The 67,049-nt window shown below is 43.5% G+C and overlaps 1 protein-coding gene across 1 annotated transcript; it reads left to right on the forward strand.

Moving 5' to 3' along the window:
* Positions 1-16,473: 16,473 nt before the first annotated feature.
* On the forward strand, positions 16,474-45,029 carry LOC307135851 (uncharacterized protein; the record flags this gene model as incomplete). Its single annotated transcript, XM_079832547.1, has 17 exons — positions 16,474-16,869; positions 16,986-17,081; positions 17,561-17,791; positions 17,882-17,904; positions 17,986-18,104; positions 26,221-26,706; positions 33,417-34,285; positions 34,351-34,477; positions 34,790-34,970; positions 35,249-35,486; positions 35,796-36,036; positions 38,312-38,751; positions 40,696-40,791; positions 41,270-41,500; positions 41,579-41,601; positions 41,683-41,801; positions 44,397-45,029. The coding sequence occupies 17 exons, from the start codon at positions 16,474-16,476 to the stop codon at positions 44,876-44,878; spliced, it is 4,398 nt and encodes a 1,465-aa protein (XP_079688673.1). The 3' UTR covers positions 44,879-45,029.
* Between the last annotated feature and the right edge of the window lie 22,020 nt (positions 45,030-67,049).

Raw genomic sequence — 67,049 nt, forward strand, 5'->3', positions numbered from 1 at the left:
GTTGGTGTGGCTGGGAATCTTAATTTATTTAAAACTAACAGACTTCCAATCTGTTACATCTACAGTAGCAAACAAAATAGAGTAAATCACCTTTTTAAAGGAACTTGACACTTAAAATAAAGATTGTCACATTGTTACAACAGTAGGTGGTGACAAGAGATTTGTTCAAAAATGCTGATTCATCCAGTAATGAAACATGTATTTTAGTGAGTCATTAAATCATTCATTCAAACTAGGGTTGTCGATTTAGCGTGTAAATTTAGATTAATTAGTCACGGTAAAAAATAGGCACATTAAAATTATTTACGCATTTAACGCACTTGCCCCGCCCCAGACCTACTTAGGTCATCTTATATCTCATATAGTTGATTTATGAGGAATATGATGCAGGGCAACAACTCACTGTATAATGAAGCCTATAGAATGCAGTTAGAGTGTTCCTAAAATACAAGATATGGGGAAATAATGTGTCAGTCTCGGGGCGTTTTTACACTGTCTGCGTCTTGAACGAGCCAATGATTCAATGGACCATAAAGAGAACCAATAGGCTTGTTCGACTTCACCCAGCGATGCGCAGACCAATCAGTGGCTGACTTGAAGCAGTGTATGCTAGTTAGAAATTTGGTCCGACTTGAGGCAGCGCCGACGCCACGTGACAGTGACGTATGTCAACAAAGTGCCGCGAGAGCAGCCGGCTAATACAGCCGGTGCAGTTTCTCTAGAGCGGCTGCACGAGGCTGCACGGACTCTGATGACGACACAGCTGTTCCACGATTGGCCAGATTCACCGCATGACAGCGATCACGCGTTTCGTGTTTATTCTAAAACCTTCTGTTTTTACTGTTAACAGTAAAACCTTCATGTAGTCGCGATGTTATATTGTCATATTTATCAAAATAAAACTGATTAAAAACGTAGACCCCACTTCATCGATAGTGTAGGCTTATATACAGTGAGGAAAAGAAGTATTTGAACACCCTGCTATTTTGCAAGTTCTCCCACTTAGAAATCATGGAGGGGTCTGAAATTGTTATCGTAGGTGCATGTCCACTGTGAGAGACATAATCTAAAAAAAAAATTTATGATTACAGCTGCAAATAAGTATTTGAACACCTGAGAAAATCAATGTTAATATTTGGTACAGTAGCCTTTGTTTGCAATTAGAGAGGTCAAACGTTTCCTGTAGTTTTTCAGCAGGTTTGCACACACTGCAGGAGGGATTTTGGCCCACTCATCCACTCCTCGCTGAGAAACACAGAGTTTGAGCTCCGCCAAAGATTCTCTATTGGGTTTAGGTCTGGAGACTGACTAGGCCACGCCAGAACCTTGATATGCTTCTTACAGAGCCACTCCTTGGTTATCCTGGCTGTGTGCTTCGGGTCATTGTCATTTTGGAAGACCCAGCCTCGACCCATCTTCAATGCTCTTACTGAGGGAAGGAGGTTGTTCCCCAAAATCTCGCAATACATAGCCCCGGTCATCCTCTCCTTAATACAGTGCAGTCGCCCTGTCCCATGTGCAGAAAAACACCCCCAAAGCATGATGCTACCACCCCCATGCTTCACAGTAGGGATGGTGTTCTTGGGATGGTACTCATCATTCTTCTTCCTCCAAACACGTTTCACGAGTTCACACTTACATATAATTTGTAGAGAGTTAATTGAATTGCGTATTTGGCGTGCTGTCCGGGGGGGAGGGCTTCGAGCTCGGACTTCGGCCCGAACCCAGAGTACCCCCCGTATGTAAGTGGTTTAGAACTAAAAGATAGGGCAAGATGTGGAGAAGGGGTGGTGGAGGGATGCTGAAAAACTGTCAACAAAATGGAGGTAGGACGGCTGCGTATATATACCTCTTTGTTGATTAGCTGAGTACTCTCCACCTGTGTCAATTATCTGACATGTTCCTCCCGAACCTCGTTTAGTGAAACAGCATTTCACGAGTTCACACTTGCATATAATTTGCAGAGAGTTAATTGAATTGCGTAATTGGCGTGCTGTCCGGGGGGGAGGGCTTCGAGCTCGGACTTCGGCCCGAACCCAGAGTACCCCCCAAAAAGCTAATAAGTATAGGACAGCCGCCTGCTAATTACCCCCCAAGAAGTGCCGAGCTTGGCGGCTGGCATGAGAGAGGGGCCTGGTTGTTTGACCGGGAGGGCCCGTGAGCGGCTTGTGTCACGGATGGGCGGCCCTGTTGGTTCAGGAATCGCACGGTTCTTGGTGAGAGCCGGGTGTGGTCTTGTACGTGGGAGACCAACCTTTCTTTGCTGTGTAGAAAACTGCCCACTTCTCGCTGTGTGAATTTTTTATCCTTCCTTGTTGTGTTGAAACTGATCCACTTTTCACTGTGTGGAAATTTCCGCTGCCTTACTGCGTGGGAACGTTCACTGATTCACTGCGAGGAACGTACTGCTTTGCTCTGTGGAAACTTCCACTGACTTCTTGCGTGGAACTTTCCACTTCCCTGCTTTGTGGAAACGTTCTGTTGGTTTACTGCGTGGAAATGTGCCACTTTTTACTGCGTGCTTTCCACTTTCTGGCTTCGTGGAAACTTTCCACTTTCTGTCTTCGTGGAAACTTTCCACTTTCTGTCTTCGTGGAAACTTTCCACTTTCTGTCTTCGTGGAAACTTTCCACTTTCTGTCTTCGTGGAAACTTTCCACTTTCTGTCTTCGTGGAAACTTTCCCCTTTCTGGCTTCGTGGAAACTTTCCCCTTTTTGGCAGCGTGGAAACTTTCCACTTTCTGGCTGCGTGGAAACTTTCCACTTTCTGGCTGCGTGGAAACTTTCCACTTTCTGGCTGCGTGGAACTTTCCACTTTCTGGCTGTGTGGAAACTTTCCACTTTCTGGCTGCGTGGAAACTTTCCACTTTCTGGCTGCGTGGAAACTTTCCACTTTCTGGCAGCGTGGAAACTTTCCACTTTCTGGCAGCGTGGAAACTTTCCACTGACTCGCTGCGTGGAGACTTTCCACTGACTCGCTGCGTGGAGACTTTCCACTGACTCGCTGCGTGGGTGGAGACTTTTCCACTGACTCGCTGCGTGGAGACTTTTCCACTGACTCGCTGCGTGGAGACTTTTCCACTGACTCGCTGCGTGGAGACTTTTCCACTGACTCGCTGCGTTGAAACTTTACACTCTTTCGCGCTGCGTGGAAACTTTACACTCTTTTGCGCTGCGTGGAAACTTTACACTCTTTCGTACTGCGTGGAAACTTTCCACTCTTTCGCACTGCGTTGAAACTTTACACTCTTTCGTACTGTGTGGAAACTTTCCACTCTTTCGTACTGCGTGGAAACTTTCCACTCTTTCGTGCTGCGTGGAAACTTTACACTCTTTCGCGCTGCGTGGAAACTTTACACTCTTTCGTACTTTCCACTCTTTCGCGCTGCGTGGAAACTTTCCACTCTTTCGCACTGCGTTGAAACTTTACACTCTTTCGTACTTTCCACTCTTTTGCGCTGCGTGGAACTTCCACTCTTTTGCGCTGCGTGGAAACTTTCCACTCTTTCGTACTGCGTTGAAACTTTACACTCTTTCGCGCTGCGTGGAAACTTTACACTCTTTCGTACTTTCCACTCTTTTGCGCTGCGTGGAAACTTTCCACTCTTTCGCGCTGCGTGGAAACTTTCCACTCTTTCGCACTGCGTTGAAACTTTACACTCTTTCGCACTGCTTTGAAACTTTACACTCTTTCGCGCTGCATGGAAACTTTACAATCTTTTGCGCTGCGTGGAAACTTTACACTCTTTCGTACTTTCCACTCTTTCGCGCTGCGTGGAACTTCCACTCTTTCGCGCTGCGTGGAACTTCCACTCTTTCGTTCTGCGTGGAACTTCCACTCTTTCACGCTGCGTGGAACTTCCTCTCTTTCGCGCTGCGTGGAAACTTTCCACTCTTTCGCGCTACGTGGAACTTCCGCCCTTTCGTGCTGCGTGAAACTTCAGCTCTTCCGTACTGCATGGAACTTCCACTCTTTCATACTGCACAGAAACGTTCCACTCTTTCAAGCTGTAAGGAACTTCCCCTTGAGCTGCGTCCATGGAAATTTTCCATTTCCTTTTGGAACCTGAGAACATAAAGAAGAAAGATAAGAGTGATTGGTCGGGAGATTCTTACTGTGTACTAGTCAATAAGGGTTTGGTGGGCTTTTTTGATGTGGAACCGATTGGTCCTGATATTGCTTTGGAAAGCGTCGGAGGACCATCTCCTGAGAGCTTGGATCTGCTGTTGGAAGAGGACTTTTTGAGCTGCTGAGGTTGCTGCCCCAATACGGAAGGAGTGGCTTGAAAAGTTCTTTGCTGGGACCCCTGATGGTTGGAGAACGGATTTGAGGTGTTTCTGGAACCAAAAGCGTGTCACAGTTTTGTTAGATTCATCTGAAACTGGGGTTCCAGGGGAGAACTTCTCCATTTAAAATTAAGCCAGAACTGACTGGTCAGTCATCTCGCCTTTAGTTAAAGCGCTTTTTACGATGCCGATTGGTTCAAAGCAGCTTCACAGTGTTAAACAGAAAATAATGCAGAATTTGATTCTGACTGATATGATTAGATTGGCGATGAGAGGTTGAAAATGTAGATGAAATCCAAGCATCTAAGGAAACCAGAAAAGCTAGGAGGACATGGCGTTGAGTGTTCGGGCGGTATTGAGGGGCTGGTAGTCTGTGCGGAGGGTGTCAATACCTTTGAGGATACCAGCGATATAGGTTGTCTAGTGTCGGGACGGGTGGGCTGGGATCTTTGAATCCCTTTGATCAGAGAGAGGTTGGTGAATTGTTTATCTCGGGGGAGGAATCGCCGTACATCAATTGTGGAAAACCTGGATGCAGCTCAAGTCACCTTTGATGTATTAAGGTAGAAAATAAATGAGGTGATTGAAAGGAGAGAAAAATCAGGGAACGGTTTGTTTATAAGAGAAGTAAAATGCTTTAAACATCTCCAGGCCGTCATGTAGGATTGAGGTTTCTGGGAAAGAACATCACTGCTTTGGCAGTGGAGAAAATTAGCCAGAGAAACTGAGCTCTTGTGAGAGCAGAGGGGCCAGCACTGCTGTAGCAGTGGAGAAAATTAGCCGGAGAACCTGAGGGAGCAGAGAAAATGGCACTGCTGATGCAGTGGAGAAAATTAGCCGGAGAAACGAAGCTCCTGTGGGAGCAGAGGGAACAGCACTGCTGTAGTAGGAGAAAAATTAGCCAGAGAAACGAAGCTCCTGTGGGAGCAGAGGGAACAGCACTGCTGTAGTAGGAGAAAATTAGCCGGGGAAACTCAGCTCCTGTGGGGAGCAGAGGGAACAGCACTGCTGTAGTAGGAGAAATTAGCCAGAGAAACGAAGTTCCTGTGGGAGCCGAGGGAACAGCACTGCTGTAGTAGGAGAAAATTAGCCGGAGAAACGAAGCTCCTGTGGGAGCCGAGGGAACAGCACTGCTGTAGTAGGAGAACATTAGCCAGAGAAACTCAGCTCCTGTGGGAGCCGAGGGAACAGCACTGCTGTAGTAGGAGAAAATTAGCCGGAGAAACGAAGCTCCTGTGGGAGCCGAGGGAACAGCACTGCTGTAGTAGGAGAAAATTAGCCAGAGAAACTCAGCTCCTGTGGGAGCCGAGGGAACAGCACTGCTGTAGTAGGAGAAAATTAGCCAGAGAAACTCAGCTCCTGTGGGAGCAGAGGGAACAGCACTGCTGTAGTAGGAGAAAATTAGCCAGAGAAACTCAGCTCCTGTGGGAGCCGAGGGAACAGCACTGCTGTAGTAGGAGAAAATTAGCCAGAGAAACTCAGCTCCTGTGGGAGCCGAGGGAACAGCACTGCTGTGGCAGTGGAGAAAATTAGCCAGAGAAAACTGAGCTCCTGTGGGAGAAAAAGGAGAAAAAGTTAGACGGACAAATGGAGAAACACATTGTGTAACCGAATGGACTCTTATTTTGAAATGTTTATGTCTTATTATTGCAGATGCTCATTCAAATTCATATGAAAGAGATAAAACAATAACAACAACCTTTATTTCTATAGCACGTTAAAAAACAACATAAATTGACCAAAGTGCTTTACTCTCTCAACAGTACTAATAAAACATTGACAAAACACCCCGATATAAACACACAAAACACAAACACACATCTCAAACTCCCAGTCCTTATGGGCAGTTGTAAGCAAGAGAGAAGAGATGTGTTTTCGACACAGATTTAAAACATCCTAAGGATTCACAAGATCTGATATGCCGAGGGAGGCTATTCCGGAGGCGTGGCGCAGCCACAGAGAAAATTCAGTCTTATAACAGTATACACCGTTTTCTTTTCTGTGATTTATATCGTAATATGTTGTCATTGTTGATACGAATTCGCTTTGCATAAATGTATGCTATTCATTGATTGTGAAATGCTCTGAACTGAAGCATTCTGAAGCATTGTTCAAGCCAGTAGAACGCACAACGGTGCCACATTCAGAAACGTGATCTCTCACATTAATTCAATGAAATCATAGCCTTTGAATTTTTTCTGTTTCATAAAAATATATATATATATATATTTATATATATATATATATATATATATATATATATATATATATATATATATATATATATAAGATGGTATAACAATCATTGATTCGCTTGTTATACAATAGCCTGCCCTACTATAAGGTATTGATGTTACATTTAAGAAAGCGTGTGCTCCCAAACATTGTTCAGTTCGCACACGTCTATTTATAGTCACAAAAGCGAGTATGGTCGCACTGTGTTGAGCCCTGTGAGCTTATGTGAGCGTCAAGTTGAGAAGTATTGAATCAAGGCGGTGATTATCAGCTGATTCCAACTAGTAGCTGATTGTTTGGCATAATATGCACTGTTGCATTGACAGCATTTTAGTGATTTAGCCTCACAATACGTTCGCTCGCTTTACCAGCAGCGAGTAAATTGATCGTTCATCACCACGGCGACCGCATGCGCGTACATGATGAACGCATTTCTCCTCTGTGAAAGTATCTGTCTGTACTGTAGTACACAGAGGCGGAAAGATCGCAAGAAAAGAAAAGTAAAAGAGCTGTAATACATTATCTTAAGACAGGAACTGTTGTAGTTCTCCCTGTTGCAAGTCTGTGCTGTGTGCACTCCTTTACACTGTCCGAGCACTGCTCTCGCGGTTGGCTCGTGAATGCTGATGGAAGCGGCCGAAAGGGGTTTTTAGATAGCTTATAAATTTGTAAGGAAAAGATTTTAGTATTGTAGAGTTGCTTCGAGCCGTGCAGACAGCGTGGGCGGGCGGGGCGACCTGCTGGAAATGCCCTCCATGCTGAAAAACTGTCAACAAAATGGAGGTAGGACGGCTGCGTATATATACCTCTTTGTTGATTAGCTGAGTACTCTCCACCTGTGTCAATTATCTGACATGTTCCTCCCGAACCTCGTTTAGTGAAACAGCATTTAGTGGAATTATGACCAAAAAGTTCTATTTTGGTCTCATCTGACCACATTACTTTCTCCTATGACTCCTGTGGATCATCCAAATGGTCATTGACAAACTTAAGACGGGCCTTGACATGTGCTGGTTTAAGCAGGGGAACTTTCCGTGCCATGCATGATTTCAAACCATGACGTCTTAGTGTATTACCAACAGTAACCTTGGAAACGGTGGTCCCAGCTCTTTTCAGGTCATTGACCAGCTACTTTTGACAACACTAATGCATTTCCTGTTCAAAAGCCCAAAGCTTTGAGTAAAGACTGTTTAAATACAGGTTCAAAATATGTATCAAATTGAATTATTACATTTATTTAAACATTAGGTATATACCTTTGAAAATATATTCTTAGATAATCTGCTTCTTTAAATATTGTCTCTGGAAATGTCCGAATATAGCATAATATGATTGGTAGTTTCAATCAAATTGAAATTTGAAAAGCTTTTAATCTCACTGTGTGCTCTAATGCTTTAAAATGTATTTGTGTGGTGTTGCTATTTTTAGATGGAACCCAGATGATCCTTAATGGGACCCCATGCGTATGATCCCTAGTTGTGCCCCACCTAAAGCCCTGTGAAATCCTGCATAAAATCCACATGAACAAGTTGCTGGGGCCAACATGGAACCCGTGGACAAACCCGCTTACAGCCTGTATTTCAGCCAATGGAAACCATGTAGTACCCACATAAAACCTACAGCTGGGGCCAAGATGGGTCTTCAGCATGTTGCCCAGTTGGGGCTTACCTGTTGACTAGAGGCATCCTATATTTAATCAGTGTGGGTAATTGGCATGGGGCCATTATGGAACCCATGGACAATCCCATATAGAGCCCATTTTTCAGCCCATTTCATACCCCCATGGGCCCCACATATAAATGTTGTCTGGGTTAAAGCCGGGAAAGAGATGGGTCTTGTGCATGTTGCCCACTTCTGTCCCACCTAGTGGAAAGGGCCATCCTATATGAAATCCATGAGGGTAAGTAATATGGAGCAGAGTCCTGCACGGGTACGGGTACCCACGGTTACCCGACGGGTGACCTGTGAATATTGTTGAAACGGGTGAAAAACATCCTACTGTGTCGGATACGGGTGCGGGTCGGGTCGGACAAGGGAGAACACGGGTCTAAACACGGGTTTTAAACAGTAACGTGCAAACGAATATAGGCCTATATATAAAAATATATGTATGTATATTGTAGATGTGTTCCTAAAAATATGCATATACAAAAATATGCCTTGCCTGTATTTCAAGTTGATAAAATAATTACAAATCCATATCAGTTTATTTTACTCTTGCGCAATCTGCCTGCACTGCAGTCATCAAGATTGAGTACAGTCGGCAATTGGCATGGAGCCATTATGGAACCCATGGACAATCTTATAAGGGGCCCATTTTTTGTTCATTCTGGGAGAAGATCAGGATGTCGTCGAGATAAACAAATACAAACCGGTCGACCATGTCTCTAAGCACGTCGTTGACGAGTGCCTGGAAAACCGCTGGGGAGTTTGAGAGTCCAAAAGGCATAACCAAATATTCGAAGTGACCTGTCGGGGTATTAAAAGAAGTCTTCCACTCGACCATTGCGTAGGTCCAACTTCGTAAAGATGGTTGCTCCCTGCAACGATAATCTATGCAGGGACGCAAAGAACCATCCTTCTTCCCCTCGAAGATGAACCCCTCCCCGGCCGGAGAGGAAGAAGGACGTATTATACAGGCTAATAGAGAATCACTGATGTATCTCTCCATGGCCTCCCTCTCAGGACCGGAGAGCGAGTAAAGACGCCCTTTAGGTGGAGAAGTGCCAGGAAATAATTCTATCGCACAGCCGTACAGGCAATGCGGAGGAAGAGATAAGGCCCGGGGCTTACTGAACACCGCTCTCAAGTCATGGTAAGCCTCTGGTACATTCGCCAGGCTCACCGGTTCCTCCTGTAAAGCAGAAACAGACATTAATGGGGAAGAAGCAGACACCAAACACTGAGATGAACAAAATGGGCTCCACGCCAACACAGAATTAAGAGCCCAGTCTATGTGTGGGTTGTATTTAACCAGCCAAGTGTGCCCCAAAACCACTGGAACGGAAGGAGAATCAATCAGAAGGAACCGGATCTCTTCTGTATGATTCCCGGAAATCGTGAGACTGATCAGTTTAGTGGCATGGGTAATCCTGGTGAGCGGAGTACCACAAAGAGTTTTGGCTGAAATGGGCTCGGCCCGAAGATTGGAATGCCCAAGTGCTCCGCCAGCCCCACATCCATAAAGTCACCCTCAGCCCCAGAATCGATCAGAGCTGACACTTGGTTAACAGCTCCCTTGAACTGCAGAAACGCCGGAAGTACAGAGCGACCACCAGAGGGCAGTAATGTATTAGTGATCTTCACAGTAGACCCCTCCTTGGAGGAGAAACGCCACCCCTTCACTGGACACGAGGCTGCCACATGCCCCGCCCTCCCACAGTAAAGACACAGATTGTGAGTGAGACGATGGTGTCCGAACAGAGACCTGCGGACACAGGCTGAGGAGACCACCTCAGGTGTAAAGCCCAAAGGGACGTGGAACGAGAACATGGAAGGCCAGCTGAAAGACTCCTCGTCTATACGTCCTGAGTACAGCAGTGAAAGGTAAGACATAAAACACAGGAACAACCGTACACGACAAACAGCACGAATCTACTGACAACAAGGGGAAGACACAGCAGAGAATATAAGGGAGAAAGGGGACAAGCGACAGGTGAGGGTAATCAGCTCGTGATCTGCACACACCCGCGCCGAATAATCAGCGCTGATTGCCCAGGTCACGAGCTGCAGAAAATGACAAAACAACAGCCTGACACACCCTGAACCAGTGACAGTCCCAACAGTGAAGCATGGTGGTGGCAGCATCATGCTGTGGGCGAGTTTTTTTAAAGATGAATGTGGCCAAGTACAGGATATCATGGATGAAAACCTTCTCCAGAGTGCTCAAGACCTCAGACTGGGCGGAAGGTTCACCTTCCAACAAGACAATGACCCTAAGCACACAGCTAAAATAGCGAAGGAGTGGCTTCACAACAACTCTGTGACTGTTCTTGAATGGCTCAGCCAGAGCCCTGACTTAAACCCAATTGAGCATCTCTGGAGAGACCTGAAAATGGCTGTTCACCAACGTTTACCATCCAACCTGACAGAACTGGAGAGGATCTGCAAGAAGGAATGGCAGAGGATCCCCAAATTGCATTGCATCTTTCCCAAAAAGACTGTATTAGGCTGTATTAGATCAAAAGGGTGCTTCTACTAAATACTGAGCTACTTAGGACCATGTGATATTTCAGTTTTTCTTTTTTAATAAATCTGCAAAAATGTCAACAATGCTGTGTTTTTTCTGGCAATATGGGGTGCTGTGTATACATTAATGAGGAAAATTTTTTTACTTAAATGATTTTAGCAAATGGCTGCAATATAACAAAGAGTGAAAAATGTAAGGGGGTCTGAATACTGGGTAATCTGTACCCACTGTTTATATATACACATATATATATATATATATATATATATTTTTTTTTTTTTTTTTTTTTTTTTTTTTTATTATTATGTATTTATTTATATAAAAGGCTAGACATCTAGTGGCTTGCTACAGTATGGTTTTATTTTATTTTTAACATGTACAAGGGAAAAAGTACTTAAGCTTATACACAATATTAAAAAAGTCTACACCATTTACATTTTAGTCTATTTTAAAATACATGTTGAGCCTGTGATCTTTTTTTAATTTCACTGATTGACCCTGTGCGTTAGCGGAGGCAGTTCCCTTTTGTGGGAACTCTTGTTAATTTCTACATTTTCCAGCTAATTTTCCAATAGGAACGTACATATAACTGCGATGATACAAACTATGGAACTTTAAATCTAAGTTTTAGCTAACATGATTTCCGTGCTATATGTGCTCCTCCATGAACTGCTCCTCCACGAACTGCCACCTTAACGTGGTGGAGGGGTTTGAGTACCCGAATGACCCTAGGAGCTACGTTGTCCGGGGCTATATGCCCCTGGTAGGGTCTCCCAAGGCAAACAGGTCCCAGGTGACGGGTCAGACTAAGAGCAGTTCAAAAACCCCTTATGATGACAAAAAAAAGGAGGACCGTGACGTCGCCCGGTACGGCGCAGCCGGGGCCCCACCCTGGAGCCAGGCCTGGGGTTGGGGCTCATATGCGAGCGCCTGGTGGCAGTTCCCTTTTCGCATGGCGAGCGCCATGCGAGCGCCCGGCCGGGCTCAGCCCAAAGGAGCGACGTGGGGACACCTTCCCGTGGGCCCACCACTCACGGGAGGGACCGTAAGGGGCCGGTGCAAAGCGAATCGGGCAGCAGTCGAAGGCGGGGGCCTAGACGACCCGATCCCTGGACACGGAAACTGGCTCTTGGGACATGGAATGTCACCTCGCTGGCGGGGAAAGAGCCTGAGATTGTGCGTGAGGGGGAGAGGTTGCTACTAGAGATAGTCGGAATCACCTCCACACGGCTTGGGCTCTGCAACCACACTCCTCGAGAGGGGATGGACTCTTCACCACTCTGGAGTTGCCCATGGTAAGAGGCGGTGGGCTGGTGTGGGTTTGCTTATAGCCCCCCAGCTCTGCCGCCATGTGTTGGAGTTTACCCCGGTGAACGAGAGGGTCGTTTCCCTGCGGCTTCGGCTCGGGGATTGGTCTCTCACTGTTGTGTGTGCCTACGGGCCAAACAGCAGTGCAGAGTACCCGACCTTCTTGGTGTCCCTGGGAGGGGTGCTGGAGAGTGCTCCGACTGGGGACTCCGTCGTTCTACTGGGGCACTACAAGCCCACGTGGGCAATGACAGTGAAACCTGGAGGGGCGTGATTGGGAGGAACGGCCCCCCGGATCTGAACCCGAGTGGTGTTCAGTTATTGGACTTCTGTGCTAGTTACAGTTTGTCCATAACGAACACCATGTTCAAGCATAAGGGTGTCCACGACTTTGTGGTCGTTTCATCTGACCTGTGGCCGTATGTCTTGGACACTAGGGTGAAGAGAGGGGCGGAGCTGTCAACTGATCACCACCTGGTGGTGAGTTGGATCCGATGGCGGGGGAGGAAGCTGGATAGACTCGGTAGACCCAAACGTACTGTGAGGGTCTGCTGGGAACGTTAGGCTGAGTCTCCTGTCAGAGAGATCTTCAACTCCTGCCTCCGGCAGAGCTTCGACCAGATCCCGAGGGAGGCTGGAGATATTGAGTCCGAGTGGACCATGTTCTCCACCTCCATTGTCAAAGCGGCTGCTCGGAGCTGTGGACGCAAGGTCTCTGGTGCCTGTCGAGGCGGCAATCCCCGAACCCGGTGGTGGACACCGGAAGTAAGGGATGCCGTCAAGCTGAAGAAGGAGTCCTATCGGGCCTGGCTGGCTTGTGGGACTCCCGAGGCAGCTGACGGGTACCGGCAGGCTAAACAGACTGCAGCCGGGTGGTTGTGGAGGCAAAAACTCGGGCCTGGGAGGAGTTCGGTGAGGCCATGGAAAAGGACTATCGGCTGGCCTCGAAGAGATTCTGGCAAACCGTCCGGCACCTCAGGAGGGGGAAGCAGTGCCCTACCAACGCTGTTTACAGTGGCGATGGGTGGCTGTTGACCTCAACTGGGGATGTTGTCGGACGGTGTAAGGAATACTTAGAGGATCTCCTCAATCCCACCGTCACGTCTTCCAACGAGGAAGCAGAGGCTGGGGGCTTAGAGGAGGACTCGTCTATCACCCAGGTTGAAGTCACCGAGGTGGTCAAGAAACTCCTCTGTGGCAAGGCACCGGGGGTGGATGAGATCCGCCCTGAATACCTCAAGTCTCTGGATGTTGTGGGGCTGTCTTGGCTGACACGCCTCTGCAGCATCGCGTGGCGGTCTGGGACAGTGCCTCTGGGATGGCAGACCGGGGTGGTGGTCCCTCTTTTTAAGAAGGGGGACGGAGGGTGTGTTCCAACTATAGGGGGATCACACTTCTCAGCCTCCCCGGGAAAGTCTATGCCAGGGTACTGGAGAGGAGAATTCGGCCGATAGTGGAACCTCGGATTCAGGAGGAACAGTGTGGTTTTCGTCCTGGTCGTGGAACACTGGACCAGCTCTATACCCTCTACAGGGTGCTGGAGGGTTCATGGGAGTTTGCCCAACAAGTCCACATTTGTTTTGTGGATTTGGAGAAGGCATTCGACTGTGTCCCTCGCGGCGTCCTGTGGAGGGTGCTGGGGGAATATGGGGTCCGGGGTCCTTTGCTGAGGGCTGTCCGGTCCCTGTATGACCGAAGCAGGAGTTTGGTCCGCATTGCCGGCAGTAAGTCAGACTGCCCTTTGTCGCCGGTTCTGTTCATAATTTTTATGGACAGAATTTCTAGGCGCAGCCAAGGGCCGGAGGGTGTCAGGTTTGGGGACCACACGGTTTCGTCTCTGCTCTTTGCGGATGACGTTGTCGTGTTGGCCCCTTCTAACCAGGACCTTCAGCATGCACTGGGACGGTTTGCAGCCGAGTGTGAAGCGGCTGGGATGGGGATCAGCACCTCCAAATCCGAGGCCATGGTCCTCAGTCGGAAAAGGGTGGCTTGCCCACTTCAGGTTGGTGGAGAGTTCCTGCCCCAAGTGGAGGAGTTCAAGTATCTAGGGGTCTTGTTCACGAGTGAGGGGAGGATGGAGCGGGAGATTGACAGACGGATCGGTGCAGCTTCTGCAGTAATGCGGTCGATGTACCGGTCTGTCGTGGTGGAGAAAGTGCTAAGCCGTAAGGCGAAGCTCTCGATTTACCGGTCAATCTACGTTCCTACTCTCACCTATGGTCATGAGCTTTGGGTCATGACCGAAAGGACAAGATCCCGGATACAGGCGGCTGAAATGAGTTTTCTCCGCAGGGTGGCTGGGCGCTCCCTTAGAGATAGGTTGAGAAGCTCAGTCACTCGGGAGGAACTCGGAGTAGAGCCGCTGCTCCTCCACATCGAGAGGGGACAGCTGAGGTGGCTCGGGCATCTGTTCCGGATGCCTCCTGAACGCCTTCCCGGGAAGGTGTTTAGGGCATGTCCAACCGGGAGGAGGCCCCGGGGAAGACCAAGGACACGCTGGAGGGACTATGTCTCCCGGCTGGCCTTGGAACGCCTCGGTGTCCCCCCGGAAGAGCTAGAGGAAGTGTCTAGGGAGAGGGAAGTCTGGGCATCTCTGCTAAGCGGAAGAAGATGGATGGATTTCCGTGCTAGTCGTACCTGCGAATGTTTAATTTGAATGTTGAGTCCTTTTATAAAGAAAGCATCTTTATAGCTGGCCTGGAAAGCATGGTTTGGGCTATGTCATTTCATTTTTCCTCTTTGAAAACAAAATAACTGTGGAATTTCCAGACATGAAAACATTTTCCCTTCGGGAAGCGTCGTGATCAGTATCTTAGCTGTGTCTCAACCTGCGTCTGTGGAGAATGATTGTGGACAGGTGTTATTTGCGCATGCACTTGCAGGCGGCTCAGTGAGTCGTGACTGGAACTGTAATCAAGCAGCGCTTAATATAGCGTTATTGTGTCAAAACTCTTTTATTTGGTCTTAAATTAAACCATTGTAATCCTAAAAGTATTCCCAATTTCCATTCCATTCCCATTACATTTATTCCGTTACTCCCCAACCCTGTTTCTTGACTTGTTTACATTACTAGACAAATATGTGGAAACCGATTGCCTTCATGTTTGTGTTTTTTCTCAAACTTGTAAGTTGTAAATACAAAGACATACAAAAGAGTGTCGAGACAATGTTCCATGCATGTATTTGTATTCATTAAACAGCAAATACTTTTCATATACTTTGTGTATCTGAAATTGAACTGAATTAATTAAAACGGTTAAATAAACAGCTTCAGCAGAAATCACTGCAACCCAGTTACTGCCTTAAAGCAGCATCAGCATATTATCAATCTTTCTTGTTCTTCTCCTGGACTTAATTTCTTTTCGACTGAAGAAAGAAAGACATGAACATCTTGTATGAGATGGGGGTGAGTCTCTATAAGCATGACATCCTTTGGCCTGAATTTGCTAGTATGATTTTCTCATGTCATTTCTCTTCAAAGCGTCCAGATCTCTCAGTGATTTGACATTACAACCAGCATCTGATTATTGACCTTGAGGGTTTGGGTCCTTCTCATTGACTCTGTCCAGTTCAGTCTCTTTCGTCTCTGTGGTTCCTGTGTTCTTTCCTGTTTCTCTCTGTGCGACTTGTGCATTTATTTCCATACATTTTCTTTTTGTGACCAGCTTTACATATTTCCCTGTGTGCAGGACATGTTGTTCATCCGTGTTTGCCTCCACATCTTGTGTATTCTGCTAGTGTCTTTTATTTGCTACAAATAATCTTTCTCCCTTTTCACATTTGCTTCATTGATTCCTCATCATCATTAGCTTGTTCTGCTACTAAATGAGTCTTTTCAGTGGATACTTCTCACTCTTACTCAAGTTATTGACATTATACCTTTTACTTCTGCTTGAGGAATCATAAGTTCTTGTACTTATACTTGAGTACAGATTTTGTTTGCTGAAAATGAAAATGACCAGCACAATAAGCAGACGTGTGTTTATCAGCATGTGAAGAAATCATTCTGAGATTTGTTTATGACAGACCCTAGAGAAACGTTTTAAACACACTCAACAACAAATAGAGCAATAAATGAAACACAAGTTCCTTGAGCCTTTTTTACTATCAATATTTGTTTGTATCAAGGTTTTGTAGCCTTATACTTGATAGTTTCAATTTAAGTAAATTTTGAATGTATTTACATAAAATTTAACTGACACACCCTCTTACCAAACTAACCAGGAAGAGACAGACTTATTTCTCCTGTCATACTGACTCTCTTCTCTTTCAACAAAAGCAAAAAAGAATCAGCGATCAATGAAGAATGAAGAGAAGCACTTTCAATGAGGATTTTTCAGAAGTTTGTTTGTGAAAAGACAGCTGATCTTTGTGATTATTGTGGTTATTAATTTTTGTAACCATTGTGTATAAAGTGAAAGTAAAGTTCAGATTGCTGGATATCAAACAGAGAAAATGGCTTCACTGTCTGAAGATTATATTTCTTGTCCTGTGTGTCATGAAATCTTCAAGGATCCTGTTTTTCTGTCCTGTAGTCACAGTTTCTGTAAAGAGTGTCTTCAACAGTTCTGGAGAACCAAGGAAGCTCAGGAGTGTCCCGTCTGCAGGAGAAGATCCTCTAAATCTGAACCTCCATGTAATCTTGTGTTAAAAAACTTGTGTGAGTTTTTCCTGAAGGAGAGAAATGAGAGGCGTTCATCAGGATCTGAGGAGCTCTGCAGTTTACACAGTGAGAAACTCAAACTCTTCTGTCTGGAGGACAAACAGCCGGTGTGTTTAGTGTGCAGAGATTCACAACAACACGACAATCACACATTCAGACCCATCGATGAAGTGGTTTCATCATATAAGGTAAGACAGATTTACAGATGAGGATAAACACTAGTTTAAACGTACAGTATGTATTACATATAAGATCGTATCACATAAATTTCTAGTATCTTGAAATTTTTTTCTTTAAATCCCAGGAGGAGCTCAAAACAGCAGTAAAGTCCTTACAAGAGAAACTCAAACACAATAAAAAGATTAAAGGAGAGTTTGAAAAAACAGTTCAACACATCAAGGTGAGGATTGAGTCAACTGTCATGTTTACAAGTTTGATTAGAACTGATTTGTCATAATTACATGTTCCATTATTGACTGAAACACACACACACACACACACACACAATGTTTGTGTATAATGATGATCTCTGTCAGCTGGTTATTCAGCAGTGGGCGGGACTAATGCACCAGAGCTAATCCCATTGGCTAGTGCTCACCTTTCGCAGTTTCATTTTAGCTCATTAGTTTGGGCGAATGCAGATCATGTGATTAATATTCATGAGGGCAATAACCTGGTAGCACAACATTATGCTTCTACCTGAGGATTTGATTGATAATGTGTATTTTCACACTACACACACAGAACACCTACTACTACAGTTATAGTACGGCAGAAAGTTAAAGTTGTAGTTCACTAACACACATTCCCCGCTCACTCTTCATGCTGCTCCAGAATCAGTTCTTTGAGATGATTGAAGTGAATGTGATGTGATTTCAGTCTCAAGCTGAGCACACAGAGCGTCAGATTAAACAGCAGTTTGAGAAGCTTCATCAGTTTCTCAGAGATGAAGAAGAAGCTACAATCACTGCACTGAGGGAGGAAGAGGAGCAGAAGAAGCAGATGATGAAGGAGAAGCTGGAGGAGATGAACACACACATCTCAGCTCTTTCACACACAATCAAAGACATGGAGGAGATGATGAAAGCCAAAGACGCCTGCTTTCTGAAGGTCTGATTTCACATCATTGATTGATTGATTGATTGATTGATTGATTGATTGATTGATTGATTGATTGATTGATTGATGTTTGTTCTGCAGGACTTTCCAGTCTCAATGGAAAGGTGAGTGATCTGCTGGTGTCTCTGGTCTCTCTGGTTCTGATCCAAAGCCACTGCAGTTCTGACTCATGAATGTTCTTCCAGAGTCCAGATCTCACAGCCGGATCCACAGATGGCTTCTGGAGCGTTGATTCATGTGCCACGGTACTTGGGCAACCTGCCGTTCAGAGTCTGGAAGAAGATGCAGGACATCGTCCAAAACAGTGAGTCTGGAGAAGATCTGAGCTCTCACACACACACTGGAAATCACACATGGGTTTCTCATGACACAAAAGCATGTGATTCTTGTGAATCTTCAGACTGAAACACTGAAGCTCAAATATAATATTGTGAACTCAATGAACTTCATATGTATTTTTAAGATCCTCAAAGAGTTTCCATTATGATGGTTTTACTAGAGGAACCATTGACAGTCTCTCGAGTTCATGAAGATAGTTATTAATTTTGTAATCTCCTCACATAAAGAATGTTCTTAAAAATCATATTATGTTATAAAATACAGTAGGGCAAAAAAGTATTTAGTCAGCCACCAATTGTGCAAGTTCTCCCACTTAAAAAGATGAGAGAGGCCTGTCATTTTCATCATAGGTACACTTATAAACTATAAGAGACAGAATGAGAAAAATCCAGAAAACCACATTGTCTGATTTTTAAAAAAAATATGGTGGAAAATAAGTATTTGGTCAATAACAAAAGTTAATCTCAATACTTTGTTATATACCCTTTGTTGGCAATGACAGAGGTCAAACGTTTTCTATAAGTCTCCACACTGTTGCTGGTAGTTTGGCCCATTCCTCCATGCAGATCTCCTCTAGAGCAGTGATGTTTGGGGGCTGTCGCTGGGCAACACAGATTTTCAACTCACTTCAAAGATTTTCTACGGGGTTGAGATCTGGAGACTGGCTAGGCCACTCCAGGACCTTGAAATGCTTCTTATGGAGCCACTCCTTCATTGCCCGGGCAGTGTGTTTGGGATCATTGTCATGCTGAAAGACCCAGCCATGTTTCATCTTTAATGCCCCTGCTGATGGAAGGAGGTTTTTACTCAAAATCTCATGAGACATGGCCCCATTCATTCTTTCCTTTACACGGATCAGTCGTCCTGGTTCCTTTGCAGAAAAACAGCCCCAAAGCATGATGTTTCCACCCCCATGCTTCACAGTAGGTATTCTTTGGATGCAACTCAGGATTCTTTCTCCTCCAAACACGACAAGTTGAGTTTTTACCAAAAAGTTCTATTTTGGTTTCATCTGACCATATGACGTTTTCCCAATCCTCTTCTGGATCATCCAAATGCTCTCTTGCAAACTTCAGACGGGTCCGGACATGTACTGGCTTAAGCAGGGGGACACGTCTGGCACTGCAGGATTTGAGTCCCTGGCGGCGGAGTGTTACTGATGGTAGCCTTTGTTACTTTGGTCCCAGCTCTCTGCAGGTCATTCATTGGGCCCCCGGTGTGGTTCTGGGATTTTTGCTCACCATTCTTGTGATCATTTTGACCCCACGGGGTGAGATCTTGTGTGGAGCCCCAGATCGAGGGAGATTATCAGTGGTCTTGTATGTCTTCCATTTTCTAATAATTGCTCCCACGGTTGATTTCTTCACACCAAGCTGCTTACCTATTGCACATTCAGGCTTCCCAACCTGGTGCAGGTCTACAATTTTGTTTCTGGTGTCCTTTGACAGCTCTTTGTTCTTGGCCACAGTGGAGTTTGGAGTCTGACTATTTGAGGTTGTAGACGTGTGTCATTAATACAGGTAATGAGTGGAGGACAGAGGAGCCTCTTAAAGAAGTTACAGGTCTGTGAGAGCCAGAAATCTTGTTTTTTTTTGTAGGTGACCAAATACTTATTTTCCACCATAATTTGCAAATAAATTCTTTAAAAATCAGACAATGTGATTTTCTGGAATTTTTTTTCTCATTCTGTCTCTTTAGTTGAAGTTTACCTATGATGAAAATTACAGGCCTCTCTCATCCTTTTAAGTGGGAGAGCACAATTGGTGGATGACTAAATACTTTTTTTTGTCCGACGGCTTCTCAAACTCTTCACCCGAGTCTAACTGGAGCCCGTTTTTTTTTATTTATGTTTTTATCCTCACTATTACACACTTTTGCAGCCATTAAAATAGTTAATATTTGTTTTTAATGTCAGTAGTTATATTTCATTTAATTTCTTTATTAAGTTAATTTAGAAAACAGTTTGGAGCATTTTAAACAATAAAGTTTTTGTTTTTTAAAGTGACGACCAAGCGGCCGACAGTGAGTTAACCGCATGTTTGATCACTTTAGCCTCTCAAATCAACACTTGACTTGTCTTGTAGCGTGGCCACATAAGGGGAAGCATATTTATAGTAGATCAACTAATAAGAGTGATTAGTTGGTCATTTGTTTTAAATGCTTTCTCCTGTGTTCTGTATTTCTTCCTAACCTGTCTGTGTTATTGAGCTGAATATCGACCCCAGAGTCGCGGGCTGTCTAAGAGGGACGGTGAGGACTGTGGAACAGCTGGTTAAGGTGGGCTCTATGGTGGAGAAGGACTGTATGGGAGCGAAGGATTACTGGCAGAAAGTGGACAGTCAGAATAAAAGACCAATGAACGTCAGTTTTCCAAAAACTTGGCAGGACTCTCTATAGCTCAACCCCACTCCCTAAATTCTCTTCTCTTGGTGCCTGTAGTAGTAAAAGGTAAAGAGGTGAAGGCAGTGGTGGATACAGGGAGTACCTTCACACTGATGCAGGAAAAACTTTGGAGACAGCTAGGAGGTGAGGCTTCATCAGACACCCCAGGTTCACCTCAGCGCTTCATCATGGCCGATGGAAAGGTGCACCAAGCTATGAACCAGAAAACCATCTGCTATAAATGGCATGATAAAGTGTGCAGAGTGGAGACATATATAATGATGGATGATCACCTGGCGTTTTCCATTATAGCTGGCTTGGATTTCTTGAGGGCGGCTGAAGCCATCGTGGATGTCTGCCAAGGTAGATATGGCCTGAAAATGGGGAAAGGATATATATACTATCCCTTTTTATCCGCCCTGATTAATCCGGAGCTGTCTGCGATGCCGGTGGGTGAAAGAGGATCCCAGTCTTTACTACGCCTTACCTCACACCTGGGAACCACCACTCACAGCCTTGCAAACTGAGAGTGCATCGAGATGGGACTCCGACAATCATGAGGAGTTGTTGAAGCTGATGAATACCTGGCCACGCTCCACATCGAATGTCCTGATGAAATACCGATGAAATCTAGAGCTTACAGGGTCTCACCCACCAAGAAAAAGATCATTGATGACCAAGTGGACCAAATGCTAAAAGACCACATCATTGAAACTTCCTGCTCTCCATGGTCTTCACCCGTAGTCCTGGTACCCAAACCTGACGGCACCACATGGTTCAGCACACTGGATTTGCAGTCAGGATATTGGCAGGTGGATATGGAGGAAGGGAGCAAAGAAAAAACAGCCTTCATCACCAACCAGGGGCTATTCCAATTCCGATCCATGCCATATGGGCTCCGGAATGCCGCTGCCACATTCCAGAGGCTTATGGAGAAGGTTCTGGCAGAGTTGAGAGGAAAATTCTGTTTTGTGTACATAGATGATATTATCATCTATTCCCGATCATTAGAGGAACACACAAAACACCTGAACTCCATAATGCAAAGACTAGAAAAGGCATCTCTTACCCTTAACATGAAGAAGTGTCACTTCTTTAAAAGACAGTTGAAGTTCCTGGGCCACATAGTCTCAGAGAAAGGAGTGGAGGTTGACTCTGAAAAAACACTGGCCGTTGCCCAGTATCCTCCTCCCAAAGACCTCAAAGCTCTCCAACGCTTCCTGGGATTAGCAGGCTGGTACCACAAATTCATTCCCCATTTTGCTGACATTACTGCACCTTTGAATCAGCTGAAAAAGAAGGGAGTAAAATGGGACTGGACTTCTGAGTGTCAAGCCAGCATGGATACCATCAAACAAGTGCTACAAGACCCACCGGTATTGATGCAGCCAGACCTTAACCAATCTTTCCAGGTGCATACGGACACCAGTGATGTAGGTTTAGGAGCCATTATCACCCAGCAAACACCTGAAGGGGAAAGAGTAATAGCGTATACTTCTAGGACATTATGAGGAGCAGAACTAAATTACTCCACCTCTGAAAAAGAGTGTCTGGCCGTGGTTTGGGCAGTGGAAAAATGGAGGCATTACCTCCATAAATGTCAGTTTGACATTTACAGCGATCATGCTGCTTTAACCTGGGCCTTCAATAGCCCCAAGACCTCCTCTCGACTGACCCGATGGACTCTTAGGTTGCAGCAGTTCAATTTCCCAGTACATCATAGGAAGGGATGTCTCAACCTTGGGCCTGATGCCTTGTCCAGAGTCTGTGAAGCTGAGGAAAGGGAAGATGCACACTGTATGACCATAACAACGACGAGGTGCTCATCAGACATACCTCACACACTAGCAGAAATTTCGTTAGCACAAAGTACTGACAGCACATTGGCTCACCTGAAGTCAGACCCCAAAGTCAGGAAAGTAAAAGACCAACAGAGTACTTTTGAGGTCCAACAAGGAGTGTTATATCGTCGGGTACCTGTAAAGAACAACGGAGACAAATTCCAATTGGTTGTTCCTCAGGCATTAATTACCGGCTTTCTTCATTACTTTCATGACAACCCACTAGGAGGACATCTAGGTCGACTGAAAACGCTTCTGAGGCTCTTGGAGGTGGCTTGGTGGCCGACTGTCCGCAAAGACGTCTGGCAGTACATCAAGGTTTGCGATATCTGTCAAAAATATAAACACGACAACACAAAACCCAGCGGCTTTCTACAGCATACTCAAGTGACAGAACCAGGTCATACACTGGGCATGGATTTAATGGGACCCTTTCCCCTCAGCAAGAAGCAAAACACTTACCTCTTAGTGGTAGTTTATTACTACACCAAATGGGTAGAGATGTTCCCCCTCAGGGATAACAAGACACAAAAGATTGTCAAAATTCTAAGGGAAGAAGTTTTTACTCGTTGGGGGGTTCACAAATACTTGATATCAGACCGAGGAGCACAATTCACCTCCAACATACTGGCTGAGTTATGCAAGACCTGGGGAAGTATCCAAAAACTCACCACCAGTTATCACCCTCAGACAAACCTGACGGAGAGGGTAAACCGGACATTAAAAACAATGATTGCATCATAATGGTCCCACAATACCATCAAGCCTGGGACCAGTGGTTACCTGAGTTAAGATTCGCCATTAACACTGCACACCAAGAAACTACCGGTAGAACACCAGCAGAGTTGATGCTGGGCAGGCAGCTTCTCGGACCGCTGGAGAGGTTAATCCTCAAACCGCCCACCCCAGACCAAACCTCGTATAATCTACTGGAACGACAGAACATCATTGCAGAGGAAGTAAAGCAAAGAGTGGGTGTGCAGCAACCCAGACAAGCTAGATATTATTTCAGCCGGGCGATCTAGTCTGGATAAAAACCTCATATCTCTTCTGCTTCTAATAAATTATCTGCTAAGCTAGCGCCCAAGTGGGAGGGATTGGCTGAAATAATGAAAAAAATGGGGCCAATAAATTACACAGTTCGTTGGGGTGACCCACTAAAAACAGACATTGTAAATGTGGTTAACCTGAAGCGCTGGTTTGGACGATCTCCTCCGATGCCGAAGGCTGAGGGGGGGGATCTATGTAGCATGGCCACATATGGGGAAGCATATTTATAGTAGATCAACTAATAAGAGTGATTAGATGGTCATTTGTTTTAAATGCTTTCTCCTGTGTTCTGTATTTCTCCCTAACCTGTCTGTGTTATTGAGCTGAATCTCCCGTCTCGCGAGATTTGTTCCGGGCCAGACGGAGTGTCACGTGATGACGCGTCACCCAAACAGGAACTGAGGGGGTGTTTTTAAATATATAGTGCCGGCAAAACCGAGGAACGGGAGCGCGCTCATTCATTCACGATACGGACCTGATCGTATCGGATTACCTGGGTTTTTTGGCTGGCTGATTTTTGGAGCATGGACTGCCGATCTTCTGTGGAGTATACCCGTTTCCTGGGTCTGTGGATTACTCATACCGGAGGACTTTAAACAGCTAGACATCACACAGATACTACTCACGGATTTGTCATCATTGCCGGTGAGAGCGATCTGACTCGGTAAATAGTACACGCTGGACATAGAGACATATGCACCTCCTCACACACACACACACACACACATTCACAACTGTGCAAATGTTATTCGGGGTATTATATGTTGTCTTGTAAATACACTGGTGATTTTGGCTATACGGCTTGGTTTGTCTTGTGTTTTATATCCCTCCATATTTTTGATTTATCTAAAAGGAACGAGTGTTCCCAATAATTAGTGTAAACTCCCTATAGCGGTGTAGTGGATTGTTACAGTCTTCCTTTTAAAAAATCCATAGATATAAACACTTCAAGCATATGTTAGTTTAAACGTTTATGCTACTATCACCACCACAGTAAAAAGGCATTTTTGACAAGTTGAGGCAGGCTCACAATGATCTGACGCAAATGTTAGGATTGCAATGTCGCGTGCAGCTATTTTTTTGGCTTTACTCTGTAAACATGAAAATTTAAACATAATTATAATGTTTTGAGAGTTAACTTGTGTAATTGTTGCATTAAGCTATGAATAAATAAACATTTATTGATAAGAACTATTTCATATATTATAGCATGAACGATGAGTAGTCGAGTAACTCGAGTATTGTTTTAATAAGAAATTGACTAGCAGAAATCAGTAGTCGTGCAACCCCTAGTGCATTCACACCAGACGTGAATGAAGCGTTAAGCGCGAATTATTTACATGTCACGTCAATGCAAAGACACGATAGACATTCTGCGCCCCGATTTGCACAAATGACGCGTTGAAAAATCTCAACTTTGACGGATATTCGCGCCGCGTTAACCAATCAGGAACTTGCTCTAGTAGTGACAGCAATGAGGACACAATCATATGTGGATACCCGGAGCTGTACGACACATCTTCATACTTTATAGAAACAGAATAAAAAGGATCTTGCTTGGAAGAAAGTGAGTGAGGAGGTCGGACAGTCTGGTGAGTTGTAAAAAACGCTCTTTACTCAATTTGAGCTGTACATAGAGTGATTTCAGGGTGATTGAGACACTTTTTGACATTGAAATGACTTTTTTCAAAACGTGTCCCAATCCCCCTGAATTCACTCTATTGAGACTACAAGCTAGCTAAAGCCGGCAAATTGAGCTTATTCGCCGTATTTTAAAACAATCATGCCGGCCATTTCTCAGCGAGACGAGCCGCTGGCAGAAGCCCCTCCCATGATGAGAATTCATGTCTGTTGTGAAGTGAATTTCACATGAATGAAGCGAGTAAACTCAAAATGTTCAAGTGTCGCGCGAGTAGTGTGATTTATTTGCTTCATTCGCGTCTGGTGTGAACACACCATAAGAATGTCGAAGTCAACTGAGTCTTCATCTGGGTGCTCTTTTGGACTTAATTGAATGATTTGGGTTTTAACGTTATTAAAGGATTAGTTCACTTTTAAATAAACTTTTGCTGATAATTTACTCACCCCCATCTCATCCTAGATGTCCATGTCTTAACCGCCATAACTTCCGCTAAGTGAGTTAAAAATATGTGCATGGTCATAAATATATAGATTGTAGATGCCTCATTCTATTGATCCATGCAGGCGCTAATGAGGCATCTACATATACATTTATGACCATGCTCGCATTTTGACCTCACTTAGCGGAAGTTATGAGAGATGAGACACAGAGACAGAGTTAACAGAGATGATCACGTTCGTCTGATAAGCGGTAAAGGAAGAACCTGCTTCAGTTACACAGAGATTTATTACATCTTAAAACATTAACATGATTGATTAATCATAACTCACACACACACACACACACACACACACACACACACACACACACACACACACACAGACCCAGTTTAATGAAGATGATCAGATGAAACCGGATTCATACAGATGCAGTTTTTCATCTCAACAGCTCTGATTGTTTGATTGTGATTTAATCTTTTCCAGAATATCAGTTTCTCTTGATGAGACACAAATGTTTGAATCACACATTTAATGTTTGTCTCTGATGCCATTAAACACTGATGATAAAAATGAGTGTGTAACTAAAACACTGACAGTGATCAGAGGAAAATGTCTGATGTGTTTGATCAGGACGAGTGTCATAATTCATAATCATCTGTGATTGGTTCACTCTTGATCATTATATGAAGATCAGAATAAAAACAGCTGTTGATTGTGTCTCATCAGCTCCTGTGATTCTGGATCCAAACACGGCTCATCCACATCTCGTCCTGTCTGATGATCTGACCAGTGTGAGATACATCGGGAATGAACAACTGCTTCCTGATAATCCAGAGAGATTTGACCTTCATGAGTGTGTTCTGGGTTCAGAGGGTTTTAACTCAGGAACACACCGCTGGGATGTGGAGGTTAAAGAGAGTTTAGTCTGGAGTCTTGGAGTAACTACAGCATCAAACCAGAGGAAGGGACGTGATTTCTTTAACACTGATGTCTGGAGTGTGCAGTACGAACTGGGTGAGAAAAGGTTTGGTTTTCCTGTTAAACAGAAGCTTGATCGTGTGAGAGTTGATCTAGACTATGACGGAGGAACGGTGTCATTCTCTGATCCTGTAACTAACACACATCTACACACATTCACAACCACCTTCACTCACACACTCTGTCCATTCTTCTGTTGTTGTTTCTCCTCTCTGCGGATCTTACCGGTCAATAGTCAGTAAACGTTACACCTGTAGGTCTGGATCGAGCTGATTTCATCTTTTACAGTGATCTATGTTTGTATGTGTAAATCTTCTCAGAAATGTTCTTAAAGGGACAGTTCACCCACAAATGATAATTCTGTCATCATTCACTCGCCCTCATGTCGTTCTAATCCTGTATGAGTTTCTTTCTTCTGATGAGCACAGAAGCAGATATTTTGAAGAATGTGTGTAATCAAACAGTTTCTGATCCCCATGACTAACATAGTATGAATAAATGACCATAATAAAGAACAAAAAGGTGTGTCCAAACTTGTGCCTGTTTATTTCCTCCATGAATATTGGCTTGCTGTCAGTGATAGACAGTGTCAGTGATGTTGAGCTGGTGCGTCTCCTCTCCTCTCTCTGGGAAAAGGCTGGATGTGTGGAACAGAAAGAGGAAAGAACAGGATGTCTGACGGAGAGCAGGGCGACGGGGACGGGGAATTGTCCGGAAGGAGCAGAGGGACGTTAAGCAAGCAGTCGCTTTGAGTGATAGGCGGCAGGAAGTGTGGGCGTCGGTCTCTCCTCTTTTGCCCCTCGCATTCACACACTGGCTCCGCCCTGATGCCACGCCCACCAGAGTCGCTCCAGTGTCGTTCTGTGGTTTGTTTCCTCTTCCTGTCTGTTATTTCTAAACTCTGTATCCGCCGGCTGAGATCTGACGCCTCGTCGTGCATTTTTACGTGTTTATTTTTGTTTTTTCTCGTCGCCTGTCCGCGCCAAACTCCTTCAAACAAGTAGTCTTCTTTTTCAGTCCTGATTCCCAGATCTCTGCTGCGGGTCCTCACTGTAGCGTTTAGCCGTCCGTCGTGATGCCAGTGCTGAACACTGACCGTTTGCGGCTGTTTATTCATGGATATCTCATCATCTTTCTGAGGCTTTGGACGTAACATTTTGTGTAATGGCCTGTCTCGTGTCTGAATGCCTTTGAGTCCGTTTAAGGGAGCGTTTCGGTGAGGTCGACCTGTTAACGGCTCTGAGCGGTCAACAGACTGACCCGATGTGTTTCGGGTTGTGTTTAAGACTGAACGCAGGCTACGATGGGGTGGTAAACTAGCAGACAGACCCGTCAGACCCACTGTACGGAAGAGCGGAGCGGGCCGGAGGTTAACCAGCTGACGCTTACCATCGTCCTCCCTAGTTTTGACAATGATCCCAAATCCAGAAGATCTCCCTGGAGTTTCGTCCATGCTGGAGTCTGGAGGAAGAACAGAGGTCAATGTTTTCAACTCCACAAAAGCCACGTTCACAGATTAAAGTAATTTAGGTTAAAATAAATACAGGTTCTCCTTCACTCTAACTGGGTCATTTCATTGGTGTTTCGTGTTTGTTCAGTTTGGTTTGTTTTCACTGTGTTCTGTTCCTGTTTTGCCTGCCTGTGTTTGTTTGGTTGTTAATTAGTTTCACCTGTTTCTGTTCAGTTGATCGCCCTCTCGTTGTATTTAAGCCTCAGTTTCTGTTGTTTCATCGTCTGGTATCGTCTTTTCTTTATGTGGTTGTTCATTAGTTTGCTCCTGTGATCTTCTTTATGTTACTTTGTGGAATAAAAAAGAAGTGTTTGTTTGACTTCTCCTGTGTTGTGCGATTATTACAGCCACAGTGTGACAATTGGGCTATTTTTTATATATTTTACCCAGGGGCTGGTTGAATATAAATAACCCAGAAATGGTTGTTTTTAAACCAACATTTTTAGAGTGATGTTTAGATTATAACAAAGGGTAAAATTAATGATTATAAGATTATTATAAATGAGTAACACATTGATGACAGATAGAAAGAAGGAAAGTACTTTTCTTTGACTTTAGCTGCAATCATAAAAAAGCATGATGGTATCTTAGTGTTTTTTTGGCATATATTACCGTGAAGACACTGCAAAAATATTTAAAGGAAACGATTCGATAAATAAAATTATAGATCACTCAATAATAAGTAATACATTTTCAGAGAACCTAACCTCTCCAGTCAATTCCCAACGGAAAAGAGCCGTAGAGTATGTTGGGAAATACACCACATATGGTGTTAAAAGTTTAAAACTGAAAAATAACTATTTATATCCTCAAGCTCCTTAAGTGAATACATGTGATGTGAGTGAGAGGATGCTGAGCATGTGTGTGCATATTACCCTGCTCGTTGAGAACAGTTATTAAAAGTTGAATTGAGAAGAATACAACTTCTTGTGCTCCTTGTCTTGAAGACATAACATTAACTTTATTCTGTGATTGGGCTGCAACTGATCACATGACTGAGATCCAGCACTACAGCAACACTGACAGAGACATATTAACACATCTTTCCTCAGACTGTTCAGTAAATAATACATTTTCATGTTTTTTCTGTAACGATTGGAGACAATTTTAAGAATCTTTTTTCCCTCAGGCTACTTACATTTTACCTGATTATTTCAGTGAAGTGTGTCTGATTATTATTAAGCAAATATAATACTCTACTGTACAGTCAAGTCAAGTCAAGTCAACTTTATTTATATAGCGCTTTTAACAATGCAGATTATTTTTTTAAAGCAGCTTTACAGTGTTAAACAGCAAAATAAAGCAACATAATTTTATTCAGCCGTATAGCCATTCTGGAGAAAACGGTCATGTCATCAGTTCATTTCAATTATCATACAGTGATAGTGTGGGCTTTAGATCAGTAATTAGATCAGTAATTTAGTTTATATGGTTAATTTAGTTTAATAATTAGATTTATTTGGATATTTAGTTGAAAAATTTAGAAAAATGTAGTGTCCCCAACTGAGCAAGCCAAGCCAGAGGCAACAGTGGCAAGGAAACCAAAACCCCATCAAGAGACCTGATGGAGAAAAATAAACCTTGGGAGAAACCAGGCTCAGTCGGGGTGCCAGTTCTCCTCTGGCCAATTAATAAACAGCGTATTATTATTGTTCTGGCAACTTTACAGGTCAGAGGTCATAATAGATCGGAATATTCGAAGGATCGGAGGCAACACGCTGGAGACGGGTTTATTGAGGATGACATATCGATTTAAGAATTATTTAATTGTAATATTCAAACAATCAGAGTCAACACGCCGGAGACGGGTTTATTGAGATGCCGTGTCGATGAGGCAGTTGCAGGGGGAGTCTAATCACGGTCTCTCAGACACTTCAGGGTCCTGTGTTGGTCTTCTCTGGGCGCAGGTCCACCATCTGAACTGGATACGGCCCGGATCCAGCTGACTGCAGTAAACCTCGGGATAAAACAGAGACTATCATTAGCGTAGATGCCATTCTTCTGATGATGTAACGAGTACATCAGGTGTTATGGGAAGTGTTCCCGGTTCCGGCTGACCTAGTTAATGCAGCGTAACAATCATTTCATTGAAAAAGTGTTTTATGTGTATGCCATAGTAAAGATATGTGTTTTTAGTCAAGTTTTAAACTGGCAGAGTGTGTGTGCTTCCCGAACAATGTTAGGAAGACTGTTCCAGAGTTTAGGAGCAAAATAGGAAAAGGATCAACCGCCTGCAGTTGATTTGGATATTCTCTGTATTATCAACTGGCCAGAATTTTGAGACCGCAGTAGACGTGATGGAGTATAATATGTTAAGAGCTCGCTCAAGTACTGGGGAGCTAAACCATTTAGTGCTTCGTAAGTAATAAGCAAGATTTTAAAATGTATGCGATGTTTAATAGGGAGCCAGTGCAGTGTTGACATAACTGGGCTAATATGGTCATACTTCCTGGTTCTAGTAAGAACTCGAGCTGCTGCGTTTTGGACCAGCTGGAGTTTATTTATTAAGCAGGGCAACCACCCAGTAGAGCATTACAATAATCTAGCCTTGAGGTCATGAACGCATGAACTAACTGTTCAGCATTGTGCATTGAAAGCATGTGCCGTAATTTAGATATATATAGATATATATTTAAGATGGTAGAATGCAATTTTACAGATGCTGGAAACGTGGCTTTCAAACGAAAGATTGGTATCAAAGAGCACACCCAGGTTCCTCACTGACGACGAGGACTTGACAGAGCAGCCATCAAGTGTTAGACAGTATTCTAGGTTACTACTTGTGGAGCTTTTTTCTCCAATAATTAAAAAATCTGTTTTTTTCTGAATTGAGTTGCAGGAAATGACTGGTCATCCAATGTTTTATATCAGCTATTAGGGCTGGATATTGACACAAATTTCACAATTTGATTCGATTTCGATTCACAAGCTTTCGATTCTATTCGATTTTCGATTCGATTCAATTCAATATCGATTACTTTAGATATATATCAGGTATAATACATGGCCAATTTTCTCAAGGAAAACAAATCTCTGAACTATGTTGTAAACTATGGGAGTCAGTTGTACTACATTAGGCTACTAATATTGAAGGTAAACAATTAACTGATTTGTATACAAACACTTAAATTACATTAAATTATGTTTTTTTTTAAATAATAATAAAGTTATACTATTAACTTTACAATTACATAATCATATTTCTACTCCAATTAGTTTTTTGAAATATAAACATTTGGCTGTCATAAAAACATGCCAGATTTATTCATAGGCTACATACATGCATTAAATATTGAAGAACATTAAAATGACAATGAATAGCCTATGTAATGTGGTGCATATAATTATCAAAATGCTCCACTCTAGAGTAAATTTTTCTAGCTAAAGCTGACTAACCGTTTATGGACACTGGATATGGTTTTTCTGAGGTAAATGTGATGTTACATGACAATGTTTACAAGCCATTTTACTTATGTCTTTCTGCGGTTGAAACACTGGCTATTCCCTGTGACATGATACAGATTTCAGTAAGTTATCCTGTATCTTTTAACACACTTTCAGATGCTTATTCATTTTATTTTGCGCTGTAACTGGTATTAAGGCGGAAGAGAAGATCAGTTCATGTGCATTCCACGCTGCCGGTTCTCTTGAGCTGTGTTGCGGCAGAGCAATCTCACGCCACAGCGCCAAAGGGGTATTTATGCTTTCTGAGACTTTGTTTTATATCAGTAGTAATACAGCACATAGAATATAGCGATTTATTGGATGGGAGGTGCGCTACAATGTTTATTTCATTCATTAACTGAAAACAGGATTACTAATCGATTCTTGGGATTTAAGATTCGATTGTTTTGTAAAATTGAGAATCGATTAAAATCGAGAAATCAATATTTTTTACCCAGCCCTATCAGCTATGCATTCCGTTAATCTTGTGAATTGGTAAGTTTCTTCAGGGCGTGAAGAAATATAGAGCTGAGTATCGTTAGCAAAACAATGAAAACTAACGCCATGCTTCCAAATGATATCTCCCAGTGGTAGCATGTACACGGTGAAGAGCAACGGTCCTAGCACTGAGCCCTGCGGTACTCCATACTGAACTTGTGATCGGTGTGACATCTCTTCATTTACTGCTACAAACTGATAACGTCAGATAGGTATGATTTAAACCATGCCAATGCAATTCCACTAATGCCTACATAATTTTTGAGTCTATTCAGAAGAATGTTGTGGTCGATAGTATCAAATGTAACGCTAAGATCGAGTAACACTAATAGAGAGATACAGCCATGATCGGATGACAAGAGTAAATCATTTGCAACTCTGATGAGAGCAGTCTCAGTACTATGATACGGTCTAAATCCTGACTGGAAATCCTCACAGATACCATTTTTTTCTAAAAAGGAACATAATTGTGAAGACACTGCCTTTTCAAGTATTTTTGAGTATAGCCAACTTAAAAGTGTTCCTATCCTAATGACAAAGATGAATTAATGATATTAAGAAGAGGATCTATGACCTCTGGTAGCATCTCTTTTAATAGCCTAGTTGGTATAGGGTAGAGCATACATGTTGTTGGTTTTGATGATTTAACGAGTTTAGCCAATTCTTCTTCTCCTATAGCAGTGAATGAGTGTAATTTTTCCTCAGTGACACTACAATGCCCTTTCTGATGTGATACGTAGTAGACGGCTGCATGTTTTTTTTTTCACTTGTAACATGGCTAGAGGATGTTTGAGAACTACATGCTCGTCATCAATGCTACTGGAGATGCCTGGCCAAAAGCCAGAAAACGGGCTTTGCTTCTTCACTGTCTCGGAACTGAAGGTCAGAGACCATTTTACACACTGCCCAATACCAGTGATAATCTGGCCGATGCCATTAAAGCGTTGGAGGAGCACTTCATTCCTAAAAGAAATGTGGTCGTGGAAAGACATGCCTTCATGAAACGAGTGCAGAGAACGGATGAAACGGTAATGCAATACATTGCTGCATTGCGAGATTTGTCTACAACTTGTGAATTTAATGATACTCTTGATGATACGCTGCGTGACCAGCTTGTAGAAAACATTGCTAACCCTCACATTCGCGAACAATTATTACTGGAATCTAAATTGACACTGGAGAATGCAATTACAATTGCCACACAGCTAGAGGCCGCTGATGTGCAGGCAAAATCCATGGCTACAAGCAGTTCTGCTCCAGTACAATCCATACATGCTACTTCTACAACTGGAAGACAGCAAGGCCAAAATCAAAGCACGTACCTCATCAAAACTCTCTGCTTCTGCTCCGTAAGCTCGTACATACTTCCGCTGTGGTTCTGATGGACATCTGGCAAACGCATGGAATTGCCCCACTGCATCTGCTAAATGTAAGAATTGCAATAAGACTGGACATTTTGCACAAGTCTGCCATTCTGCTCCTACTCGTTCAGTGCATTCAGTTGAATTACCAGAGGTCTGTATTCTTTGTCTACCTGGAGCAACTGACCGTTTGATGTGTAATGTGACCATAAATGCTACACCTGCTGCTACACCTGTGTCTCTTCAACTCACAGTAAACTCTGGTTCATCAGTCTCCATTCTGCCAAAACAACTGTACGAGCAGCATTTTCACACTGTGCCATTACAAGCTCCTACTGTGAGTTTAGTAACTTACTTGCAGGAGCCAATTTCAGTGCTTGGATGTTTACCTGCCATGGTATCTAAGTATGGCTTTACTTGTCCTGCACACTTCTTCATTGTTGACAATGGCACAGCTTTGCTTGGCATGGACCTGATCAAGGGACTACAGCTTCTATTTGATGGACACGCTGTCCTGCCGCCGTCCCAACCTGCTTCAGTTTGTGCCCTCTCCACTCCTCCATCTAAGCAAACTGCATTGGGCTGTGTAAAAAAGTTTACACACAAGGTTAACATTTCTGACTCTGTACCTCCTGTAAGATATAAACTGTGTCGTTTACCTTTTTCTGTGAGAGATGCTGTTTCCGCAGAACTGGAACAACTTTTACATGCAGGTGTAATTGAAAGAGTTGACTCCTCTCCATGGGTTTCTCCGACTTTTGTGGTCCAAAAGAAAACGAGGGGGATCTGCATGTGTGTGGATCTGCGAGGGCCCAACAAGGCAGTTATAGTTGACAGCTTTCCATTGCCACACATGGAGGAGATGATGACATTACTGCAATGTGCAACTGTATTCTCAACTATAGATTTGGAAAGTGCAGATCATCAAGTACCTCTTCATGAAGACAGCCGGGACCTCACTGCATTCATTACACATGACGGCCTCTTCAGGTTCTGCAGGGTACCTTATGGCTTGGCATCTGCTCCATCTGCATTTCAAAAAGATGATGGTTGTCATTCTAAAAGGACTCTTTTAGAGATTATCTAGATGACACCATCGTGTGGGGACGCTCGCTAGAGGAGCATGATCAAGCGCTAGAGAATGTGCTGCAACGTCTCAAAGATGCTGGGTTGGTGCTGAATGAGTCTAAATGTCAGTTCAGAAAGCAGAGCTTGACGTTTTTAGGTCACATGGAGACGTCATAGGGTATTCAGCTGAATCAGGAACATCTCTCTGCAATAACTGATGCACCTGCTCCATCGGATGCTGTTCAGTTGCGTTCTTTGCTGGGCCTCCTCTCCTGGTACAACAAATTAATTCCAAATTTTGCTTCTGTAGTGATGCCTCTGCGTGCGTGCCTGAGAGATGAGAGTGGATTTCACTGGTCGGATGAAGCTCAACAAAGCTTAACTAATGCAAAAAAGCTACTTGTACACAGTCCTTCTCTTGCACTGTTTGACCCAGGGCTGCCAGTGGTCATTTCTACTGACGCGTCTGCTTATGGACTAGGTGCTGTCTTCACACAAACATGCTCTGATGGTCAAGAACCTACTGTTGCTTTTGCATCCAGAAAACTCACCTCAGCCGATCAGAAGTACTCCACTGTTGAAAAGGAGGCTCTGGTGTGTGTTTGGGCAGTGGAAAAGTAAAGGACAAACTTGTGGGGTTGCAGATTTACTCTGCGGACTGGCCATCAAGCCTTAACAACGCTGCTGACCACAAAAGCGACTGATAGAGCTGGTATGCGCTGAGCTCGGTGGGCTGCTCGGTTACTCTATTTTAATTACACGGTTGAGTATCGTGCTGGATCTGAAAATTACACTGCAGATTGTTTGTCTCGTTTGCCCCTGCCTCTTACTTCAGATGCTGAGTCTCATACAGAGCCTGAGTTTGTTGCTTTACTGTCCGACTGCCATATCGCAGGATGAATTTGCTGCTGCCTCTGCTCGCTGTTCTGAACTTTTTGCACTGTGCACACAAAATGAGTGTGGATGGCCTTCATCTCCTGCTGCTTTGGATCCTGTCTTACTTCCCGTACTACAAACTAAGACCTGAGTTCAGTGTGCAAGGTGATCTTGTGTTCAGGGGATCTAGACTGGTGGTACCTGGGGAACTACGCGAGTCGCTGTTCTGCATTGCACATGAGGGCCATCAGGGGATTGTGAGAACAAAACAACGCCTGTGTGAAATTTATTGGTGGCCAAAAATGGACACACTGGTGGAAGAAAAAATTGCGCCTGTCAGTTATGCCTTTCTTTGGATAAAACGGCAAAAACTTCTGCTGTCCCACTCCAGCCTGTTCCTTTACCCTCTGCACCTTGGGAAAAACTGGCCCTTTTGAAACTGCTGTCTGGGACTGTCGATATGCTCTGACACTCACTGACTATTATAGTAAATGGCCAGAGGCAGCCTTTACTGCGTCTATTGCAACAAAACAGGTGACTGCATTTCTTACCTCTGTCTTCAGTAGATTCTGGTAACTGATAATGGTTCTCAGTTCACTTCACCAGAGTTCGCTGCGTTCCTGAAAGAGAGAGACATTAAACACATTCGCACATCAGTGTATCATCCTGCTGCAAATGGAGCTATTGAACGCTTCCACAGAGTGCTCAAAAGCACAATTCAATCGGCAGTTCTTCAGTCCGCACCATGGAAAGCAACAGTAACTGACTTCCTGCAGATCTATCGTGCTTCACCTCATGCTGTGACAGGTGTTTCCCCCTTCGAATTACTTCATGGAAGGAAAATATGTACTCGCCTCAATGTCCTTAAACCCTCACCTTCTGGTCATGAGCCAAGTTGTGAAATCCCGTTTTGACCACAAGCATCGAATACATCATTCCGCTTTCCAAAAAGGGGATACAGTGCGCATAAAAAGGTCAGTACATCTACCAAAAACTCACCCAAAATTCACTCCTCCAGTTTAGGTTCGGAAAAAAGTTGGCCCTTACACCTACCGCTTGGATGACGGAAAGAGACGGCACGCATCATGTCTTGCACCCGTGCCGAATAATGCACTGGATAATGGACTGACTAACAAGGCTGAAGACTTGATTCCTTCTTCTGTTCCAGTGTCTGGACATTCAGTGGTTTCTGATAAGTCAAAGACGTGAGCCAGGTTGGCTAAAGGACTATGTCTATTAGTCACAGAAACTGACATGCGCACACACACACACACACACACACATGTTTGTTTTTGTGAAATGTGAGGACATTCCATAGGCGTAATGGTTTTTATACCATACAAACCGTATTTTCTATCCCTGCCCCTGCCCCTAAACCTAACCCTCACAGGAGACTGTGCAGTTCACTTTCTGTGAAAAAAAACTTGTTCTGTGATTTATAAGCATTTTGAAAAGTGAGGACATGGGGAACGTCCTCATATTTCACCCTCTTTTTGTAATACCTGTGTCATTATACACATTTGTGTCCTGATATTTCACAAAAACATGCCCACACACACACACACACACACAGAAACATTTAATAAGTACTGAATAGTAGTTTCAAATGTTATTTTGCATCCATTTAATGAGTTACTTTGTGTATATTACTTGGTGTATATTTCATATACAAGTGAAAATGTTGATACAGTACTGTTTTGATGTTCTTTATTTCTGTTGCATGTCAATTGTTGGCTACAGAAATAATTAAGTTAACTAAGAGGGGAATATGTGATGTCCTTACATTAGTGCACCACTAGATGACACTCGAGTGCCTTAAGTGAATACATGTGATGTGAGTGAGTGAGTGAGTGAGTGAGTGAGTGAGTGAGTGAGAGGATGCTGAGCATGTGTGTGCATATTACCCTGCTCGTTGAGAACAGTTATTAAAAGTGAATTAAGGAGATTGCCATTTCTTGTGCTCCTTGTCTTGAGGACATAACATTAACTTTATTCTGTGATTGGGCAACAACTGATCACATGACTGAGATCCAGCACCACTGACAGAGACATATTAACACATCTTTCCTCAGACTGTTCAGTAAATAACTAATTTTCATGTTTTTTCTGTAACAATTGGAGACAATTTTAAGAATCTTTTTCCCCTCAGGCTACTTACATTTTACCTGATTATTTCAGTGAAGTGTGTCTGATTATTATTAAGCAAATATAATATTTTTCTCACTGAACCTCATTCATTGTACACACATTTATTTCAATTCTTGATGTAAATGAATAATTGTTTTATTTCAGTTATAGTGGTTAAATGATCATTTGTTTGTTGAGATCAATGAATGTAGAAGGGTCTTGCTAATCCACAAAAATGTTAATGAATCTAAAACAGTATAGATGAGTGTCTGTGTTCATTATGAGGTGCTGGAGGAGTGTTTTCAGAGGTGAACATGTTGGGATCTGCCAGTGAGGAAGCTCAGTGTCCCGTTACACAGCACAGAAGGTTATGCAGATGAGATTTGAGCTCATGATAGTGTTAAATGCCAAACTGTAAACTAAAGTAATCAGGCATAACTGTCCTTATTCTCCAAGTGGGTTATAATTTTGTGAATTGTAAATGAAACAGCATCCTCTGTGGATCTGTCTGTCCTGGACACAAACTGTAGTGGGTCAAATGACTCTGGTTTGCTTCATATGATGCATTTCTTAATAAGGCTCTCAAAACCCTTCATGAGAACCGGTGTTGATAAGAGCCGCTGGTCTGCAGGCATTAAGACAAGAGACTTTCTGTGGGACAGGGATGATAGTGGAGGACTTGAAGCAGAAAGAAACTGCAGTCAGTGTGAGGGAAAGACTGAACAAACACACTCACATGATCAGAAACTCCACCCTCTTACAACACTTACCAGGAAGAGACGCACTTACCAGGAAGAACACTGACTTTGTCTCGACAAAAGCCACAAACAATCAGCGATCAATGAAGAATGAAGAGGAAATATTTTCAAGAAGGATTTTAAATTGAATTTGTTTCTGAACAGACAGCAGATCTTTGTGAATCTCAGTGTTATTCATTTTTGAAACCTTGATTCAGAAAGTGAAAGTAAAGTTCAGATTGCTGGATCTCAAACAGAGAAAATGGCTTCACTGTCTGAAGATGATTTCTCTTGTCCTGTGTGTCATGAAATCTTCAAGGATCCTGTTCTTCTGTCCTGTAGTCACAGCTTCTGTAAAGAGTGTCTTCAACAGTTCTGGAGAATCAAGAAAGCTCAGGAGTGTCCCGTTTGCAGGAAAAGATCCTCAAGAGGTGATCCTCCATGTAATCTTGTGTTAAAAAACTTGTGTGAGTCGTTCCTGAAGGAGAGAAATGAGAGGAGTTCATCAGGATCTGAGGAGCTCTGCAGTTTACACAGTGAGAAACTCAAACTCTTCTGTCTGGAGGACAAACAGCCGGTGTGTTTAGTGTGCAGAGATTCACAACAACACGACAATCACAAATTCAGACCCATCAGTGAAGTGGTTTCATCATATAAGGTAAGACAGATTTACAGATAAACACTAGTTTAAACTTACAGTATGTTTTATATATGTTACGATCGCTAGGGGTCAGCTGTAACAGGAAAAGAAAGAGAGTCTCACTACCAGAGAGAAGTCGAATAACAAGTGTTTTATTAACAATAAGGGTTTAGCTTCAGGGGTAGACAAGGCCAAAATAACAAACAAAACAAACTTCTTTTTAGAAACTAAATTAAAGAAAACAAAAATACAGTTAACTTCCCCAACTCCCATAAACAAAGTGTAAAAGAGGTACAAATTAACTGGCGTCAAACCCCCTACCCCCCTTAATTAGACAAAAATGATTTACAAAAATATTTACAAATGTATAAACAAAGTTTTGTGGCAAGCAAATCAGAATCGGCAACCAGGGCAATAGTCAGAAAAACTGGAGTATCAAACGTAACAAACACTCTCCCAGTTTCACTAAACACTAACAATCTCTCTGGCACGACACTTTTACTCAAACGATGACGTCTGATAAGGCAGCGAGGCAACAAGTCATGCCTAGGTTTGTGGACGCAGCAGAAGAGTGTTTGGGGCGGTCCTTATATCAGGCAAGGCAAGTTTATTTGTATAGCACATTTCATACACAGTGGCAATTCGAAGTGCTTTACACAGAAATTTAATTAAAATATTTGTAAGTGAATAAAATAAAAATATATATATATAGTATAATCCTTATCTGGAGTGGAAGAAAAATGAGAGTCAGGTTTACGTTAAAAGTATTTGTCAGGTAACTGTGCGTTTATACATTACCCTTACAGACAAATCTTCCTGGACTGAACCACCAGGGCTATACAGATCTATCCGTCAGAGCAGATCTAAACGGATCGTCCTCGCGCCGGAGGGATTTCGATTTATCGCGCTCCCGTCTCTCAACCTCTTCCACCCAGACAGCCTGAACAAAATAATAAAAATAAAAATAAAAACAGGGTTAAATTGAAACATAAATTAAAGTGCAATCAGTACAGTAGCACAGCTAATTCAGTAAATGCACAGCTAAACAGATGTGTTTTGAGTCTGGATAGATGTGCACAGATGTGTTTTGAGTCTGGACAGATGTGCACAGATGTGTTTTGAGTCTGGACAGATGTACACAGATGTGTTTTGAGTCTGGACAGATGTGCACAGATGTGTTTTGAGTCTGGACAGATGTGCACAGATGTATTTTGAGTCTGGACAGATGTGCACAGATGTGTTTTGAGTCTGGACAGATGTGCACAGATGTGTTTTGAATCTAGACAGATGTGCACAGATGTGTTTTGAGTCTGGACAGATGTGCACAGATGTGTTTTGAGTCTGGATTTGAAAGTGTCTATTGTTGGAGCACATCTGATCTGTTCAGGAAGCTGGTTCAGCTACGGCTGGCACAATAGCTAAACGCAGACTCTCCTTGCTTTGAGTGAACCCTTGGTATTTCTAATTGACTTGATCCTGATGATCTGAGTGATCTGTTGGGTTTGTACTTAATCAGCATATCTGCAATATTTTTAGGTCCTAGGTCATTGAGTGATTTATATACAAGTAATAGTACTTTAAAATCGATCCTAAATGTAACTGGAAGCCAAAGACCTGAGGACTGGTGTGATATGGTCATGTGTTCTGGTTCTGCTCAGAGTTCTGTATGAGCTGCAGATGTCTAATGGGCTTATTGGCAAGGCCAGTGAGAAGACCATTACAATTGTCCACCCTACTGGTGATAAAAGCATGAACGAGTTTCTCTAAGTCTTGCCTGGAAACAAAACATATCAGGGTCAGGTGCTTGGCAGGACCAATCACAGTCTTTGACAGATTAACACCCATCTGGAACACAAACATGTCTACACACAGTAGATAAACACAATCTCTCAGGTAACAAATGTACAATCATATCACAGACATTTCTAGTATCTTGAACTTGATTTTCTCTTTAAATCCCAGGAGGAGCTCAAAACAGCAGTGAAGTCTTTACAAGAGAAACTCAAACACAAAAAAAACATTAAAGGAAAGTTTAAGAAAACAGTTCAACACATCAAGGTGAGGATTGAGTCAACTGTCATGTTTACAAGTTTGATTAGAACTGATTTGACATAATTACATGTTCCTTTATTGACTCACACACACACACACACACACACACACAGTTTGTGTATAATGATGATCTCTGTCAGCTGGTTATTCAGCAGTGGGCGGGACTAATGCACCAGAGCTAATCCCATTGGCTTGTGCTCACCTTGTGCATTTTCATTTTAGCTCATTAGTTTGGGCGAATGCAGATCATGTGATTAATATTCATGAGTGCAACAACCTGTTAGCACAACATTATGCTTCTACCTGAGGATTTGATTGATAATGTTTATTTTCACACTACACACACAGAACATCTACTACTACAGTTATAGTGCGTCAGAAAGTTAAAGTTGTAGTTCACTAACACACATTCCCCCACTCACTCTTCATGCTGCTCCAGAATCAGTTCTTTGAGATGATTGAAGTGAATGTGATGTGATTTCAGTCTCAAGCTGAGCACACAGAGCGTCAGATTAAACAGCAGTTTGAGAAGCTTCATCAGTTTCTCAGAGATGAAGAAGAAGCTACAATCACTGCACTGAGGGAGGAAGAGGAGCAGAAGAAGCAGATGATGAAGGAGAAGCTGGAGGAGATGAACACACACATCTCAGCTCTTTCACACACAATCAAAGACATGGAGGAGATGATGAAAGCCAAAGACGCCTGCTTTCTGAAGGTCTGATTTCACAGCATTGATTGATTGATTGATTGATTGATTGAGTTCTTGATGATCAATGGTGTGTTTGTTCTGCAGGAGTTTCCAGTCTCAATGGAAAGGTGAGTGATCTGCTGGTGTCTCTGGTCTCTCTGGTTCTGATCCAAAGCCACTGCAGTTCTGACTCCTGAATGTTCTTCCAGAGTCCAGATCTCACAGCCGGATCCACAGATGGCTTCTGGAGCGTTGATTCATGTGCCACGGTACTTGGGCAACCTGCCGTTCAGAGTCTGGAAGAAGATGCAGGACATCGTCCAATACAGTGAGTCTGGAGAAGATCTGAGCTCTCACACACACACTGGAAATCACACATGGGTTTCTCATGACACAAAAGCATGTGATTCTTGTGAATCTTCAGACTGAAACACTGAAGCTCAAATATAATATTGTGAACTCAATGAACTTCATATGTGTTTTTAAGATCCTCAAAGAGTTTCCATTATGATGGTTTTACTAGAGGAACTATTGACAGTCTCTCGAGATCATGGAGAAAGTTATTAATTTCATAATCACCTCAGATTCACAACATAAAATTATTTCTTATTTTGTAACTTTAGGAAAAATGTGAAGAATATTTTGTATTCCATAAATTGCTACTTTTCTAATGTTTCTTAAGACAAAACTGAAGAATTCGAAATCTTATAAAGAATGTTCTTAAAAATCATATTGTTATATTATAAAATATATTGATAAGATTTACCTTGAGCACATCATTAAATCTGTACAAAAGTCCACCCTTCACAAATGGGTTGTAAACAAGATATCAGTGAGGGAGGCTGCAGAGATGTGATTGTATTAACATTTTTATTAGCCAGAAGTGCCATTAACAGTTTTGTGGATTGTGCGCGCAACTGATTGTAAGTATTTCGCGTCATTAGAGATTATTGCTAAGAGACAGGAAAGAGCGCTGCCGCGCACTCAGCGTGAATGTTTACAGTAAAAATTTGGTTTGCACATTATGTTGTTGCGTAAATACCTTGTATTAATGCCATATAATCTCACTGTGTTCTTTATCAGTAAAGTATTTGATGCTGCGCTTGTATTGTATAGACTTTAAAGTGTCTCAGGGAACATATACCAGCATGTTATTCATACAAGTTAGACGCATGCGTAACCGAATAAATAATCTTGAAGTACAGACTGGTGTGAGACATAATGTTCTGACCGGACATCCTGTAGCCGTTCAATTACTCCCAACCAGAAATATAAAAGAGTGAACAGTAGTTTTTACAAAATCCCTTATATTATTTTGCTTATATATCCCTTCTATTTCCATATATTTATGGTCTATATATTGAAAAATATATGGGAAAATATATTATGTTAATGTGTTACAGTATATAGAATAATACAGTGTGTGTGTGTATATAAATATATATATATATATAGGGGAGAGCGGGGCACAACCTAACGCTTTGACTTTCTCAGTTTGTGTAAATCCACTTGGGGTTCAGAGTATTTGTTGTTTCCCACATTAATTGCACATGTCTAGTACAATTCAGTGGCCCATTGGTTACCTGAAACAGTGGCCCATTGGTTACCTGAAACAGTGGCCCATTTTACCTGAAACAGTGGCCCATTTTACCTGAAACAGTGGCCCATTGATTACCTGAAACAGCGGCCCATTTTACCTGAAACAGTGGCCCATTGGTTACCTGAAACAGCGGCCCATTTTACCTGAAACAGTGGCCCATTGGTTACCTGAAACAGCGGCCCATTTTACCTGAAACAGTGGCCCATTTTACCTGATATAGCGGCCCATTTTACCTGAAACAGTGGCCCATTGGTTACCTGAAACTGCGGCCCATTTTACCTGAAACTGCGGCCCATTTTACCTGAAACTGCGGCCCATTTTACCTGAAACAGTGGCCCATTTTACCTGAAACAGTGGCCTATTTTACCTGAAACAGTGGCCCATTGGTTACCTGAAACAGCGGCCCATTGGTTACCTGAAACAGCGGCCCATTTTACCTGAAACAGCGGCCCATTTTACCTGAAACAGTGGCCCATTTTACCTGAAACAGTGGCCCATTGGTTACCTGAAACAGCGGCCCATTGGTTACCTGAAACAGCGGCCCATTTTACCTGAAACAGCGGCCCATTTTACCTGAAACAGCAGCCCATTTTACCTGAAACAGTGGCCCATTTTACCTGATATAGTGGCCCATTTTACCTGATATAGCGGCCCATTTTACCTGAAACAGTGGCCCATTGGTTACCTGAAACAGCGGCCCATTTTACCTAAAAAAGTGGCCCATTTTACCGGAAACAGTGGCCCATTTTACCGGAAACAGTGGCCCATTTTGCCTGAAACAGTGGCCCATTGGTTACCTGAAACAGCGGCCCATTTTATCTGAAACAGCGGCCCATTTTACCTGAAACAGTGGCCCATTTTACCTGAAACAGCGGCCCATTGGTAACCTGAAACAGCGGCCCATTTTACCTGAAAAAGCGGCCCATTTTACCTGAAACAGTGGCCCATTTTACCTGAAACAGTGGCCCATTGGTTACCTGAAACAGTGGCCCATTTTACCTGAAACAGCGGCCCATTTTACCTGAAACAGCGGCCCATTGGTAACCTGAAACAGCGGCCCATTTTACCTGAAACAGCGGCCCATTTTACCTGAAACAGTGGCCCATTGGTTACCTGAAACAGCGGCCCATTTTACCTGAAACAGTGGCCCATTTTACCTGAAACAATGAGTGTGTAACTAAAAACACTGAGAGTGATCAGAGGAAAATGTCTGATGTGTTTGATCAGGACGAGTGTCATAATTCATAATAATCTGTGATTGGTTCACTCTTGATCATTATATGAAGATCAGAATAAAAGCAGCTGTTGATTGTGTCTCATCAGCTCCTGTGATTCTGGATCCAAACACGGCTCATCCAGATCTCGTCCTGTCTGATGATCTGACCAGTGTGAGAAACATCAGGAATGAACAACTTCCTGATAATCCAGAGAGATTTGATAAGTGTCTGTGTGTTCTGGGTTCAGAGGGTTTTAACTCAGGAACACACCGCTGGGATGTGGAGGTTAAAGAGAGTCGATACTGGAGTCTTGGAGTAACTACAGCATCAAACCAGAGGAAGGGAGGTGTTTTCTTTAACACTGATGTCTGGAGTGTGGAGTACGAACTGTCTGCGTTTGGTTTTCCTGTTAAACAGAATCTTGATCGTGTGAGAGTTGATCTGGACTATGACGGAGGAACGGTGTCATTCTCTGATCCTGTAACTAACACACATCTACACACATTCACAACCACCTTCACTTACACACTCTTTCCATTCTTCTGTTGTTTTTCCTCTCTGAGGATCTTACCGGTCAATAGTCAGTAAACGTTACACCTGTAGATCTGGATCGAGCTGATTTCATCTTTTACAGTGATCTATGTTTGTGTGTGTAAAACTTCTCAGAAATGTTCTTAAAGGGACAGTTCACCCAAAAATGATAATTCTGTCATCATTCACTCGCCCTCATGTCGTTCTAATCCTGTATGAGTTTCTTTCTTCTGATGAGCACAGAAGCAGATATTTTGAAGAATGTGTGTAATCAAACAGTTTCTGATCCCCATGACTAACATAGGATGAATAAATTACCATAATAAAGAACAGAAAGGTGTCCAAACTTTTGCCTGTTTATTTCCTCCATGAATATTGGCTTGCTGTAAGTGATAGACAGTGTCAGTGATGTTGAGCTGGTGCGTCTCCTCTCCTCTCTCTGGGAAAAGGCCGGATGTGTTCACTGTAAAAAAAAAAGAAAAATGGTAAAAAGAAGGTAAATGACCGGCAGCTGCGGCTGCCAAACAAAAACCATAAAATTAAAGTAAAATATCTTAATTCAAATAAAGTGCAAAAACAATAATTTTACAGAAATTTACATTAAAAGTTTTAGTAAAAAGCAATAATTTTACAGATTTTTTTCCTTGTTTGAATTAAGAAATTTTACTTTAATTTTACGTTTTTTGTTTGGCAGCCTTTGCTGCCAGTCATTTACCATTTTTTATTCAGTGTTAAACTGTTATTTTACTGATTTTTCCTAGATTATGATCAAACACCTTCAATAAAGTGACAAAACTAAACATTCTGCAGAAAAACTGTAATTTTACAGATTATTACAATAAAAAAAACATTCAATAAAGTGTTAAATTTACAGTTTCATTTTGGAAGACAAAATACAGTCTGTAAAACAATACAATACATAATACATTTCAAATACAGATAACGGTGGAACAGTTTCATCACATTTTTAAAGTTGAATAAAATTTAAAACTGAAAAAAATACAAAACTGATACATTAACATTTACAAGATTGTCACGGATTCACTATTGATTCTCAAACTTGTATTATTCAGATGTAAATTTATGTAAACAAATTCTTCAGAGCCCCAGGAGGAATTGAAAAACTAAAAATGTCATTTCTCTTGTAAGTTAGGGTTACTAATATCATGATGAGGTTATGATTTCACCTCATAACAAAATAACAAATTGTGCCATTTACTGTTAGCTTTGTATTTTCCAAATATGTTTTATATTGTTTTCCTCTATATTCAACTGAGCCCAGAGGGCTCCATATAGCTCTGATAATATATGTGGACAAACATTTACCTTTTAATTCAGAATCCAAGCTATTTAGTGTAATAAGAAATATAAATCAAAACATACAACAGGTCCATGATTCTGCTCCAGAAGGGACAGACACAGCAGATAAAGAGCAATCCTCTTCCAAATCTCCAGTAATCAGCTGGATCTGTAAAAGAAAGAAAAAAAAAATACATTGATTCACTGAAAAGTCCTTAAACAGGGAGGATTTTGTTTTTGTACCTTTCCTTTAAAAAACATTTGACATTGAGATATTCTGGCTATATGAACACAGAGTCCGCTCAGCTTTGAAATGGTTATTGGTGATTATTGTCCATAACATTTGGTCCAATGTAGCTTGGTTACCAACATTATTCACAATATTTTGTTTCACAGAAGAAAGTCATACAAGTTTGATAATACATGAGGGAGATTTTATTTTGAGTGAGCTATGCTTTTAAACTCAAGAAGGTACGTTTGAACCAGAGTTGTGCCTTGGTGCTGAGTTGCCTGTGTTCACATTTCCACACACACAAGGCCACCGTGACAGTATTAATGTTGGATATGACATGAATACTCACTTCCTCTGAAGATCATGTGGCAGATTTCCATTCCCAAAACTTCTGGATCATGAGGGGGGAAGAAACATACACACACACACACAAATGAATATTAATTTGTTTGATTAAACATTAATATTAATTATCAACTTACTGACATACAAATACATACAAAAACTTCACAGTAGATCCAAAATCCTGGTTTGCCCATAATTCTTCAGAGTCCAAGGATGGTGGTTTCCTGTCCTCTCTGCGGAACGAGTGAACATGACAGTGTTCTCAGATTACTCTTTCCAAAGCTCCTTTACTTTTTATGACAAGCTTGATCTTAAAACTAGCTGACAGTAGGGATGGGCATTATGACCATATTATTCTACATACATGAGACATTTTATTTCACAATAACGATATCACAATATAGTTATTTTTTTAAGAAATACTACAGAATAAAACGTCTCGGTTACGTATGGTAACCCTCGTTCCCTGAAGGAGGGAACGGAGACGTACGTCGGTAATACCGACGAATTGGGATCACTTCAGAGAGCCCCTATCAGCTTCGAGAACTTAAGAACAATCTCGCGCTCCGCCCCGCGCCGCGGGTATAAACAGGAAGCGAGAGCATCGCACTGACGTTTTTCACTGAGGAACCGAACCAGTGACCCGGCCAAGCAGTGATGGAAGGAACTGTGGCGACGGGACGTACGTCTCCGTTCCCTCCTTCAGGGAACGAGGGTTACCATACGTAACCGAGACGTTCCCTTTCAGTCGGTCACTACGACGTACGTCGGTAATATCGACGAATTGGGATCCCTATGGAAAACGCCACAGTTACCACCACTTCCAGCGCCCAGCGAGAGCCCCTCAGACCCCGTTCTGAAGCGGGCGGGAAGATTCACGCCAGAAGAGTCATACTGCTGTTCCGCAAGACCCATTCAGCAGACTTGATTGGATAACGCTGGGAAAGCGTGCCCGAAGGACGCTGCGGGAGCCACATCATGCCCAGAGGGAGTTACCATGTGGAAAGAATACGTATGGGCTGGCCGTGGGCAGCTCAACATACGAAGTCCCAGGGGAGGCCCCGGCCTAATGCAGGCGGGGGACGACACCGAACTGAGACGGCAGAGGAATTCTGCCAAGGGAAAGACACGAGCTCGCCGTAGGGAGCTGTACCGTGGAGAATACACGTATGGGACCGCCGTAGGAGTCACGACATACGGAACCCAGCCTGACAAGTTCCACCAATGCATACGCGTGCCAGACCTGGCGTCGGACGCTCCGCAACATCCGACTGCCGAGGGGTGCGGAGGACTCAACAGGGTTCGCCAATCCTGGGGAACTCGACTGGAGAAAATAAGCGCACGTATCCGCTCCAGGGGAAGGGAATGGCGCAGCAAGCCGACACTAGAACGGGCACTTCAGTGAAGCTGACTATGGGAAGCGAGCACACGAGAAGCCACCGGCTCTACACGCAGGCTATAAAACCTAGCGAACGTGTTGGGTGTCGCCCAGCCCGCAGCTCTACAAATATCTGTCAGCGAGGCGCCACGAGCCAGCGCCCAGGAAGAAGCTACACCCCTGGTGGAGTGAGCTCTAACCCCGAGCGGGCAGGGCACGTCTTGAGATTCATACGCCAAGACGATGGCATCCACTATCCAGTGGGCCATCCTCTGCTTGGAGACAGCCTTTCCCTTCTGCTGTCCTCCGAAACAGACGAAGAGCTGCTCTGAGGTCCTGAAGCTTTGCGTTCTGTCCACGTAAGTCCGGAGAGCACGGACGGGACAGAGCAAAGCCAGGGCTGGGTCTGCCTCCTCCGAAGGCAGCGCTTGCAGGCTCACCACTTGGTCCCGGAAGGGAGTAGTGGGAACCTTGGGCACATATCCAGGCCGGGGTCTCAGGGTCACCTGAGAATCACCCGGCCCGAATTCCAGGCACGATTCGTCGACCGAAAATGCTTGCAGGTCCCCTACCCTCTTAACTGAGGCCAATGCAATCAGCAGTATTGTCTTTAGAGACAAGATCTTAAGCTGTACTGACTGTAAAGGCTCGAAGGGCGCCCTCTGCAGTGCGGTCAGCACCAGAGACAAGTCCCAAGAGGGTATAGAAGAAGGGCAAGGAGGATTTAGTCTCCTCGCTCCCCTTAGGAACCTGACGATCAGATCATGCTTGCCTAAGGACTCACTATTAATGAGGTCATGGCTTGCGGCGATGGCGGCAACATATACCTTGAGGGTGGAGGGAGACAGCCTTCGCTCCAGCCCGTCTTGAAGAAAAGATAGCACAGATCCGATCGAACACTTCCGGGGGTCTTCTCGGCGAGAAGAGCACCAGTCGACGAACAGTTTCCACTTCAACGCATAAAGCCGTCTCGTAGAGGGGGCTCTGGCGGAAGCGATGGTGTCGACTACCGCTTGCGGTAGGTCACCTAGAACCTCCGCGTCCCGTCCAGGGACCAGACATGGAGTTTCCAGAGGTCTGGACGCGGGTGCCATAGGGTGCCCCGTCTCTGAGACAGAAGGTCCTGCCTCAGAGGAATGGGCCAAGGAGGTGCTGTCGCGAGGAGCACTAGTTCCGGGAACCACGTCCTGTTGGGCCAGTACGGAGCTACCAAGAGGAGATGCTCCTTGTCCTCCCTGACCTTGCACAGTGTCTGTGCAAGAAGGCTCACTGGGGGAAAAGCATATTTGCGCAGAGCCCGGGGCCAGCTGTGTGCCAGTTTATCCGTGCCGAGGGTCCCCTCGGACAGGGATTAAAACAACTGGCAGTGGGTCGTGTCGTGGGCGGCAAACAGATCGATCTGCGCGGCCCCAAAGCGACTCCAAATCAGCTGGACCACCTGGGGGTGGAGTCGCCACTCTCCGGGAAGCACTGGCAACCGTGGCAGCTCGTCGGCCGCACGATTGAGCAGGCCCGGAATGTGGATAGCACGAAGGGACCTCAGATGCTTCTGACTCCACAGGAGGAGATGGCGGGCGAGTTGGGACAAACGGCGGGAGCGTAGACCACCTTGTTTGTTGATGTACGCAACGGCCGTCGTGCTGTCCATCCGGACCAGGACGTGCTTGTCTTTGAGCGACCCTTTGAGGCGGCTGAGAGCAAGACGAACTGCCAGCAACTCTAGGCAATTGATATGCCATTGCAGTTGGGGCCCCGTCCACAGACCCGATACTGCAAGCCCGTTGTACGTGGCCCCCCAACATGAGACAACATGATGCCTGGACACTTGTTCTAGAGGCACTCCTGCCCGTAGAAATGAAGGGTCCGACCACGGGGTGAGGGTTTGGCGGCATCTCGGCGTCACTTGGACACGGAGGGACCCGCTGTGCCACGCCCATCTCGGGACTCGGTCGTGTAGCCAGTGCTGAAGCGGTCTCATATGGAGCAGCCCTAGCGGCGTTACTGCGGCTGCTGCTGCCATATGCCCCAGGAGCCTCTGAAAATGTTTCAGTGGAACCGCTGTACTGCGTTTGTGCGTACTCAAGCAGCTCAGCACCGACTGGACGCGCTCCTCTGTGAGGCGCGCAGTCATGGCGACCGAGTCGATCTATCGCGTCCTTCGCCAATAGGACAGCGATCTCCGCCTGAAGCACGGGGGTGCCCTCCTTCGGTATAGATGTGAAGTGGACACCCCTGAACTTCGGGGGACGCCGGGCGAACTGAATCGCATAGCCGAGTCTGATGGTGCGGATGATCCAGCGAGACGGGCTGGGGAGCGCTAGCCAGGCCCCCAGAGACCGAGCAAGTGGGACCATCGGCACCACGGACGTACCCGGAGCGGGGCAGCGCAGCGGAACGCAGGGGCCCCAGGACGACATGGGAGTGGTCCGTGCAGGGGTCTGGGTCTGACACACGACCTGCATCCGCTGAGGGGACGGGCGAGTGTGGGGAGGCACTTTGTGTGCGTCCGCACAACCGACGCCCCCTGTTGGCGAGGAGAGAGGTGTCTGAGGGGTACGAGGCATGGTAGCGTCGCATACCGCCAGACACGCTCTCTTGGCACCCAGAGATGTTAGAAACTGCTCTTTTATTGAAAATTTGGGTGCCACTGGCACTGGGGCCAGTGGCGGAACAGAAAAATAAATGGGGTTCCCCCGGCCCTCCACCGGGGGAAGGAGTGGTGCTGCAGCCATCTCCCGAAGAGCAGTTTCCTCCATCTCTGGGCGGCCCGTCTCAGGGTCTCTTCCGACGGCGCTTGCCACCTGGCTTGGCAGCGGCCTGAGCGGGCTGGACGTTCTTTCCGCGACCGGCTCCACGCCCACGACCGGTGGAAGGCTGCTACTGGGCTGGGGCGGGAGCGGGGGCGGCCGCAGGAGGACGTCCTCGGAGACGGGCAGGCGGAGGTGCTGCAGCCGGCGGCTGGGTGGAGGCAGCAGCGGGCCGCCGGTGCAGGATGTGTTTGATGGCCTCCGTCTGCTTCTGGGCGGCCGAGAATTGCTGGGCGAAATTTTCGACCGCGTCGCCGAACAACCCGGCCGACGATATGGGTGAGTCCAGGAACCGTTTTTTGTCAGTCTCCCTCATGTCGGCCAGGTTGAGCCAGAGATGCCGTTCCTGGACCACTAAGGTGGACATCGCCTGACCCACGGAAAGGGCGGTAACTTTCGTCGCCCGGAGGGCGAGGTCCGTCGCCGCCCGGAGCTCCCGGAGGAGCTCTGGGTCAGACCTACCCTCGTGCATGTCCATGAGTGCCTGGGCCTGGTGCACCTGGAGCAACGCCATGGCATGCAAGGCAGATGCGGCCTGTCCGCAGGACCTGTAGGCCTTCGCAGTCAGACTGGACGAAAGCCCACAAGCTTTGGACGGGAGACGAGGATCACCACGCCACTCGGAGGCGGTCGCCGGACGCTGCTGCATCGCGACGGCGCGTTCGACTGGCGGGATCCTCTCGTAACCCTTGGCCTGTCCACCGTCAAGGGTAGTGAGGAGCGAGGAGCCTCCAGGTCTGTTTCTGGCACTGAAGGGTGTCGTCCACGACCTGGAAAGCTCCTCATGCACCTCCGGGAAGAATGGCACTGGGGCGGGACGCTGAGAACCAGCGCGACCCCCCCCCCCCCCCAGAAACCAATCATCCAACCTAGAAGGTTCGGGACGTGGTGGAGGGTTCCACACAAGCCCGACCTTTTCGGCGGCCCGGGAAAGCATAGCCGTCAACTCAGGGTCCGACTCAGCCGTTGCCACTCTCCCAGAGGGAGGCAGTACAGCTGAATCCTCATCCTCCGAGGACTGGAACTCCCCCTCCGATGCTGCGATCGACATCTGCTCGTCCGCGGGCGCTCCGAAAGAGATGACTGGGCGCCCGTGGGCGGGACCAGCGATCTCTTCCGGTGGCGCCACCGGCAGCGGTGCTTGCGAGGGTTCAGGGACCTGCGTAGGGACACTAGGCGGGTTTGTCCTGAACGTAATCCTCAGATCACCCCGGTCATCCGTCGAAGTAGGTCTATCCTGGTTAGGGATAGCTCTAGATCGAGGTATGGGGAGGGGGACTCCGCCTTCCCGGAGGTAGGTGAGTCTTGACCTAAGCACCGCAATAGTCATGTTCCCGCAGTGAGAACACGAGCTATTCACAAACGCTGCCTCAGTGCTGTAAGCCCAGGCATGTGATGCAGTGAGTGTGGCCGTCAGCGGGCGAGAGGGAACGACCGCATCCAGAAACGCACGGGTGGAATGACATCTTGAAAAAGACGCAGTGTCACACCCGTGTTGCTCTTTTTGTGAGGAAACGCTCTTTTAAGAGAGTGCTGAAGCACCCAGGGAAACCGCGGCAACACACAGGGGATAGTGCAGCCTGTGTTTGCACTCAAAGAATGGAACGCCCACTGATACCAACAGATTGCTGTGATAACAGCAGTTTGTTCCTTCTTGCAGCTTGAGTTCGCGGTCCCGCTGGAAAGCGCCGTCACACCAGCACACGATCCTCTTCTCTGTTCTTTCCGTCTCTCTTTGCTGAATAATCAGGAAAGCAGTCCGTACTCTTCAAACGCCGGTTCGGCTTCGAAGTGAATGACGTCAGTGCGATGCTCTCGCTTCCTGTTTATACCCGCGGCGCGGGGCGGAGCGCGAGATGCAAATCTCTTACGCCAATTGTTCATTGGCCTGTTCTTAAGTTCTCGAAGCTGATAGGGGCTCTCTGAAGTGATCCCAATTCGTCGGTATTACCGACGTACGTCGTAGTGACCGACTGAAAGGGAACTGCTTAGTCTTCACTGTATGATATTCTATGCATTAATATCACTTGATTCTTAAAAACGCAGAAGGTCTTCTCTAGTCTTTTGTTGATTCAAATTATGAGATGGCAGTTTATTAATCTGCTGCCCCTTTAAGAACGAATGCACAATGACATTCATACGGGTTTCCCCACGTTAATTTGAACTGTTTAACTCTAACGTTACTCTTTTTTCTTCATTCATGCATGTTTCTTTATCAAAATGTCAATAACTGTAAGTAATGTTAGTACAGTGTTCCGCGGATATATTTACATTACGCGATATAAAAAGGTAACATAATTGCAAAATCTCTAAGGATAGTCACTATCTTCATCATAGCGCCCAGCCCTAGCTTTACAGTATTACAACATAACAAAACACAGAAACAGAATATGTAATTTATTTGCGATTAGCATATCACTTCAATGCACTATATATTGATGTGACAGTAGAACAAATATAAAGGGATTTATTTACCTTCTGCCGTCTGTTGTCCGCCATTGGTAACTTAAATGTCTGTTCATATTCATGTTTTTCGTTCTCAGTCGACATCCCACAATCAAAATTCGTCCAAAATAAGATTTTAACAGATGTAAAATGATCCATGTAATGCCATTAATGGACGGACCGAAGCAGTCTTGTTGCAGATTAGAAGCCGCGCCCGAGAGCCGAGCACTCCAACGGCAACGGGTGTACGTATATTCAAACTTGATCGGTAGAAGGTGCGCACAGTTGTCATTGGCCAGATTTCTAGATGACGTTCAGATTGACCAATCACGCTCAAGTGAACACGGAAAGACAGCAAATAACCTTGCAACTATAGAAATAACTTGTTTTAAACTACAGTAAGCAAATGTGTATATTTATATTTATTTGCTGTTATATTTAATTAATTGGTGTTTTGTGGTGTGGGCAGACCCGGCAGTGCAGATTTGTACTCTTTAAAAACAGATTATTGTTTGATATTTAGTTTCCTATATAGTTTGTTATATTTGCATCCAGAATTACAGTTTGAATGTAAAAATACACCTACACTGTAAAAAAAAAAATAATTAAAAAAGTCAAATGACTGCCAAACAAAAACATAAAATTAAAGTAAAATATCTTAATTTAAAAGGAAAAATCTTTTTTTCTCTCAAAAGTTCTCTCTCAAACTTTTAATGTAAATTTACATAAAGTTTTTGCACTTTATTTGAATTAAGATATTTTACTTTGATTTTACGGTTTTTGTTTGGCAGCCGTAGCTGCCAGTCATTTACCATTTTTTACGATTTTATTTTTACAGTGAAACTAATAAGATTTACATTAAAATTACAAAGAATGTTAAATTGTTAGTATGGACATAAACCATTAATATAATGAGCTAAATATTTTATTACAGATTAGTTCTGTAATTTTAAATACATTTGTCATTTAAGAAAACAGAAAAAGACTTAAAATAACAGTCAAGTTGTTTATTTACAAATATTGTTTGTAATTTTACATAGTTTTAAACAATTCAAAATTACAGGAAAATACTGTAAACAATTTAGAGTTATTTATCATATAGACTAAATACTTTTATTGCCTTTTATGGTTTTGTGGCACAAACTGAGTTATTAGCTATATGAAACAATCAAATAATGGTTAGGATGCAAAGGCAGCTTTTCTACCTTTTGACCACAAGATGCCGGTGTGCACCGTGTTGAAAAGCTTCAAGTAATTAACCATTTCTCGCCAGAACTTGATGAAAGCCTCAAGTGCTTCAGAAAGCCTCAGTTTCTCATCACTAGTTTCTACTTCAGTGCTGGATAATGTGAAATTGCAGAGAATATTTCAAGCATGCCTTACCTCAGTGTCCTCAGCTCGCCCTCACAGCAAAATCCCTGGTGTTAAATTAATACCGCTCTGTGTTTATATGGGAGTCACCAGAAGCTGAAGCAGTTTTAGTGTTAATTAAGTGATTAATTGAGTGATGATTGTTTGATAATTGAAGACTTTGATAACTGATTGTGATGAAACCTGCACCAAGGGGTTCAAAGTTTGTGTCCTCACTGATGTTGTTGAAGATGATGTGCCAACAGTTAACTGCAATCCCAATATAAGGAGCATAGCTGTGGCAGTGGAAGAGCAAATTGATGATGTTTAGGACCTCCCTAATATATTTGCTTTACTGTTTGGTGTAATTTATGTGCATAATTTTGAGTACTCCAAAGAGGTAACTTGCACTTTTGAAGTTATTCAGAAATTATTCAACTTGGTTCTCATTGTTCTCCAAAAGTGCAGACTTTGTAGAATAGCTTTGGATGTTTAAATTAGACAACTGTTAAAAGGCAGTTGTTCCTTGTGTCTTTTTGAACAGTTTGAACTTCAGCTGGTAAAACACTTTGTCCTAAAATTAATCTGAAGTAAATTCTTTTTCTATTTGTTTTATCCAAACAAATGGTCATAAAGTGTGGCCTTCTGCATACACTGAGCTTGTGGACATGCTAATTCGCGCTACTGAAAGCTCAACATTGAGTGGCCTGACGAGCCTCACAATTCTCAGTCCTCTAAGCTCGATGAGCGTTTCCTAAATGTGGCCAATCTAATTTGCACCCCATTAGAAGGAAGCTGCCATTTTTAGTGATCTTCATTGCGAGATCGCAAGACCCTGGAAGCACCCTTTTTCCGCTCGTCTGACTAATGCAGCGGCCTTTATTGATTCTGTGGAGCAGAGCTATACTAGCATTCCAGCGGTTGAGGACACACTGGCCGCTCACCTTTCGCCTTCTTCCGCTCCTTCTTGGAAGAACCGCCCACTTCGCCAATCAGCACAATAAGCGGACGTGTGTTTATTAGCATGTGAAGAAATCTTTCTGACAAAGATTTGTTCATGACAGACCCTAGAGAAACTCTGCAAGTTTCAAACACACTCAACAACAAATGGAGTGCAATAAATAAAACACAAGTTCCTTTTTACTATCAATATTTGTTTGTATCAAGGTGTATTTGTTGCATTATACTTGATAGTTTCAATGTAGGTTGATTTTGAATGCATATTCTTAAAACTGAATGCTGAAGAAACACTGATGTTCCTGTTCTGACCTGTTTAAACACACCCACATGACGCACCCTCTTACAGAACTAACCCGGAAGAGACTGACTTATTTCTCCTGCCATACTGACTCTCTTCTCTTTCAACAAAAGAAAAAAAAGAATCAATGAAGAATGAAGAGAAACACTTTCAATGAGGATTTTTGATAAGTTAGTTTCTGAACAGACAGCAGATCTTTGTGATTCTTGTGGTTATTAATTTTTGAAACCATTGTGTATAAAGTGAAATTAAAATTTACATTGCTGGAGCTCAAACAGTGAAAATGGCTTCACTAAATGTATCTGCAGAAGAGCTTTCTTGTCCTGTGTGCCGTGAAATCTTCAAGGCTCCTGTTCTTCTGTCCAGTATATGTTCAGTCCACGACCACCACAGCAGAGCTTGTTCACGTCATGCCTGCCATGCCAGAGTCACTGGCCAAGATGGCCGCTACACCTGTATCTTCAGACAAGATGGCTGCTTCGCCTGTCTTCGGACAAGATGGCCACCACGCCAGAGCCTCTGGCCAAGATGGCCGCCATGCCAGAGCCTCCAGCCACCACATCAGAGCCCTCAGACGTCGGGTTGGGGTATCTCATGTTACGAACCCCTATTGTAAGATGCTCATAAATAAGGGGTCCGAACATTAAAGGAAATGCAAGGCCAAAAGCAATTTAACCATTTATTATAAGACTGGAAAATGATTGCACACACTCACATCTCTCCTTCCTTACTCTCCACATGTAACAATAACACTTAACTGTACCATAGTCAACATATACTTCACAGACACTGACAGATAGATCAACCCCAAAAGAAAAACACATAGAACACAGCTTGTCTTCAACGGCCAGCTGGACATCATGACGCACACGGGATTCACCGCTGCGCGCCTCATTCTGGTTCAATCCTCTCTTATATACTCTGGCAGGAGCGATTAGAGCGATGGGACACAGGTGTGCAGGGGCGGAGCCTAACACTCAGAAGAGAAAAAAACTAATCAAACCACAAACACACAATTCAAATACAACACTCATAAGGCTTAGGCCGTAACACTCATGGTTGGTTTTGTTTATGTTTTCATGTCTTGTTGTTATGAGTTCTGGATGTTCATTGGTTGCCTTAGTCATTTGTGGGCGGCAGTGGCTCAGTGGTTCATGTAGGTTGTCTACAAACCGGAAGGTTGGTGGTTCGATCCCCGGTTCCACCTGACCAAGTGTCGTGGTGTCCGTGAGCAAGACACCTAACCCCAGCTGCTCCTGACGAGCTGGATGGCGCCTTGCATGGCTGACACCGCCGTCGGTGTGTGAATGGGTGAATGTGAGGCAATATGTAAAGCGCTTTGGAAGGCCATTGGTCTGTTAAAAGCGCTATATAAATGCAGTCCATTTACCATTTACCATGTGTTTCCCAAGTTCATGTTTTTAAAGACTCTTGTTTTCCATGTTACTTTGTCGTGTATTGATGTTGTAGCTACTGTTGGTGAGTGTTGTGGTCAAGTCTGCTCATGGTCAAGTCACCTTCATTTATTGTTCACATTTGATTTCATAAACTGCACATGGGTTCATCACCAAGCTCGTCTCCAGTGGACCTATTTTACATACATAAACAGAACATCTACTACTACAGTTATAGTACTTCAGAAAGTTAAAGTTGTAGTTAACTAACCCACATCCCCCCACTCACTCCAGAATAAGTTCTTTGAGATGATTGAAGTGAATGTGATGTGATTTCAGTCTCAAGCTGAGCACACAGAGCATCAGATTAAACAGCAGTTTGAGAAGCTTCATCAGTTTCTCAGAGATGAAGAAGAAGCTACAATCACTGCACTGAGGAAGGAAGAGGAGCAGAAGAAGCAGATGATGAAGGAGAAGCTGGAGGAGATGAACAGACACATCTCAGCTCTTTCACACACAATCAAAGACATGGAGGAGATGATGAAAGCCAAAGACACCTGCTTTCTGAAGGTCTGATTTCACATCATTGATTGATTGATTGATTGATTGATTGAGTTCTTGATGATCAATGGTGTGTTTGTTCTGCAGGAGTTCTGGTCCAAAGCCACTGCAGTTCTGACTCCTGAATGTTCTTCCAGAGTCCAGATCTCACAGCCGGATCCACAGATGGCTTCTGGAGCTTTGATTCATGTGCCACGGTACTTGGGCAACCTGCCGTTCAGAGTCTGGAAGAAGATGCAGGACATTGTCCAAAACAGTGAGTCTGGAGAAGATCTGAGCTCTCTCACACACACACTGGAAATCACACATGGGTTTCTCATGACACAAAAGCATGTGATTCTTGTGAATCTTCAGACTGAAACACTGAAGCTCAAATATAATATTGTGAACTCAATGAACTTCATATGTGTTTTTAAGATCCTGAAAGAGTTTCCATTATGATGGTTTTACTAGAGGAACTATTGACAGTCTCTCGAGATCATGGAGAAAGTTATTAATTTCATAATATCCTCATATTCACAACATAAAATTATTTCTTATTTTGTAACTTGAGAAAAAAAGTGAATATTTTGTATTCCATAAATTGCTACTTTTCTAATGTTTCTTAAGACAAAACTGAAGAATTCGAAATCTTATAAAGAATGTTCTTAAAAATCATATTGTTATATTATAAAATATATTGATCAGATTTACCTTGAGCAGTAACTTGAACGTGTATTTTATGTTATTTTTTCACAGCGCTGGATGTCATATGGTGATTGTGAAACACACGGGACACTTCATGGTGAAATTTGTTAATCAAGTCAGCTGAATTAAAGCCACAGTGCATTGTTCTGATCAAAATTGATATGATTAACATGAAAAATGTTATGCCATTGTGTCGGACTCGGTAGACAGCCAGTTAGGAAACAACTTGATATAACAATTTTTAATACTGTATCCTAAATTGTGGATGATTAAGCCATATATACCATATGCTGAAGTAAATTTCTGGAGTGTTAACGATTAAAAAAAACAACAACAAGAACCGTACAGAACCGAAAACCGTGACCCTAAAACCGTGATACGAAACGAACCGTGGGTTTTGTGAACCGTGCCACCCCTAATATATATAAATATATATATATATATATATATATATATAGATAGATAGATAGATAGATAGATAGATAGATATATATATATATATATATATAGAGAGAGAGAGAGAGAGAGAGAGAGAGAGAGAGAGAGAGAGAGAGAGAAAGCAGAATGATGATGTCATGAAGCGTATTTTCTAATCAGAAATACCACTCTTGAACAAGCTAGATATTTTCAAAGGGTTTTCAAACTTCTCTATATCAAAAGCATTGTATTTTCCTGCATGTTCATCATACACACGTCTGTCATTTCTCTTTTGCTGACTTTGTTGTTTGTTTAAAAGAAATGGTTTAGTTTCCACATTACTGGAATATTGTGTGACCACAGTTAAAGACATCTCTAACATCTCGTCCAACAGGATTTGTCGGTTTCTGAAAGCTCTTTCTGCTACTTGTAGATTATCAGTATGAACATATTTCATATTTTTCAGGCTGTTTTTGTGCACTACTATCTCTCATATACTGTAGAAAAAAAAATTACCTTTGCATATGTACGCACTTAAAATGGTTTCTTCTGATATGATTTATTTTAATATTGTATATAGCCTACTTGATGTTAACAGTTTTTTTGAATGATGATGATGACAACCATTAAATTATTACACCTTCAGTTCTGCTGACTCTGCACACAGTTTTATTACAAGTAGAATCAAATTCATGATTCAGATTAATGTAACATCTTGTAACGTCTCAGGGTCACATATATTATTAAATTAAATTTAGCTCATTGGGAATTATGGGTATTAATATTTTAGGGATTTATGATTAATTACAACGTGTATAATTGAATCACAAATCTCCAAAATCACCCAAAAAGCCTAAATATTTGAACAAATATATACACAGTTAACCACAATGGATTGCGATTAACTACGAATATATAAGCCAAGTCAGGAGGCTATAGAATATCCTTTTAAGAATTAACTAAAATCCGTTCTGTTTAACGGATCCCTTTAATCCTTATCAACTTTCACTAGGTCTTTTACCCTAATTTTCGGGAAGTTTATCCCTCTGGCCACAAAGGACAAACCTTCCGAGTTATGGTATTAATTACAGCATTCAATGATACTTATAAGAGCTCGTAGCTTAGATCTGACATTAAAGGGACTGTGAGCAGTACAATGACAATCAAACCGTGGATACAATGGTTTTAATAGTGATAGCTACTACGATTACATACGACTAAATAAAGGATACATGTATATACAGAATAAAGAAAGGTAAGGGGGGGGGGGGGGGTGAGGATGAGGAGGGAGAGGACGAAGAAAAGGAGAGTAAGGAGGGAATGGTCCGGTCAGACATTTCCCAACCAAAACCGCTAGAGCCAGCAAGGAACAATTATCACCATAAATAGGGGTACAATCTTAAACGCATCTAAATTTCGATAGAATTGATACTTGTATGGTTTCTCTGCGTTGTGTAAGCAAGGTGCGTGCGTTGCGTTTCTCAGAGTGTTCATGCGCTGAAGCTCTCCCTCCGTTCGGTCCTTCCGGGGTCGGTCCGCGGGAGATTTAACGGCGTGTAGGAGCGGTTGTCTTGGAAGGGAAGCGGCATCTGATGTGCGCACTCGGATGGAGCGCGCCGGTGTTGCGGAGTGCGTCATCTTCAAAGGGAGCGATCAGCTTGGCCGGACCGCGCGGGCTCGGGCCGGAGCCCCACGAGCCGCGCGGGCGTGATGGAAGGGAAGTTTTGTCTCGTCGGAGTCCTTGCGGGTTGACTGAGCACTTAGGTGCTTGAGTTACTGTCCTTTAAAGTCCACTAGCCTCCGTCCATCTTTCTCTGGGATGACCAATCCTTGATGCGAATTTGAGGCGGAAAAGTTCCTTTGTTCTGACTTTTATCACTCACTGGAATGTTCTCGCTGGCAGCCAGACGAGTAAGGTTTCGCTCCAAAAGGGCTAACCTACTGACGGTACATCTCATAATCATATATGTTGCATCATTGACTAAGGCACAGAAAAATGAACTTATAGACATCAAACATGCCTGAGTTTAAATGCATGAAAGACAGTGTATCTCTTTTACAGAGCCATTTTGAGCATTTAAGATTAACATCACACAAATACATAAATATATACTTTGTGGTCAACATACATACAACAAAAGGGGTCATCACGTATATTTCTGGGATGGTTCAATTAAAATAGTTCAAGCCACATGGCACAGGCTGTCTGTGTGTGTGGAGGTCAGTTCTCGGCCACTTTGCACCAGGAAGGTGTGAGCTAGGGGCCCGGTGTGTGTGTGTGTGTGTGTGTGTGTGTGTGTGTGAGATAGGGATCTTTTGAAGTTCCCCCCCAGAGCAATCGTCGTAGCCCGGGCCATTCTCTGGTGGGTCGTCAACCTGGCATTGAGGGCCATTTAACCGAGACTTATAGGTGCCGGGATCTGATTTTCATGCAGAGCTGGGTAGCGAAAGACATCCCTGCTGTTTCACATCACTTTGATCCCATGAGAGAGAGAGAGAGAGAGAGAGAGAGAGAGAGAGAGAGAGAGAGAGAGAGAGAGAGAGAGAGAGAGAGAGAAACAGAGAGGCTCCAGACGCTACAATCTAATGTGGTATCATTAATAACAGGTTCATCAAATATTTTCTTACTCTTTATATGATTACATGACTATCTAACAGACATGCACACATTCAGCTCAGGACCAAATAACATGGGAAACAGAAAGTGTCCGATTTCACAACCTCTTCATTAACTTTACATGGCTCTTCTCACCGATCAGTGCTCTGAAACGCAGCTAATACACTGTTAAATCGAATTAGTTAGATTTACTTTTAAAAAAGCATGCAAAATGATAGCAAAAGTAGAAAAAAGTAAGTGCAAGTAAAGTGAAGTAATGTTGTTCACTTACACAAGAGTTTTGGTGACTTAATAATTTACTTTAGATTTTCTCTTGACTTAGTATAGCTCCTATTGTTGTTACCATTGTTGTGTTTTTAATATGTCTGTTACACTCACCCCCCTAAAACTCACTCCCATCCGAGTCAACAGCACCAAATGTATCCAGTCCTACTCAACCTGCTCTGAGTGGGATTCATACTGGCATCTTCAGCATTTGACACTGGCATGCTACCTACTCAACTCTTTGTCTCATAGTGATTTCACCATGTGGTCACAATGCGAGGTCACAGTGATCTAAAAGTACAACTGTGTGCTCATACTATGGCCACAATGTAAGGTCACCCCAGCTATAAAAGTTATTGGACGTGGACTCCAACTTCACTCAGACATTACATTTTAGTTGAAAATGAAAATTGGGTTGACATCTAAACTTTTTTTTTACATCAGGCTACAACATCATTAAACAACTTCACAAACAGCATTACCAGCTTCACTTATTACAGATCAGATTGACTTTATTTCTGTCAGACGTCTACATAAGCTCTTATTGAGATTAACAGAGGTTTAGATTATTTTCATATATTTTCATACCATTATGGTGATCAGTGTTTGTTTTAGTTGGGTAGTGTGACTATTAATGTTTTAATGCTAGTTTTTTTCTCTGTCTGCTGTAACTGTGTTTGTTATGGCAAGAGCAGCAAGAGAAAATGTGACCAGATGATGTTAGGTCACATTATTGATTATAGTAATGTTTCTCTAGCATGATATACAACAGTGTTTTAATAAGAACATTTGTATAATTTGAAGAAAACCCCAAACATTTTGAATCAGTCACTCAAACATCAAGAATCGCCATAAAAATCTCAACAATGGTGACATACTTCATGCTGCAATGCATTCTGCGAGGCACTGATGAGTTTGTATGATACACCCAGAATGCATTGCAGCATGAAGCATGTAACCGTTTAAACATTTAGCAGATGCTTTTAACCAAAGCGACTTACAAATGAGGAGAGTAATAGAAGCAATAAGACAAACAAGGGGCATGAATGTCTCATTCACAAACTCTCTCTCCGTTGCATTATCATTAACATACAAGGCATATTACACAAAAACACTCATACAACTCTCACTAAACAAACATATACAGGCCTTATGCCTATTTGAGGTCAATTACTGAGAATAACATGGGAACAGCCCATAGTCCTGTCACTATGAATTATAGTTGGTTGTAGTACCACTACAGTCCTCTAGGGAATGAATGACCACTCTTCAAAATGAAGAACACCATGGCTGTGTACGAAAACCTAGGCAGCTGACTTGTTGCCTTGCTGCCTTATCAGACAATGGCTTGTAAGGAATCGTTTGTGCATGAAGGCACCTCACAAAACTAATTTCAGACAGACTTCTTAGTGTAACCGTTTAATGATCTACAGCAAAATAGATAGAGCTTGGGTGAGAATTAAACAAGTATTTAATTACTACACTAGTAATTTCCCTCTATAAATTACATCAGAAGTGGAAAATGTTGGTAAAAAAAACATGTTTACACACAAACTAACCAGCAAATGCAACTTTTGGACGCCATCTTTTTTTCTGGCTCAACTGTCACAGAATGGAAAGTACAGGATTGTAGGATTTCAAAGAAGGAGACATGTATGCTGCCTTCAAAAATTGACCAGATGAAGGGCTCTCAGGAGACAGGAATTGACACTAACAGATTTGGACGTGCCTTGATGCCTTCCTACCTTGAAATTAGTCCTCCGAAAGCAGCATTTTCCAGGTTTTGGATGCAGCCCATGCTTCCTCCTCACCAAACAATCTCCATTCACTATTTCACTTATTTTAAGCTAGAGGAGGTGAGTGGCTTAGTGCCCCTGGAGGACTGTAGTGGTACTACAGCCTACTATAATTCATAGTAACAGGACTATGGGCTGTTACAACACTACCAAATAAAGGCAACCTTCATCATTGCCAAAACAGTTGTACTATCAGTCTTATCAGCAGCTCAAAACCTGGCTGTTTCTAAAGCACACACAGTGCCATCGCACATCTGAAGTTAAAGACCAAACTCAGAATTGTTTTTGAATCATTGAAGTAAGGGCCATGATGTAAAAGAGAATTGATTTTTTTTCTTACACCCCAAGTGTGAACAGTTAATGGATACCAAGCAACCAACAAAAATGTACTTTCACTCATCGTGGATGGTAGGAAAATAACTTAAACAAAAAAAAACTTTGTTGATTAACTCTTTACTGTGATTTCAGACTCCGTTGATGTGGTTTTTCCACTGCAGGGATCCTCATGTGTCGCTTCAGTTGACTTTCAAAAGAGAAACTCGTTCCGCACTGATCACACGTGTGCGGCTTCTTTCTGCTGTGGACCCTCTCGTGTCTTTTCCTATTTTCTGAACAACCGAATCTCTTGTCACAGTGTGAACACTTGTAAGGTTTTTCTCTAGTGTGGATCCTCTCATGTTTTTTCAGATGTTCTAATCGACCAAATCTCTTGTCACAGAATGAACACTTGTAAGGTTTTTCTCCAGTGTGGATTCTCTGGTGCAGTTTTGAATAGTGTGTTGAAGTAAAAGTCGTCCCACACTCAAAGCACATATAATTTTTCACACCAGTATGACTTTTCTGATGCATTTTAAAATTTTCTTTGCTTGGGAATCTCTTTTCGCACTGATCACACGTGAACGGCTTCTCTCCGGTGTGAACTCTGTGTCTCTTAAGGTATGCTTATAGCCTGAAACTCGTAACACATTGATCACATGTGAACGGCTTATCTCTGGTATGAACTCGCTTGTGATTCTCAAGATATTGTTTGCATGAGAAACTCTTCTCACATTGATCACATGTGAACGGCTTATCTCTGCTTTGAACTCGCATGTGACTCTCAAGATATTGTTTGCATAAGAAACTCTTCCCACACTGATCACATGTGAACGGCTTCTCTCCGGTGTGGATCCTCTCGTGTGTTTTCAGATCTGATGACTAATTGAATCTCTTGTCACAGTGTGAACACTTGTAAGGTTTTTCTCCAGTGTGGATCCTCTCATGTGCTTTCAGACCTTCTGTCAGTCTAAATCTCTTGTCACAGTGTGAACACTTGTAAGGTTTTTCTCCAGTGTGGATCATCTGGTGCTGTTTTAATTGGATTGCTGAAGTAAAAGTCTTTTCACACTCAAAACACATAAAATCTTTCTGGTGACTTTTAAAAGAAAAACTTGTTCCGCACCGATTCTCTCTGCTGTGGATCCTCTCGTGTCTTTTCCTATTTTCTGACCAACTGAATCTCTTGTCACAGTGTGAACAGTTGTAAGGTTTTTCTCTAGTGTGGATCCTCTCATGTTTTTTCAGATGTTCTGATCGACCAAATCTCTTGTCACACTGTAAACACTTGTAAGGTTTTGCTTTAGTGTGGATCCTCTGGTGCTGTTTTAAATAGTTTGCTGAAGTAAAAGTCTTCCCACACTCAAAGCACATATAATTTTCCACACCAGTGTGACTTTTCTGATGCATTTTAAAACTTTCTTTGCTTGGAATCTCTTTTCGCACTAATCACATGTGAACGGCTTCTCTCCGGTGTGGATCCTCTCATGTGATTTCAAACCTTCTGTCTGTCTAAATCTCTTGTCAGAGTGTGAACACTTGTAAGGTTTTTCCCCAGTGTGAATCCTCTCATGTGTTTTCAGACGGTCTGATTGACTAAATCTCTTGTCACAGTGTGAACACTTGTAAGGTTTTTCTCCAGTGTGGATCCTCTGGTGCAGTTTTAAATGGTTTGCTGAAGTAAAAGTCTTCTCACATTCAAAGCACATGTACTCTCTCACACCAGCATGAATTTTCTGATGCATTTTAAAACTTTCTTTGCTTGAGAATCTCTTCCCGCACTGATCACACGTGAATGGCTTCTCTCCAGTGTGAACTCTCATGTGTCTCTTAAGGTGTGATGATTGCCTGAAAATCTTCTCACATTGATCACATGCAAACATGCATGTGGCTTCTCTCCAGTGTGGATCCCCATGTGTTCCCTAAAATTTGTTTTTTTTTTGTGAAGCTCTTTCCACACTGATTATATGTGAACAGCTTATCTCTGGTGTGAACTCGCATGTTTCTCAGGATATTGTTTGCATGAGAAACTTCCACACTGATCAAATGTGAACAGTGCATCAACTGACCACGGGGGTTCCTCAGGGCTCAGTGCTTGGACCTCTCCTTTTCTCCATTTACACTACTTCATTAGGTCCCATCATACAGGCACATGGCTTCTCATATCACTGCTATGCTGATGACACTCAGCTCTACCTTTCATTCCAACCAGACGACCCCACAGTAGCTGCACGAATCTCCAGCTGTCTGGCTGACATCTCTGCATGGATGAGTAAAAATCACCTACAGCTCAACCTGGCAAAGACTGAGTTCCTCATCTTTCCCGCCAGTCCCACTATGCAACATGACTTCACCATCCAGCTAGGTGCATCCCTGATCTCCCCTTCAAAATCAGTCAGAAATCTTGGAGTTACATTTGATGACCAGTTGTCCTTCAGAGATCAAATTGCTAAGACAGCTCGCTCTTGCAGGTTTGCGCTCTACAACATCAGGAAGATCAGACCGTTCCTAACAGAACACGCAACACAGCTTCTTGTCCAGGCCCTGGTTATTTCTAGACTTGACTACTGCAATGCATCCTCTGTGTATCCTCTGTGCACCACGCACTCAGCTCCTGCATACTTTGACTCGATTCTACGACTCCACACCCCCACCAGAAGCCTTCGTTCAGCTAAGGAGCGAAGGCTTGTGGTACCATCACAGAGAGGCAAAAAAATCCCTCTCCAGAACATTTTCATTCAACGTTCCCAGCTGGTGGAATGATCTGCCCACCGCCATCTGAAATGCTGATTCATTGACAACATTCAAAAGTCAACTAAAAACTCATCTCTTCCGTGAGCACTTAACCTTAACACCTAAAACACCTAAAAAAACACCTAACACCTAAAAAAAAAAATTCCTTTCCTCTTTTCCTACTCTTTCCCGCCCTACTCTAGCCTGTGCTACACTGAGAAATGTACACAGAACAAGTATTTCAGGCACTTGTTGCGCTCACTCGACTCTTCACGACCAATCGCTTATTGTACCCCCAAGTTGTAAGTCGCTTTGGATAAAAGTGTCTGC

Source organism: Gobio gobio, assembly GCF_949357685.1.
Source record: "Gobio gobio genome assembly, chromosome: 1".
NCBI lineage: Eukaryota > Metazoa > Chordata > Actinopteri > Cypriniformes > Gobionidae > Gobio > Gobio gobio.